Genomic DNA, 72,089 nt, shown 5'->3' on the forward strand with positions numbered 1-72,089 from the left:
ATCCTTCTACAAGAAGAACATTAGAAATGGAAGGAGAGTTACCAGACTTTATAGTTCCAGAGCCAATTATCTTGCCCTTCTGATCTCCTCCGAACTTGACTTCTCCTCCAGACTTAAGCACCAGGTCTTGGAACATAGACCTTCTTCCTGTCATGTGTCGTGAGCATCCAGAGTCCAGGTACCATGACATGTTGTGCTTTGTCCTTTTTGCAGTCAAGGATATCTGCAATAGGAATAATCTTATCCTTAGGTACCCACATTTTCTTGGGTCCTTTCTTGTTAGTTCTCCTCAAGTTCTGATTGAACTTGGGTTTAACATTGTAAGCAATAGGAGGAACAGCATTATAATTTTTAATGTGAGTTTCATGATATTTCCTAGGTTGTGTCACATGCTTTTTGGTGTGTGTTATGTGAAAACTTTGAGCATGTGAAGTGTGCCTAATATCATGGGAGTGGCCATACTTGAACTGATCATACAATGGCTTGTATGTAAATTTCATTTTATCAACAGGTTCAAGCTTGTATGGGGTTTCACCCTCAAAACCAATGCCGACTCTTTTGTTTCCAGACACAGCATATATCATAGAAGCTAGCTGACTTCTGCCAATACTTCTAGATAAGAACTTCCTAAAGCTTAAATCATATTCTTTCAGAATATGGTTTAGACTGGGAGTGTATTTTTCTGAATCAGAAGGAGATCCAACATTATTGGATAATTTTAAAAGTTTTTCTTTTAATTCAGAATTCTCCAACTCAAGCTTCTTTGTTTCAAATTCAAATAGCTTTTTCAGCTTTTTGTATTTGAGACTAATCTGAGACTTGAGTTCCAGAAGTTCAGTTAGACCGGAAACTAACTCATCTCTAGTAAGTTCAGAAAATACCTCTTCAGAATCTGATTCTGATGTAGATTCTGATCCGTCATCTTCTGTCGCCATCAGCGCACAGTTAGCCTGCTCATCTTCAGAGTCTGAATCATCTTCTGACTCATCCCAGGTTGCCATAAGACCTTTCTTCTTATGAAACTTCTTCTTGGGATTTTCCTTCTGAAGATTTGGACATTCATTCTTGAAGTGTCCAGGCTCATTGCATTCATAGCACATGACCTTCTTCTTGTCAAATCTTCTGTCATCAGAAGATTCTCCACGTTCAAATTTCTTTGAACTTCTGAAGCCTCTGAACTTCCTTTGCTTGGTCTTCCAGAGTTGATTTAGCCTTCTGGAGATCAAAGACAGCTCATCTTCTTCTTCAGATTCTGATTCTTCAGGATCTTCTTCTCTAGCCTGAAAAGCGTTAGTGCATTTCTTGATATTGGATTTTAATGCAATAGACTTACCTTTCTTTTGAGGCTCATTTGCGTCCAGCTCTATTTCATGACTTCTCAGGGCACTGATAAGCTCTTCCAGAGAAACTTCATTCAGATTCTTTGCAATCTTGAATGCAGTCACCATAGGACCCCATCTTCTGGGTAAGCTTCTGATGATCTTCTTTACGTGATCAGCCTTGGTGTATCCCTTGTCAAGAACTCTCAATCCAGCAGTAAGAGTTTGAAATCTTGAAAACATCTTTTCAATGTCTTCATCATCCTCCATCTTGAAGGCTTCATACTTCTGGATTAAAGCTAGAGCTTTTGTCTCCTTGACTTGAGCATTTCCTTCATGAGTCATTTTCAAGGACTCATATATGTCATAGGCCGTTTCCCTGTTAGATATCTTCTCATACTCAGCATGAGAGATAGCATTCAGCAAAACAGTTCTGCATTTATGATGATTCCTGAAAAGCTTCTTCTGATCATCATTCATTTCTTGCCTTGTCAGCTTTACGCCACTAGCATTTACTGGATGTTTGTAACCATCCATCAGAAGATCCCATAGATCACCATCTAGACCAAGAAAGTAACTTTCCAGTTTATCTTTCCAGTATTCAAAGTTTTCACCATCAAATACCGGCGGTCTAGTATAACCATTGTTACCGTTGTATTGCTCAGCAGAGCCAGATGTAGATGCAGGTGTAGGTGTAGACTTTTCACTTTCATCAACCATCTTTTACTGAAGCGTTTTTCTCTTCCTGAATCTTTTCTAAACACGGTTAAGTGCTTGCACCTTAGAACCAGGCTCTGATACCAATTGAAGGATAGAAAAACACTTAGAAAGGGGGGGTTTGAATAAGTGTAGCTTTAAAAACTTGACAGATAAAAATAAATTGCACAGTTATTTTTATCCTGGTTCGTTGTTAACTAAACTACTCCAGTCCACCCCCGCAGAGATGATTTACCTCAACTGAGGATTTAATCCACTAATCGCACGGATTACAATGGTTCTCCACTTAGTCAGCAACTAAGTCTTCCAGAGTCTTCTGATCACACACTGATCACTCCAGGAACACTGCTTAGATACCCTCTAAGACTTTTCTAGAGTCTATTGATCCACACGATCACTCTAGTTACAATCTGCTTAGTTCACTCCTAAGACTTCCTAGAGTATTCTGATCCACACGATCACTCTAGTTCCTTACAACTTAATGTAATCAATCTAAGAGTATTACAAATGCTTCTAAAAAGCGATAATCACAACTGTGATATTTCTCTTAATCGTTTAAGCTTAATCTCACTAATATATTACAACAGCAATGTAGTGAGCTTTGATGAAGATGAAGATTCTGAGTTTAGATTTGAACAGCGTTTGAGCAAGTTTAATATGAGTTGTTTTGGTGCAGAATCGTTAACCTTGCTTCTCATCAGAACTTCATATTTATAGGCGTTGGAGAAGATGACCGTTGAATGCATTTAATGCTTTGCGTGTTCCGTACAGCATCGCATTTAATGTTATACGCTTTTGTCAACTACCTCGAGCCTTGTTCACGCTGTGTCTACTGACGTAGCCTAGAATAGCTTTTAACGTTCCTTTTGTCAGTCAGCGTAGCTTGCCACTTGTACTTTCTTCTGATCTGATGTTTGTGAATACATCGTTTGAATATCATCAGAGTCAAACAGCTTGGTGCATAGCATCTTCTGATCTTCTGACCTTGAAGTGCTTCAGAGCGTGATACCATCAGAACTTCAGTGCTTCTGTTCTCTTGTTCTTCTGATGCTTCCATAGACCCATGTTCTGATTCTGCTTCGACCATCTTCTGATGTCTTGCCAGACCATGTTCTGATGTTGCATGCTGAACCCTTTGAGACAAAGCTTCTGAGCGCTGAATTATGCGTACTCTTTATATATTTCCTGAAAAGGAAATTGCATTGGATTAGAGTACCATATAATCTTAAGCAAAATTCATATTATTGTTATCATCAAAACTAAGATAATTGATCAGAACAAATCTTGTTCTAACACAATTGACCTAACTTGTCTAATACTTCATGGGTTTCTTTATTCTTGATCTCGACCATATCTTCTAACTTGTCTTTAGAAACTCCATACCCAGAAGCAATTTGTGCCAATTCATTGGCAATGTAATTGTTAGATCTTGGTACATGCAAGATCTCAACATGTTCGAATTTTTCTAATAAGCGTATCACAATTGCATAATACATTATTAGATTTTCTTTGATGCATTTGTACTCTTTTTTGATTTGTCGAATTATTAGCTCAGAATCACCTCGAATCTCAACTCGTTTTGCCCCTAAATCTATTAGGGCCTTCAAACCAGCTATCAAGGCTTCATATTCGACCTCATTGTTAGAGCATACTTCTTTCATTTTATAATGGAACTTTGTTGGAAGTCCTTTGGGAGAAATAATCAAGACTCCAATGCCTGATCCATTTTTGTGACTAGAACCGTCAAAAAACAATTTCCAGCTGGTTTGTTCGACTTGATTTACAGACAATTCGACTAACCCATGGTCGACTATAAAATCAGCCACAACTTGTCCTTTCATAGCTTTTAAAGGAACATATGTTAAGGAAAATTCAGTTAGCGCTAAGGCCCACTTACCAATTTGACTATGCAAAATTGGTTTAGACAACATATGTTTAATAACATCAAAATGAGAGGACACATACACATCAACAGGCTTTATATATTGCTTAAGTTTGTTACATGAGAAATACAAGCATAAGCATAATTTTTCAATATCATTATACCTAGTTTCAGCATCTACTAGGGTTCGACTTAGATAATATATAGCTCTTTCGACGCCATTATCATCTTCTTGGGCCAACATACTCCCAATTGTCGAACCTGATGCAGCTATGTACAATTTCATACTTTTTGTCCTATTGGGGGGTAACAAAATAGGAGGCTTAGTTAAATAAGCTTTTATTTGGTCGAATGCCTGTTGATGTTCTTGTTCCCATTTGAATTGATCTTGGTTCTTGAGCTTCACAAGTGGTGAAAATATCTTCGTTTTGCCACTTAGATTTGAGATGAATCTCCTCAAGAAATTAATCTTCCCCAACAATGACTGGAGTTGTTTCTTTGTTTCTGGCGCCTTTAGCTCCAAGATTGCTTTCGTCTTATTTTTGTTTATCTCAATGCCTTTCTTGTGAACCACGAAGCCTAGGAAATCCCCTGCATGTACACCAAAAGCACATTTTAAAGGGTTCATTTTGAGTCCATATTTCCTCATTCGTTCAAAAGATTGTCGAAGATGGTCTAAGTGACCATTTTCAGAGTTAGATTTTATTACAATATCATCAATATAAACCTGCATAAACTTGTCAATAAAATCATGAAACATGGAATTCATGGCTCGTTGGTATGTAGCTCCAGCATTTTTTAAACCAAAGGGCATTACTACCCATTCATAAGTTCCTAAAGCACCTGGGCATCGAAACGCCGTCTTAGGTACATCTTCGTCAGCTATAAAAATTTGGTTATAACCTGAATATCCATCCAATAAGCTGAGATATTCAAATCCGGCTGCAGAGTCGACTAACATTTCAGCAACCGGCATGGGATATTCATCTTTAGGGGTAGCCTTATTTAAATCTCTGAAATCTATGCATATACGAAGGCTACCATTTTTCTTTATGACAGGCACTATATTAGCCAACCATTCGACATACCTCGCAGTTTGAATAAACTTGCTTCTCAGCAATCTTTCAATTTCTACTTTGATTTTTTCCATAACCTCTGGCGCAAACCTTCTAGGAAGCTGCTTGATAGGTTTTTTACCTGGGTTTAAAGGTAATCGATGTTCCACCACCTGTCGACCCAAACCAGGCATTTCGTGATAATCCCAAGCAAAACAATCTTTGTATTCTCTTAGGAGTCGAATCAACTTGGTTTTTAAACAACTTGCAAGCTTCGTGCTCACATATGTAGGCCTTTTAATGATCCCATCACCCAAATCAACTTCTTCCAGGGGATCTTGAGCTTGCATTCTTTTTACCGATCCTAATGGATCCATTTCGAAGCCTAAAGGTTCATCATCGTATATCCCATCAAGTCGTTCGACTTGGTGATCGACTTCAGGACTGTCCTCATTTTTTACCAACATGGCCTCAATAGCCATATTTTTCTCTAATTCGGCTTCTAAAGCCGTTCTTTCTTTGTTTTAGGCCAAATAAGCCGTTATTTGAGCCAGGTATTCTGACTCAGTGGTCATCATCTTTGACTGATGTCCTCTGCTCTGGAGGACTTTCATGGTTCAATGGTTCATTAGGGTCTTCTTTATTCCAAATGAAACCATAATTTGGGTCTAAGTTCAAATACGTAGACACACTTTCATCAGAAGAATACACCTCTTCTGCTTTGTAGCAAGGAGCTACATTTGCCAAATGTTGGTCGAAGTGTTTACGACCACTTTCAGTTTTGTAATAACTTTGGTCAGCTTCAATATTCTCCACTATACCATCTGATCTCCAAATGGCCACACGCTGATGTAAGGTCGACGGAACTGCCCCTATTCCATGGATCCATTCTCGACCCAATAGCAGTTTAAAATTTGCCTGCGATGCAATCACCATAAAGATGGTTGACCTGACAGTCGAACCAACAGCTAGTTTTACTTGAATCACTCCAAGTATTCCACTTGTCTTGCCCTCATAATTAGACAACACCATATTATGGGGCCTTAAATCTTTGTCAAATTTACCCACTTTCTGGAGTGAGGAATAAGGCATTAAGTTTACAGCAGCCCCACCATCGACAAACACTTTGTTTATTGGAACATCATCCACTTCCGCCCTTATGAATAAAGGCTTCAAATGATACATCATTCCTCGACCTGGCCTCTCAAACACAGCCTTTTGCTCTTCTACCACTCCTTTTCCCATTACATAGTAACAAACAGGAGTTTCTTCCACGTTCTCGTCAGGAAGAAAATCATCTTCGTTCTCAGATACCTCAGATACTCTGTCGAACTCTGCTGGAAGTACAGAGACAATTCCACAGTCGATTAGCAACTCATCTGACTCTATGTCAAAGTTGTCGTCGACCTCTTCGTCCGACAGTGGAGAATACTCAGGCTCTTTTTCTGTATTGAGGATCGGAGCATCATCGTCAACCAATTCTTTAATCAGTTTCTTTCCTAGGATCATTCTTGCAGCCAGTCTTTCATTTGCTATTTTAGCCTGCTCTTCAGTCAACTTCCTGTGAAAAGGTTTTCGCTGATAGTGAGAAAATCCTGCCTGCACCATTTTCGAATTTTCCTGTCCATTCTTATGGCTTCTTTGGTAACGCCTCCACTGCGTTCGAGTCATGGGGTTCTTTCCTTTGTAGTTTGGAGATATGTAATCTTTTCTTTTAGATCCACTATCCGTCCAAGAGCCTTCAGCATTGGTTCCATCGCCTTGAATCTGCCATTCTGGGCGTTTACCTTTGAAGTTAATGGGTTTCACCCATTTGTCTTCAGGGACATCCGTCTTGGGACGGAAAGTCCTTGGTTTTTCAAACATCTTCCTGTATTCTCCAGCCCTTCGACCACTGTTTTCTCCTGTGTACATGAATTGACGATTCTTGCCTCGACGAGGATCGAACCTCACTTTGTTTGCAGCATCAACATTGAAAACAGCATCACACCTTGGGCATAATCCAACTTGAGAGTTGTTATTGTGGCATCTCTCAAGGAATTTAAAAAGACTTTCTTTTGGTTCAGGATAAACCATGTTCAAAACTTTGCCATCAGTAGCGCCGTTTTACTTTCTAACGAAACCATCAGTAGTCTCGACCATCATCACATCAGCAAGCTCAGTATAGTGAGCCTCTTCGACTTGCAAAGGATCAATATCAACTTGCATTGATGACTTTGGCTTTTCTCCAAACTGTAACCTTCCTTCTTTCAAAGCTTTTTGCACCAAATCCCTGAAAAGGACACATTGAGAAGTTTTATGACCCAAGAAATTATGAAATTTACAAAATCCTCTTTTTTTTCTTTTGTTCAAGAGGAGGATTTTTAAGTCCTGGGGGTACTATGATTTGCCCATCAGAAACCAACAAATCAAATATTTCATCACATTTTGTTATATCAAATGAATACGTTTTACTAGAAAATTTTTCATTTTTACTTTCAATCAGATTTTTATCTTTTGAGGGCTTGAGCAATTTACATATATATGGTGGCCCTGGTTTTAATTCAGCCACGTTGACCTCTCCCTCTTCGTATTCACTGTCGCTATTAGAGTCGAACTCACTTGTAGTAACATAAGCTATCTTTTCTTTCTTATGATATTTACTAGCTCTGGCTTTTTCAGCTTTTAGCCTTTCGACCTGGCGTACTCTATCTGCCAGTTGTGCCATATCTCTCAAATGTTGGGTGTCTAATTTCTTCCTTATGGAATAATCTAACCCACCTGCAGCCATTTCGACTAACTCATGTTCAGGAATTTGTGTGAAACATCTAGCTTTCAGTAACCTAAAACGGTTTAGATAGTCATCGACTGGTTCTGCACCCTTTCGCCTAACTCCAGCTAATTCTTTCAAACTAATTTTCGACTGTCCCATATAAAATTGTTCATGGAACAATCGTTCTAATTGGTTCCATGAGAACAAAGATTGTGGAGATAAGGTCGTGAACCAAGTAAATGCATTTTTTGTTAAAGAACTTGGAAAATACTTCATCTTTAGATTTTCATTGTTTGCTATTTCTCCAGCCTATGTCTGGAACCTAGCAATATGTTCGACCGTCGACTCGCCAGTCTCACCAGCAAATTTGGTGAATTTTGGGACTTTCCACCCCCTAGGCAATTCTGTTTGCCTTACATATTCTGACAACGGGGAAACGAAATTTGGTCTATGCAAACCTACATTTATTCCATTCTGAACTAAAATTTGTTCGACTACATTAGAGATATTATTGTGCCCAACATTGACATCTTGCTGGATGTTCCTAAGAACCTGGTCAGCATCTTGATGCCTTTGTACTATTCTAGGGATCTCTTGCTCAATTTGATCTCCTTGTCCTATAGGTTCGACCCCTCTCACATTCGACCCTTGAGTAGTCGAAAGATTTGGTTGTGGGGGCGCTCCAAAGAAATCTGCAATTCTGGCCATTTGTCCAGCCAATATTTCATAACTTTGGTTTGTGTTATTTTTCATGGGAGTAAAAACAGTTCCCATTTGTTGAGTAAGGGCATTCACCATTTCATGATTACTTCCGTCTATTTGTTGTCGAAATGACAACATTGACGTAGTACTTAAAGATGGTAAAGCCTGGTGATTATATCCTATGCCTATAGGTCGACCCCCTTGATTTGATGTGCTTGTAGCCATCATGCTGTCAGAATATAATGAAGGATTTGTGTGCAAACCTTGCATCATAGACGTGGGCATTCCAAACTGAGGGTTAAAACCTGGTGGAGGCATCATTCCATGAAACGGCGGTCGTAATGGATTAAACGATGATCGTACATTCGTTGGTGATGATACCAATATTGTTGCCGTCGATCCACCAGTATTTGTTGTTCTAACTAGGGATGAATCTGCGGCATTTTGTGGTGTTGTTCCGGTCAGAACAACCCCTTGATTTCCAGAAAGATCAGAATTATTTGTATTAACTTCAGCCATGTTAGTTAATTTCCGACCACTTCTTAATATCATACATAACTATTATACTAACAAATATAAAACAAACAGCAATTGACGAGTCCCACCAGGTGTGCCAATTTGTTTACCCAGAAAAATGGTAAACAAGCGCTAGTTTCCTTTTTAAAGGTTACTTTTGCAGAATCAACTAGAATACTCCAGGACTAATTGCTTTATTTTGTTATATTATGTGTATCTGGTTTGTTTTGAATGCAGCAGTGACTTTAAAGTAAAAGTAAAACACTGAAATTAAAGGCTTTAAAGTAAATCAAAGCAATAAAAAGGCAGTAAATGTGCACTGAAAGATGAAAATATAACGTAAAATGATTGCATTAATTAAACTGGTACGCATACGTACATTCCAAAGTTGCACTCTTTACTCATTATTGCACAGAGATTTGAGTTTACTTGTGTTTATGTAGAAAATGCGGACCCCTAACTATTCCTATGGAACTTGCTTAAATAGTAAAATAAAATAACTACTAATAACGGCCGACTGATTATCAGTCAACACGTGTCTTCGACATGCAAGATCTTCTACTGTGAGACCTCCACGCGTCTCTTGTAACTGCTGAAAACTGTCTCCTTTTAACTTCTAATACCTCTCGACTTCCACTTCAGTTTCTGCAGCAAAATTCTTAAGTCTTCGCATACTTCTGATCGAACGCTGAAGCCTCTGATAATCTTTCTAGTCGAACAGCTTCGACTACTAAGCATTACTTAGTCGAACCACTTCGACCCAAATGGCAATGTAGTTATTTAATTGAGGCCCAATTACCAATTTAGGGCCTTTCTACCAAATCGAGGCCCAATTACCAATTTTGAGCCCCAGTTGCCCATTTATTGGTAAGTCGAAATCCTAGGGTAACAATGATATTGATCTTTATCTTTAAGTCATTAAGATGTTTATGTTGACGACAAAAAAAACATTCCTTTACGGTCCTCTTGTGTTGTTGAATTTGGCAGCAGGGATGTGTACTTGAAAATACTGGGGTTGAGAAAGACTTTGCGTCAAGTGAATGTAGGAAAACAAATATTTGGTGGAAGTACTTACTACCAACTCGGTATAAAAAAGGGTAATCATATTTAGTTTGTTTAATGAATAACTTCTTAGGGTGGTAGGTTATGGCGAGTTGAACTAATTTTGGCATGATCATTTATTTGAGGGAAGTCTACTTTTTGCGATATTTAGAATACTTTACTACTTAGACTTGGACAAAAGTATGCCTGTAGCGAGTATGTGTTGATTAAAGTGGATATAAGATAGAGGTGAGTGGCATTGGCGAACACGATTGCTCACACGGGAGGAAGAGTTAGTTATATATTGTTGTTCTTTTCTAGTTAATATCTTTTATACGAAAATGCATCTAACATGTTGTTTTTACATTTTAACCATAGCCATGATATGATTACTTTGTCAATGACGTTTATAGATTTCTCACCCAATATGTGATAGTGGATCTACCACATCTTTAGAATTTGGTTTTGGAATAAATCAATTCTTATAAAGGTGTGATTTTCTAGCTTGGTGGCTGACTCCAAACCAAATTCCAACAAAGGTTAACTTGAATCATCATGGTATCATTAACTAAGACTCATCCTCATATTTACATGGATGCAAGCTAGATAGGGAATATCAACATGTATTCTTCGAATGCTTCTTTTTGGGAAATGTGTGGATGGGATGTCTACATTAGTTAGGAATTACTAAGGTGTTACCAAAAAAATATATAATCAATCATGACCATTAGTTTTGTGACATCTTTTCTCTATTAAAACTAATCGAGTATCTTCTTTCACTTTATTTGGTTCGTCTATTCTATAATTTTTTTGTTTGATGGCTATTTGGTAGGTGAACCAAAAGGTTTCCAAGTAATATAATTTATATTGTCCATCTTCACGGGATTTATGTTAATTCATAGGAGACAATGATAATTTAGTTGATTAGATAAACGAGAAATTGTAACAATTTTAGGGTACGCATAATATATACTAACATAGAGAATAGTGTGTAAAATTAAGGTATGAAACATATATTTGTATTTGCAGTGAATACAAAAATAAAGACCGTGTTAGTGATATGCGAAGCTATAGGTCTTTTAGGGTTTGTAAAATGTTAATATGTGATCCTTAACCTATCTATTTGGACATGTATAAATGTCCTCTGTCACTCTTAAGGAATGCCATTGCTTTCATCTATTAGCCTGACCATACATAATTTGGATTGTGTTTTAGTCTACCGTGGCAGGTAACTCAATTTTTTCAATACAAATGACGTGTTATAGATAATAAGATACTTGAGATTAATTAATTCACATGGTATGGTACCACTGGTAATGATAAGCTCTTGATGAGTCATTCTTAGTTACATAGGAGGATGTGGTGAGTCAGGGTTTTACATGGCGAGATGAGTCATTAATTGTTCGTAACAAATTATATCAAAATGGGCTTATATTATGGCATAATGGTTCGGAATCCCTCAAGCATGACGTTTGCAAGGGCAAAGTGGTTTAAGGAAAAATCGTGAAGGTCCACACTCCCTCATGCACGAGGCGTGAAGTGATTTGATTAAAAGCCATGGTGATCAAGTTGTGGATAAGATGTTTCTTTTTGTTTGGATTTTTGGAGTTGTAATAACTGAACTGTTTAAAAAAAATTAGTTCTATATTGTTGGGTTCAAAGTTTCTAATATATATACTATGTAATTTTATTTAGATATATTGATGTGTACGTAAATTATAAACAAAAAAGCTGGTTTGCCCGAGAGGTTAAGGGGGAAGACTTAAGATCTTCTGCACATAAGTGCGCGTGGGTTCGAACCCCACAGCCAGCAGTTTTTAGATATAAAAGAAAATTATATAAGAACAATAAATTTATTTTTTAAAATATTATAGGAATTTAATCTTACTCATGTGATGATAAATTTCTTATATATATGGTCATCTTAGTACAATATTATAGATCCTACATCCGAGCTTTTAAGGTTAGTGATGTGTGAATACTTGATCCTTAAAGTTCAACAAGGAAATCTGTTAGGGCGACTCCTTTTTGCTTTTGTATTACATCGCCTTACTCATAAGACTAGCGACAATTGCAAGCTTTTTCGTCTTTCTTAGTATCTAGATGACATGACAATCGTAGGACTCAAAGGAGATGGCTAAAGCCCTTGACACCATTTTGAAGATGGGTCCACGATTCAGCATTGAATTGAATATTTATACGACATTGATCTTTTGGCCTTCATGTGATGAGAGTAAACATCGTAGGGGGTTATTCCCTTTGGACATTGGGAGGCCAGTGTTGGGGATGAAATTCCTCTAATTAAGGGGTTTTAGTTGAGATAAAGAGGTTTTTATCAAGGGGTAGTCCATGAAAAGAGCTTCAAGATTGTTGAGTTAATGCATCTTCTTCCATGGTTGAGGGATACACATAATGAGTTTCTTCTACTTCAATTTTGCACGGGTATTACCAAACTATCTTTTGGCCTAAGTACGTATCAACCTATTCACACAGAGGAGACAACTATTTGGTTTGATCAAGAGTTACAAGACATGGTCGAATATATTGTTGTTACTGGAGGTCATTTCTTAGAAGACCTTCAACGAATGGTGGGTTATTTACCTATTGTGGCTGGTTTGAGTTTGTACTTGGCCGTCGAAGCTTCCTCGTACGCTTATTTGGATTTCAATGGGATATGTGTTATGAATTCTAATTTTGACAGAGATTTGGATGGTCTTAGTAGTACAATTTTGGCTTTTGAATTTAATAGTTTTACTAGCAAGGACATTGTCCCCCTTAAAGTCCAACATGTTTTGGCGAGTGTCATTTTTAGTAAAATTATTTAGAAAATGAAAAAAAAAGTTTAACATAACAACAAGATAAAAATCAATTTTTGGGTGTTTGCAAGCATCACATGATCATGATTTTCTTCTAGCTACGCCAACATATGTCACCAATGAAGTATCACGCTATCCTTAAATATCACCTCGTGATTCCATTATTTTCCATTGATGATGTTTGTCATGTTTTTCGTAAGGCATGCTTAGACACCTTTGAAGAGTGTATATATGAAATGTATCAAGTAGAAAATATTAGATTTGATAAATGGTCTTGATGAAGTCACATGCAACCATAGACAATAAATGTTCATTAAGACCATTTATCAAAATTCAATAATTACCATTTGATCCTCCTATCTCTTATTTTTAAAATGTTCCTCCTGATACATCTCATATATATATATATATATATATATATATATATATATATATATATATATATATATATATATATATATATATATATATATATATATATATATATATATATATATATATATATATATATATATATATATATATATATATATATTCTTGTATATTAACATCCATTCATGTGTAAATATTCAAATACAAGATGATTCATTATCATCCATTCATGTGTAAATATTCTTGTATCTATTATATATAACTATTAAAAATATACATATATGTGTATGTATTAATTTGCAAAAATGAATATTTTGTTTAATTTGATTCATTGATTTTTCTAAAAAAATTGTAGTTCATTTCATAAATTATATTTAATTGATTTGGGGTTTTTTTAGTACAGCACTTCAGTATACTTTAACCATATATTTTATTCATTTCTAATTACATCTCATATAACATTCAAATACAAGATGAATTCTGAAACAGCACCCAGAAAACATCCCAAAAAAACCCTCGAATCTCTCTGTTTCCTTTTTTTTAACTAATTTCATGTTTCTCAACAATCCCCTGTTTCTCTACAGAGATAAATCAAATACATTTTAAGCTACATATAAAAACTACATACCAGGTACCAAATCATACCTTACAAGTTAATAGCTCTCCTTCTCTTTTCTCCTCCCTCAACAATATATGAAAAAATAAATAAAACAATGGCAAAAACCAAATATTAGATTCACCAAAAAGACTCGTCCAGTTAAACAAGTTCAGTTGGTAGCTGTGTAGAAACATCAGATATCAGATATGATACATGTTCGATTCCTTCAAAGGAGCAGTATGATTAAAAAACTTCAATGTCCTTATCCACTTCTCTTGATTCTTCAACAAATGAACAGCAATAGTATCGCTCACAAGCTCATGACTACAAACAGAAGGTGGATCAGGATAATTATACATAGACCATTTCGCATTAAACCTATTCAATCCTCTACGACCCCATCTCATCCAATCCCCAAACACCTTATCTTCCGGACCCTCCACGTGTTTCTTCGGAATATCAGAACCATGTATCCACTCAACAATATCCCATGACACCAAAAACCCCATCCCAGACATGTAGTGTTTGAAAGGGTCCATGCTTCCACACGGTATCACGAATCCATAGTATAAATCCTCACTCGGTAACGGTTTTAACGAGTTTACCAAACTGTTGAGTCTCACGTAGGTGTCATCGTCCGCTTTCATGACGTAGTGATAAGGAGGGTAGTTTGGTCCATTCACTGTTTCATTGAAGATTTCTGGTAAACTTGTGAAGAATGATGAGGTTTTACCTTTGTTCATGTTTTCTGTGCAGTTGAGAATTATAATGTCGTTGTATCGCATGATTTCTAATGCGATTATTGTTTTTTGATCTTCTTTTGTGAGGTTGCAGAAGACGAATTTGACGTCGATTTTTGCATTTTCAGGGGTTTGTGTACTGTATACTACACGGAGGAAGTGTCGTCGGAGGTATTGGTCGGGGAGTGTGAGGACTCCGATGAGGATCCTGATATCTTGTTTTTGTTCTTGTTCTTGTTGTTGGTTTGAGAGAATGCTACATCGACCGAATGTTGGAAGATTCTTGAAGCGAAATTCGTTAATGGAAGCTAATATGCAAAGGAAGAAGATTGATATGAAACATGAGAGCATGAAACGTTTTCGGTTTGGTTTCGGAGACTTGACTACCACCATTGTTTTGTTGTTGAATGTGAAGATTTGGAAATTGAAAAATAGAAAGAAAAGGGATGTGAATTATGGGGTGAAGGGAGGTTTGTAGTTAATAAATTTTGTGAAGTTTCTTAGAGGAAACTCTATTGGTTTTTCTACCTTATTATGTGCATGATATGGAGTAACTTGGTTGGTTAATTATTAGTTAATTGAACATTGGCGTGAAAAAGGAGCATTGAGATGGTGGATTTGAGCCTAAATGGTGTGAGCAAGGATGTGTTGAAACTCGTTTTGATTGCGTGATTTTGGTGTAAAGTGGTTTGGTCAACTTTTCGTAATTAGGCAGATTTGCATGAAGGAAGAAGGATGGCATGGACATAATTCACGCCATGCTTGACTGTAAAGTAAGTAACGCCATTGACCAAGGAAATGATTATTTAAATTAAAGATCTAGTAGTTATATTATTTGATTTATTTGTATCCCATAGATAAAATTTTTTAATGGCAAATATATACTAATAGAGATGTGAAAACAAATACAACTATGAAGTGTAGCTAAAAAGGTATAAGATGTGTGCTATAAACTCACATGAAACACATAAATAAACAAAAATAACGACGAGACTAATCGAAAAATATAAACGCAAAAAAAATTTGTATACTTTCAATTAATAGTAATTGTTAGATCTTGAATCATGCTTGATTTTTCTCTTAACTGTATTTGTTTTAGGTTACAAACAACCCATAAAAAGTTTAGTCTAATTCGTATAGTGAAGAATGGGTGGACATGCATTTATAAGCACCGCACTAAAGCATGTCATTCCTTTCATTACCATGGTTGATATGTATTCAATAGTTACTCGCGCTCCATGTCAAACAAATTATAAATGATTGTAACTTCACTCATACTAGCACAATTTCATCTTAAGCCCTTACTAACTTAAGTATTAAAGTGTTAATATTTTTTTTTTATAGATACCCTCTTCAATCACTAAAGAGTTATCACCATCGCGCGAAAGCATCTCCACGATGATCATTTTCAACCTACCATGGTTGATATGAAAATCAACCTTTTATTCTCTTGAGTTCTTTTTGATTTTTTCAATTTTCCCAATTTCACCGCCACAATCATTTTTTAGTTACAACAATCATATTTGGTTTTTATTGCTTCTTCAATAGTCGGTTCGAAACTACTTCGTACTCGAAGCATCACCAATGATCTCTGATCAACTACTAAGATTCTTCAAGATAATGATTCACCAATTATTGATATCGTCAATGAAGATCCTCAAGCTTCAATGATGATGCTTCAACCATCAGTTTAAGAAACCCATCTAGTTCATTCATCACATAATCAGGTTCCTCCACCTCACATTTTTCTTCCTCCACTATAACCTCTTCTTTCTACACTACAACCTCACGTTTTAGTTCACCCACTATCGCATCTTATCCAACACCACATGTCTTCATTCTGCGCACCAAATGCTAGTGAGCTCCTATTGAACATTTTCAATTTGTTGTTGCAACAAAACGCAAAGCTCATTCGCGTAGAAGAAAATAAGGAAAAGATTCCAAGTGCAATTATAACACAATTAGAGGTTTTGTAATGTGTTCACTGTAAAGCTAGTGTGATGGATGTAATAATTGACATTGGTTTGCAACCATCAAGAGCTCATGAGTCGCCAAATAGGTGTCACCCTTCTCATCCTAATAACGATTCACTTCCACGTAATTATGGGGGCGATGACAACAATTATACACCATCTAAAGTTCGTCATCTAAGAAGGTTTTCTTCCAACATTTGCAAAAGAGGCCCAAGCATATTCCACTAAACATTCGGTCACCCAATATTATCGGAACTCGTTTACAAAACATATCGCTAAATGTCAGATCCTTAAATTGTTAGAGAAACCCCTAAAGTTGATTATATCGTAGACCCTAACGAACTCGTCGAGCACATGAACACCATGCTTGATTACCACTAAGACCTATGAGTAATAAAGTGCAACTTTTTATTTCACCTTGAAGGGAGCTGTCATGACCTGGTTTAAAGGCATAAAAGAAAACTTCATCAGTTAGGGAAAAACACTGTGTGATAAGTTCACGTCCCACTTCATACGCGTCTCATTTCATAACACACAAGCATCAACGGAAGACTGTGGATGTCCTTAGATATCATTCGGCAAAGGAAAATAATACGTTACTGTAATACATTGACAAGCCCACCAAAGAATCTATAGATGTTATAGGAGCCAACTATAAACTAAAATGTTAGATCTTTGAGAAATTCTTTAGACCAAATTTTAAGTTTAGAAAGAAGTTGTGATTAGAGGAACCACATAAAATGAGTGAGCTACTTGCTTGGGTTCAACCAGACATTAACTATGAAGAAGACTTGTGTGTTGAAGATGTAGAGAAGAACAAGACATTTGGGAATCCCGTGGATAATAAATGTCACCTTTCACTATTTTAATTTTCGTCTACCAAGAGAGGTATACTGGTTAATAATAGGAGCAGAGCGAAAGATCAAGATTGTTTTTCTTGTAAATAAGGGGTCTGGTTTTGGGATGCATAGGGAAACATTTCTCTAACTTTTTAACATCCCTTACTTAATCAGGGATATGGCCCAGAAGGGCATGAGCAGTACCCTTAAGAAGGAAAGGAAGCAACACCTACAAACGGAAAGCACACATTTTGCCGTCATAAGCCAACAGAGGTTCCAAGACAAAAGGTTGTAGACCTTGGTTATGGAGTAAATCATTCATGTCAGAAACCAGATAGATATCATTAGGGGTTTGAAGAAGGTTAACAAGCTGGTTGGAAGCCATTAAGAGAGAATGTTGAGAAATGTTGGAAAGGAGGATGACGAAGAATGACAATGAACAAGGGAAGTTTCTGAAAAAAGAGGTGAAGAATGCAGAGAGAGCAAAAAAAGAAAACTGAAGAAGTAAATGGGGTATTTAAACCACCATAAACCCAAATGTTTGGAAAGAAAATAGAGGAAATTATGGTTTGTGGGCGACCACGTGTCAAACGGATAGAGAATGTTTGAGGAGGTTGTTGAGCTGGGGGCCACGTCGATCCTAGGAAGTTGAAGCTAAAAAGTAGGAAAATTGTTGCATGGACACTGACATGGCATTTCAAGGGAAAGTCATGATTGAAATGACGTCACCACGCACTGAGAAAGAAAAAAATGTCCATTTTTTCCTTTCAGTCGAAAAGGACATTTTTTGGGGGCAATTTGTCAGCTAAGGTTTTTCGACATGAACTAAAATCCAGCCAAAGAGAGAAAGAATCTGAAGGGTTCTTTAGATAGAAAAAACACTTGGGTCGAACCACACCTGGTCAACCTGTAACACCCTTCTAAACCCCCGCGGAAATATAATATAATCAGAGTAATTAAACAGCAAGGATGCTACAATTATTAAAATAAATAAAAATACCAAGTCGATTGTCATGCTTTATTAGAATTTAACCAATGTCAAAACATGTGTTTAGCACAGCGGAACTTAATTTAACAATATTAGGAAACATGTCCAAACAAATAATCAATACATAATCCATAATCAAAATGGCAACAATGTATATCAAGTAACGCTAAGACTATCGATCCCAGTGTTACAATCAAAGCATGACTCGACACGAACTACGGGCTAGCCTACAAGCTATCTTCACCCAATCAAGATGCCGCTACATCCTTAATCTGAAATCATCAAAGTAAGGGTGAGTTTCATTCGAATTAATAACCATTATACAATCATAAGCAATAAAATCTCATAGCAATTATCATCCACTCAAGCGTACATATAATCGGCATTTATCACAATAAGCAAGTATCAGTACATAAGCATCTTCTAACACACCACACAATCATTCAGTTAAATCAGAATATAATTGTAATACGGTGAACTGACTTTTTAATGAAATGTCGCGGTAAAGCAAGAGTCGCCACCGACTTTTATTTTATCCAATCGGAAAGGCAAAAAGAACAGGAAAGACCTTTGAAAGATTTTGAGTTCGGGGGGTAGGTTATACAAAGGGAAGGTGTTAGGCACCCTTTGCATCCATGGTTATCCATGGGCTCTTAATTGCTTAGCTCACTTTGTTTGTTTGAAAAGTTTGAGGTGTCGTGTGTGAATAGTAAAAATATTTCGTTTAAGGACTTTAGCTTGTAAATAAGCGTAGCCTTGTTTTGAAAGTATTTGGAAAAGAGGTGTGAAAAGTAATTTTGGAAATTTGTTGTGAGCAAGCAGTTAAGAGCTACCTACCCTAAGTTTATGGTCTTTCTTGTTCTTAAGTCTTTCGGGCGAAAGGATCTATCCATACCATGAGGGGTAGGAAGTCTTTCAATTGGATGTGCGGGTCATCGAGAAATCGTTCGCCATAAGACTGTCCCTTGCCATAAAGAAGGCAGGTAGTCTAAGGGAAGGATATAATAGTCATTATTCTTGTTTAGGCATCATGCGAGGATACCTTAGCAATAGGACAATCATCTTTATTTTTCCGAGGCAACATCGAGGGACTAGATGATTTTTATTCTTTAAGGCAGCCTTGCTTTAGGTATCCTCGGAATCGAGAGACTTGACTATTTAAAGGCAACAGGCAGCAGTTAATAGGCAACAGGCAACGAGAGGAATTACCCTAAAGGTGTGTGGGTGCAACAATCATGTGATTGTATTCAGATAATATTTATCTTATAGTTAGTTATCTACTTCTGTTAAAGGCTTGCACTCCCTAAGATTACTAACCACGCAGTTTAAAATTGCAGAAAATTAAAGGCAGAAAAGTAAAACCTACAACTATTACAATAAACACTTCCGGGGATGGGGAAATTAAAAATAAGAAATATAAACGATTAATTTAATTATCTTGATCTCCACCCCGATCTTCCTTGATCTCCACCCCGATCTTCCTTGATCTCCACCCCGATCTTCCTTGATCTGATCATCTGAGAATTTAAAAAAATGATAGCGGTGAGTGTAGGAGGTATTCATCAATATTTGAAAGTAAACCCAAAATAAAAATGATATTTAACAGAAGAAGGATTAGAAACTTAGCTTTTGATTGGTAGGCGCGTGGCTGAAGGGTTTGAAAATAACCCTGAAAATTTGCGCAAAGAAGAGAATTTATTTTAGTGTATGAATGATCCCAACAGTAATAATTTAGGCAAAAATGGCAAGGCAAACCCAAAAGGGACAATGATTAGTTATCATGCCAAAATCAGGATTTGAGGCAAGATTAAAATTGTTACCCTAAATTATAACTCTAACATAAACATTTTAGTTTGTTTTAAAAAAAACCAAATAAATAACTATTTTTAATGTTATATAAAAAAATCGAAATTTCGATTAAATAATATCAAGATAATTTTTGTAGTTATAAGAGAACTTTATTAAATAAATAAACTAAACAAAAAAAGAATAAAGAAATAGCTAAAAAGAAATATGAATAGAAATAATAAAATAAAATAAAATTTAGAAAAAGAGACTTAGCTTCGTTCCAGTGTGGTGGCCTAGTGATGGTGCATGGTGGTCCTGCATCATGACGTGTGTTGGATCTGGAAGAGGATGGATCTGATGGCCTGAGATGAGGGTGTATAGTGAGCCCTAAGGTCTGTAGCGCACACGATCTGCAATTGTTAATTCTCACAAAAACAATGTTGGGGCAAGGATTCGAACACATGCCCTTTTCCTCACCAAGAAAGCGCCTTGCCAACTGTGCCATTTACATCGTTCGTTAGTTATCTATCACAAAATATATAAAAAGAAAATTAAATGTTAATGGAATAAGTTCAGAAGAATTGTCAAAGTGGGACCCATGAATTTCTGTCTGCGCCAATTAAATGGAGGGAGAGAGAGTGGTCTCGTTGACCGACGAATCATAACTCCCCAAACATGGTCAAATGGTCTTCAGCACTATTCATCATCTCTCTCGCATGGCCCTGCGGAAATACATACGATTTTTGCTGCGGATTTTGCTCCGATTCTCCATGTCCATTCCTGCAACTTTGGAACCTACGCAATTTCACGGATAAAACTCCAAGGAGTACCCTCCCCCCCTAAATTGGACCTCCTGAGTCCATTAATGGCATCGGCATTGGCTAAAACGACCTGAAAATTACATTACGAACGAGAAAAGAAAACGTGCCCTATCCATGGCACTACATGATTGAAACCTTAAAGCTTACCAACGATGGCTCTTACCCGTCCCAAACATCACTACAAACTTAAATATGCGGTTAGTTGGTATTGAAATAAGTTAAATTATTGAATACGAAAGCTCAAAGATGCGTATGAATATGGTGATTACATCATGTGAGTTCTGGACGTGATCAAAGCATTAAAAATACCTGCACTCACCTTATACTCTTGTACAAGATAAACGGGACGTTTGTTTTCTTTTGAATCGGCTTAGAACACAACTTCTTCCGTGCCCTAGTTTTGGTGGAAATTTTGAAGGTTTTGCATGCGTTTTTGTGGCTAGGGTTTGTCTGATTTTTCGTCCCCTAGTACTGAGCATGTGTTGTGTATATATATCAGTATGAATTAGGGTAACAAACGTGGGCCAAGTCCAAGTGATTGGGATAGTTGAGATTTGATTTTTCAACCATGCAAATCTTGCTATTTTTGGATCCATTCTTGCTAAATCAAGCCCCCCCCCCCCACGAATTTTGGATGATTTATCATGATTTGGGAACTCAATATTTGATGCAAAAATAATCTCATTCATCCCTTTATTGTTTCCTATTATTTATTAGATTTAATTTGAATCTTAATGAATAAAACTCAAAATAAATAGAATAATAAAAGAATAAAAATAAAGGGATGGAGGTATGGGCCTTTTGCAAGCTTGTGATCACGTTAAAATTCCAAAACAAAAGCCCATTAGTCAAAAATGCAAATTTATTCAAATTGACTTTCATGCATCTCTTGAAAATTTCCCAACTTTATCGATGCATAACTCCTTCGATATCTATGGTATGGAAGCGTTATAGGACTTTTTAGAAAGCCCAAGATGTCCCATAGAGGCTCCTTTTGGTTTTGTCTCAATTGAGTCTACCATGCCCAAGTTATGAGCTTTGAGAAAAACTGGCTTTTTCGCGATCCTTTAGAAGGACCTCTAATGTATTGGCTTATATCTCTCAAATGAAGCTTTTTTGGCCTTGGCATGTGAGAGACAAAATTGTAGAGAATTCAATTTCCTTCAAATTGAGCTTTGGATGGGAATTTTTCTGATGAAGTATGAATATTTGGTGAATTTTCAAAGTTTGGTTGACTTTTTCTGTTCATGCCCAAAATAGTAACTTTTGACTTTTCTGATTTTTCCTTGCATCATCATGATCAACCCTTGATCAAAATGATGATTTTAAGGTTATGAGAATGTTGTTGACCAAATATCTTGAACTTTGACTGTATATTGATTTGAAATGACTATTTTGCCCTTGAGAGTCGACTGTTGACCTAATCAAGATTCGAGGGACTCAATTTGCTCTGATTGACTTGCAACTTTACATGAAGATTCTTTGGGATGTTGGTGACCCTATGGAACCATCTTGAGCCATTGATTCAGTGATTTTCCTTTGAAAGAACCAAACCCTAGTTCAGAACTTTATATAGGAGAATTTGTATAGGAGCTTTGCATATGGATTTGAAACTTGAATAGGAGAAATAGTGTGGGCAAATTTTGGGGTATGACAGCTGCCCCTGTTCAATTATCTTAAACCTGAAGATGTAGAATGGTTAGTATGCCAGTCGGTATCTGAAGGTAGAAGGTGATTGAACACTAGAATACCAAGAAATTTGCCCTATTTGAAGTAGGGATTTTTGTCGGAGATGGGCTTGTAGATGCCATCTGATAGTTGTTGGAGTATAGATTGTTACGCAATTTCTGCTTTTGCTGTCTTCCCTCTTTTGAATGTTGAGGAACCGTCAAAGGTATCGACTCAAATCTGTGTTGGGTTATTTAAGGAACCGTCAAAGGTATCGACTTAAATTTGAAACATATCATTGAGGCACCGTCAAAGGTATCGACTCAGATATGCAGATAGATTGTATAAGGAACCGTCAAAGGTGTCGACTTATATCTGAAGTGTGTTGTTAAGGAACCGTCAAAGGTATCGACTTAACTTTTGAAACATATCATTGAGGCACCGTCAAAGGTATCGACTCAGATATGCAGATAGATTGTATAAGGAACCGTCAAAGGTGTCGACTTATATCTGAAGTGTGTTGTTAAGGAACCGTCAAAGGTATCGACTTAACTTTTGAAACATATCATTGAGGCACCGTCAAAGGTATCGACTCAGATATGCAGATAGATTGTATAAGGAACCGTCAAAGGTGTCGACTTATATCTGAAGTGTTTCGTTAAGGAACCGTCAAAGGTGTCGACTTAACTCTTGATGTGGGTTGTTAAGGAACCGTCAAAGGTGTCGACTTAACTTTGAAGCATATCATTGAGGCACCGTCAAAGGTATCGACTCAGATATGTAGATAGATTGTATAAGGAACCGTCAAAGGTGTCGACTTATATCTGAAGCATATCATTGAGGCACCGTCAAAGGTATCGACTCAGATATGTAGATAGATTGTATAAGGAACCGTCAAAGGTGTCGACTTATATCTGAAGTGTGTCGTTAAGGAACCGTCAAAGGTGTCGACTTAACTCTTGACATATTAAGGAACCGTCAAAGGTATCGACTTAATACTTGAAAATAGATTGTTAAGGAACCGTCAAAGGTGTCGACTTAACTCTTGTAAATGGAGATAGTGGTATCCTGAAAAGTAGAGGTTAGTTTTCTTTATGCCATGTCATGATGCATGCAATGTGTTTGTGTGACGGGATTCTCAAAATAAATGAGGACCTCGTATGTTATGTATGCAATTGTCGCGCTGTTTTATGTATTATGTATGAACGTGTATGCAATTGTATGAATATGTTTATGACATGTGATATGTGAATATGATTCATGTTGTCTTGATTGAGAAAATAAATCTCTGTATTTTTGAAGATGTTCAGCTGGGGATTTACGGTTTCTGCTTGGGGATGATCAGTAATTTGATGTACCCTGATTTAGAGATATAAATGGACCATGTTGAAGAAGAGCAACTTGTTGGAGAAATAATAGTGTCGAAGATGTAAACTCTGTTGAGGAGTCATGTCCTTGTCGGGACGAGCACATTTGAAGATATCTTCTTAATGATTACTCTGAGGGGATATGATCTTCTGGCTCTGTGGGGAGATGTGGGTGTCTTGAAAGTTGCCCCCAGTATCATAGTTATTTACTACTCGATTCAGGACACGCTACTGAGTATTGATCGAAATGTTGAACTGGACTTGCATAGATTTGCCCCAGTTAACAGGAACTTTGGAAAGATTCGCCTCACGAGGTCTTTGTGAGATGTACACCATGGGCAATATGCCCCCAGTAATCATAGGCTCATGACAATGTCTCGCGTTGATTGGGGAGTAGCTTTAGATATGCTTGGATGCATGCCCCTGATTGTTCGACCATCCATGAGAGAGTCTCGGAATCTCGACTTGATTGCCTCAGATTGATTGGGCCAAACGCGTCATGCCCCTTGTATACGTAAGAGACATGGCTTCTTGGAGTAATTTTGTCTTGTCGGGATAACTTTCAGTCATTAGTTGTACTCTGTGCAAGTTCTTTCTGGTGCTAACATTTGAAATTATGTAGCAGGATATGTTTAATAATGTATTCGTGAGATGCAATGCATACGTTTGTCTCGAGTTTTTGAAAAAACATTAAAACCGAAGATGTAGAAGCGTGATATTTGTAAAAACATGCTATTTGTAACAATGTGATGTTTGTAAAGAGAAATATCAACTCAGCATTTTAGGTAAACCTTAAGGAGTCGGGATACCTTTGTTATGACAGTATGCTTTCGAACTAACCATGCTTCAGTTAGGACTTTCAAGGGTTGTAACGTGGCTTGGTTCACGGTTTAAGAAACAAAGGATAAAGGCTCAAAGTTTATTTGTACCCACCCCTCTTCGTGATGTTCTTCGATCCTAAGCTCAGTTAATTCGACTTATGCATTCAAGTTCCAAGAGATCTATGGATTTGCACCTTTGATAATGATGATGGTTCGCCAGCAATGAGAACTTTTGTGATGGCAGTCACTTCTTCCTTTTGGTAGTCACAACATTGTGTTGTTCAGAAATTTATTGACTTCTCTTTTTTCATCTTTTTTGATATCCCTAACTTTTGCCTGAACTGTCTATTTTGAGTTTACAGTCAGCGGGATGCCTTGATTTTTTGCCTAAGTCATCTTTTGATTTTTGACTTAGCAGGCTTTTCTTTGTATATATGTTTTTTCATTTTTTCTTTTTTGAAAGATATTGACTGCCTTGCTTAATGATTGATGAACCATCATTGGCTTTTTGATTGACATCTCTGATACTTCTTTGATGTGTGTAGATGAACACTTGTGTTTGAAACCTTTATTGGAAGGTGTACTGAATGATTCTCTCAAAATAGAATGCATAGCCAAATTAACTGAGAACTACCCTGCCCCAGGTTATAATCAAAGGTTTTAATTAGTACAAGAAAGAAAACTTCTACTTCTTAGGCTCAAAGGGGTTAACGAGGGATTAACATCCTTATATCTCCACTGTTTAGGAATTGAAACAATGCCTGTACATCGTCAGCATAGTCTGTTCAAAAGCATACTATATGAGGTTGCAGTATCGTTCTCGTCATCCTCCCTTAACAGGTATACCGCTTAGCAGGAGTTGAATATCACAAAACATATGCAAAGTAGAGACATAATTCAAAATGAGTGATAGCGAAATAATTTATTCAAGACAAGCATATGCAATGCACTGATGATGATTATTAAAACAGATAATGTCTATCATAATTCGAACATTTAAACAAACAGAGAAGAAACATGCAAATGAAAGTAGATCTAATGCTCCAAAAGTTCGTCCGTCTAGACGTCAATCAGTCTTGTCATGACTAGGCATAGGAGCGGTGATCCCCACAGGAGTTTTCAGGAGGGGTGAATTTGATTTCTCCATCATTGATCAGATCTTGAATCTTATTCTTCAATGTCCAACAATTGTTTATGTAATGTCCAGGAATGTTGGAATGGTACGCTGTAGCGGGAAAAATGTGACTCGACGCGCTTTCGCGCATTCGAAGTACAACAGAGTCGCCACCGAACTTTATTTATTCCAAGAAGGAAAGGGAAAATATCGATAAAACCCATGAAATGAAAAAGGATGGATAAGATGGTCGTTCGTAACCAAATTAGGGTTCGGGAGTCGGTTAAGCAAGGGGAAGGTATTAGCACCCCTCACCTCCATCGTACTCGATGGGACCCATTTAGTTAGTTTCGTGTTTGAGTGTTAGTGTAATGTTTGCGTTCTTTAGCTTATTATTCAAGAAAAGATAAAAGAAAAGATTTTTAGGGTTTTTATTATTATGAGGAAGAAAAGAAAAGATTTTTTATTATTATGCTCGCCAAGACGTTTGTATCTTGTGCCTACGTATTCCCTAGTGCAATGGGAAAGTCAGAGCAATCGTAGTTCGGGCTAAGAACCACGAAAAGTTTGTTGGATGATTTTAGCGAGAGGTACTCGATCGCTTTCAAATGGAAATACTACGCGCACATGGATATGAGATCACTACAAGAATGGATGACTAAATCAAGATAAGACATGATTTTGGCCATCATCGCATTCGAGTGGAAGATATTCGATCTTCACATGTGGAAGTATGTTCGTATTGAAAATTGAATAAGTGTCTCGTTTATGAGAAAAAGTTTTAGAGTGAAAAAGCCATGAGGCAAAAAAAAAAGGTTAAATGAATTTGAGATTGTTTTAAATGGACATTTAGCAAAGGATTGAGCATAGGTGTTCACCTAGCGCGTCTTTACCCAAGGTATTGAACAGGAGCTAGCCCCATTGTCACTTGTTGTCCAAGTTAATTAATTTTGGTTCGAAAGATCAGGGTATTCAAGAGGTGTGCACTTCTTGTCACAAGATCTTTCGGTTTGATTAATGTATTTTAATTCAAAAGATCAAGGTATTCAAGAGGTGTTCACCCCTTGTCACAGGATCTTTCGGTTTTGTTAATGTGTTTTAGATTCAAAAGATCAAGGTATTCAAGAGGTGTTCACCCCTTGTCACTTAATCTCTTGATTTGATTAGTGTATTTTAATTCAAAAGATCAAGGTATTCAAGAGGTCTCCACCCCTTGTCACTTAATCTCTTGATTTGATTAGTGTATTTTAATTCAAAAGATCAAGGTATTCAAGAGGTCTCCACCCCTTGTCACTTAAGCTCTTGGTTTGATTAAAATGTTTTAGATTCAAAAGATCAAGGTATTCAAGAGGTGTCCACCCCTTGTCACTTAACCTCTTGGTTTGATTAAAGTGTCTTGATTCAAAAGAATCGAGGTATTCAAGAGGTGTTCACCCCTTGTCACTCGATCTTCCGGTATGGTTTAAAGAATTTTTTTTTAAAGAAGAAACTCGACGTTGGATCGAGGAAATTACTTGTATCGACTTGGCATTGGACCAAGGTTTATTTATTTATTTATTGGCATTTGTAATACAAAAGAAAAATAAATCTAATTCTAACAAACATATTTTTTAGATTTTTGATTTTAAAAAGATACAATCAAGCAAACATATTTTTGTATTTTTATATTATATCAAAATAAAACTAAAATGAAAAAAAAACAATTATAAAGTAAAAATAAGCTCAAAAGAATGAGTAAAATGGTGGTGCAATAGAAGTAAAAATCGCTGGGCTGCTAGACAGCAGACCCAAATTAACAAACCTAAAAGGAATTACTATCACAGGGTACGCAAGAAAAGGGGTGTGACTCGGAAATTCGCTGGGCCTAAGGGGGATAAGGCCCACAACGAAAAATTAAAAAAAGAACAAGTGAAACCTAATAATTCGTTCCCAGCTTCTCTCGGTCTCACTTCCTAATTTTCTAGAAACGCAAAGAAACAAACTTTCTCCCCTGTGCTTCATCTTCTCTACTCTCAATCACTCTCTTTTGTGAACAACAACGACACACATCTCTCCAATCTCTCTCGATTTCACGATGGTTTCTCTCATTCGCGACTGTGGCTTTCACGCTCTATTTCAAGATGAATCAAGACTCAATCACAACTCTCGTCTCTCTTTCTCTCAGTAACACACATATATTCCAAGAATCAAACACATAATGAACCCTAACCCCCAAATTGAACCTTCATACCGCAATGTTCATCAGAGAAATACAAGTTACAAGCATTGATTATAACAGAAACAAAAGCAAGATGCAAAGGGAAAGAGAAAAAATACGCTGTAAACCATGAAACTTCAGGTATGCTTCTTGAACTTTGCTTTGGTTCTTCTCTTTTGCTCTCGACTCCGATGTTGTTTTCTGTGATTTGATTCTTGCGTGTGTTGGTTGTTTGATGCGTTGCTGTTGTTGCGTGTGCGTTCCACGTGAGGGTGAGTGTTGTGAGTGAACCGGTTTTGCGGTTTGAGTGAAGAGGATGATCTGTGGATTTGGATGAAGGGTTTGCGGTTTAAAGGCTGACGATGGAGTTGGGCATGAGGTCTGTGAGTGCTCTAAATGAGTGAGAGGTCTTTCTTTTTATCATTTTCGGTGAGGTTGATGAGTGGAGGTTCTGAATATGGTGAGTTTTGTATTGTTGAAGGTAATGTGAGGCTGCGGTGAGGGAGAAGATAAGGTCTGAAGGAGAACTTTGAGTATGGTTATGAAATGTGGTTCAGGGGGAATTTGGCAGAGTTTTGAGAGGAATATTGTTCGTTTTTTCTCTTTGTGGCTGGAGGGATCTTGTAACGCGTTTCTCCCCCCTTGCTTGCTTGTGAAAAGTCCAGTTTTATAGGTGAAATGAGGTGAGGTTTTGGGGGGGAAATTGGGATCAATTTGAACAAATTTGATGCTCTGTTGTTATGCTTTTCTTGATGCAGGTTTGTTTTGGTTATTTGAGTGTAAAGTTTGGACTGATTTGGTCAGCACTTTTACAGGTTTTGGACAAGGCTTTGGCATAGTGTAGCAGGGTGGTGAAGAGGTGGAGCAGAACAGCTCTTTTTTTTTTTTTGTTTTGTACAGGTTGGTGGTGGACTGGTGGTGATGCCCTGCGGTTCAGGAAGAAACAACAACAACTTCTCTTTTTTGGTTGCTGTTTGTCTTAATGGGCCAATGGTTGGACTTATTTTCCCTTTTTTTTTTGTAATGGACCTCATGGACTTTGTAGCAATGCTATAAAACGAATTTAGTGCATATAATACAATATGAATCTAATAATTTCCATTTTAATTTTAATCTAAATTGATAATAATTAAATAATAATTTAATTGTTAAATCAATCTAAATAAAATTTCAAAAGGAAAAATGCAAGATTTAATTTAAATAGGTGAATAAAAATGCAAATGATAAAATTGAACTCAAGACGCAAAATTTAATGAAAATATGCAAAACTTAAAATGATTTACTAATTGGAATGATGAGAAACTAATTGCAAATTTCATGCTGATTTGAAATGTAACGTGCGGAGTCGAAACTTATTTTGGATGTAGACGAATCGATCGATGCTAATGCAAATGAATCAGATGAAAAAGCTTAGGGCAAAATTAGGGGTATGACAGATGCCCCTATTTAATTTTCTTTAGCCAGATAGCTTGAACGAATTTCGTCTTCAAGATATCAGTGGCGGAAGAGAATTAAATACCAAAAGACCCGAATTTTGCTCTGCGGTGCAATGAACTATTATGCTTATGAATGCATGAATTATAATGTTGGGGATATGAAAACTGAAAGTAAATTTGTGGGGATTGAAATGATTGGTTAAGGAGTTCCAATGGGAAGACTTACTGGGGAAAGGCAATGGTGCCAAAAATCGTTCTCAACCAATGAGTTGATTTGATTAAAACAAGGTAACAACCAACATCGACCAATGAGCTAATGTAGGTAAACAACAATTCGTTATCAACCAATGAGTTGAAAAAAAGACATAACTAACATCAACCAATGAGCTGATGAAAGTCGACACATTATTCTCAACCAATGAGTTGAGTACAATTAAAACAGGAAACGCCAACATCAACCAATGAGTTAATGCAGGTAAACAACAATTCGTTATCAACCAATGAGTTGAAAAAAGGCATAACTAACATCAACCAATGAGCTGATGAAAGTCGACACATCGTTCTCAACCAATGAGTTGAGTACAATTAAAACAGGAAACACCAACATCAACCAATGAGTTAATGCAGGTAAACAACAATTCGTTATCAACCAATGAGTTGAAAAAAAAACATAACTAACATCAACCAATGAGCTGATGAAAGTCGACACATCGTTCTCAACCAATGAGTTGAGTATGATTAAAACAGAAATAAGGTTGCCATCAACCCATGAGCTGATGAGGGTATGAAGAAATTGATTTCATCCAATGAGTTGACTTATGTTAACCGAAAAATAAGACTGAAATTTCAACCAATGAGCTGAGGAGGTAAATGATAAATTTCAACCGATGGGCTGACAACAAGAGAAGGATTATTCTCAACCAATGGGTTGATTCAAATGACAAGAGAATTGATGATTGATTTTAACCAATGGGTTGACTCAAATGACAAGAAGATAATGATCCCCTATGCATGCTTTGTGCTTATGTATGAGACATTTTTGTTTTTTCTTTTGTGCAAATTGATGCACATGTAATGATGTATGATGGTTTGATCAATGCAGGCAATGAATTTACTGGATGGGTGTCAATGGACAGTGAATTTTGGTATCCACGGTGGACCAGGCTTGGTTTTCAATGGAGAAGACCGGGCAATATGGAAATGTTGATTTGATATTGTGGGAGGTTTCCCCATGAATGATATGCATGATTGATGAATGCATGAAATTAATGAAATTAATGAAATTTATGGTTGGAATGTTTTAACATGTGCCCCACTGGAGGGTAATGTTTTTTTTTTTAGGTGGGACAGGTCCCTTGGTAGAAGGTTGATGCAATCATGATTCCCGACACCAATTTAGAGGGCTTCTTGATATGACATAGTCTGTTTGGACTTCTTGAAGGAGAGGCCTTGGCCTTGATCTGCCCTAGAATGCTAAGTCTATGGAGAATTTTGCTTCAACAAAGCTTTGGATTCAAATTGATGATCCTGAGATGACATGCCCCAGTCCTTGGGATCTTTGAAATGAAATGCCCCTGAATGGTGGACTTGTGAAGTGATATGACCTTGATGGTGCTACTTTAGGCTCTTCAAACGATTTCCATTTTTGGAACTTCCTTGGTGGAAAGTGCTGATTTGCAGATGAAACTTTCAATTCAAAATGGTAATTTTAATGTGACGTGCATGCGAGTTTTGAAAACAAATCATTTATTGAAATGAAACTGTGGTATTCGATGAATAAATCCCGATGAGGATGCAATGGAATTTTGAAATTGAAGATGTTAAAGATGATGTGATAACGTGGTATCAAACAAATGATTAGCAAATATTCAGGAGTCAGGTTAACGCAACCTTGCTTTAGTATGCTTTCAAAAGAAACCTTGTCTCAATTAGGACTTTTGAAGGTTGTAACGTGGTCAGGTTCACTGTTTAAGAAACAAAAGATATAGGCTCAAAATTTTGATTTTAACCCACCCATTCTTCGTGATGTTCTTCAGTCCTAAGTTCAGTTAACTATCGACTTCCACGGGTATGATGTTTGAGAACCAATGAGTTCTAAGGTGGCAGTCACCTATTCTTCTTTGGAAGTCACACAAGTTTGTTCTTGTTTTTCTTTTGACTATGATCTTTTGATCTCTTTTTATTTTGACTTTTGTATCCCTAATATTTTTGCCTAAGTCTTCTTTTTAGGTTTTGACTTAGCGGGATTTTCTTTGATTTTTTTTTTTTTTTTTTTTTTTTTTGAACAAACTTGTATGACATTTGTTCAATGATATGAAAGTTCGAGAATTGTGACTGCCATATTGATGCTCTAAGGTAAACAACTGTTTAAGCTTTGGATGTTCACTACTACTTCGACATTGTGTACGAAGAGAGGATACAATTGACTCTTTAGTCAGGAATGGTTCCCATGAAATGATTCTCTTGGAAATCACATGGTTAGTCATTTTAACTGAACAATTACCCTACCCCAGGTTCTGATTAAGGGCTTCAATTTCGTCCAGAAAGAAAACACCTACTTCTAAGGCTCAAAGGGGTTGACTAGGGATTATCATCTTTATTTCTCCAGTGTTTGGGGATTTGAAAGAATGCCTGTACATCATCAACAAAGTTTTGTTTGAAAGCACACTGATGCAAATTGAGTATTTCGTTTATCGTCATCCTCCCTCTAATACTTGCTTAGATAGAAAGCTGATACAGAAAGTGAAGTGAAAAAAAAGCAATATATATTTCTTTGAATTTTTGATTTTGTGTAAGTGGTACGGAAGTAAAGCAAGAGAAAATGTCATGATTGATTCAAAACAAAAGCAAATGCTCATTTCATTAAAATTACGATTAAGGATTACAGAATTCAAAATGCAACAAAGCACAACACAAACAAGGAAAATTGAAAATGAATGACAGAGGCCTAGTAACTATCAGTAGCAAGGATGAGCTTTCCCGTCTGATATCTGGCTTTAGGAGAATCCTTTGTGTCTTGGGACTCACGAAGGTAGGGGATTAGTGATCACATTCGGATTAACATCTCGAAAGGTGAGCATCTTGCTCTCGATCAGGTCTTGAACCTTCTCCTTAAGAACCCAACAGTCTTCAATGGAATGACCAACTACTCCACTATGAAAAGCACACTTAGCATTCGGATTATATCCTTTGGAGAATGGTGGTGTTGGAGCCTTAGTTGGCCTAGGAGCTACCAGCGACTTATGGACGAGTGCAGGCCACAATTCGGTGTAAGTCATTGGAATTGGGTCGATGCGACGAGGCTCCTTTGGTGGACCTTTCTGAGGCCTATTCTGATTATTCTGTCCATTCTGACTTTGTTGAGAATTCGGAGGAGCACTTTGTGAAACATTCTGATGAGAAGCATTCCATGGTTGTTGATGCGATGGCATTGGTAAGTATGGTTGTTGATGTTGAGCAGCTGCGACATGCGGATACTGATAGTAAGGCATGAATGGCGCTTGTGGATAAGTTGGGACTTGGTAGGGTTGTGGATTCTGAGTTCCTTCACCACTAGTCACAACAGCATTAGCTTCACCTTCCTTTTTTCTATGGAAGCTTCCAGGGAATCTCTTTGTTTGGTTGTTGTTGGGTGATCCAGCAGCATTGACAATCTTGCCATTTTTCAAACCTTCTTCGACCCTTTCTCCAATGGTGACTAGGTCAGCAAAGCTAGAAGATACACTTCCGATCATTTTCTCATAGAAAACTGGATGCAAGGTATCCATGAACATGCCAGTAAGCTCTTTTTCAGCAAGAGGAGGTTCGACTTGAGCAGCTAACTCTCTCCAGCGTTGGGCATACCCTTTGAAAGTTTCCCTATCTCTCATGGTCATAGTCTGAAGTTGTCTGCGATCAGGGGCTAAGTCCATGTTGTACTTGTATTGTTTTAGGAAAGCTTCGCCTAAGTCTCTCCATGTTTGGATATGCTCCCTCTTCAAACTCATGTACCATTTCAGAGAAGCTCCAGCTAAGCTATCTTGAAATATGTGAACAAGCAATTTGTCATTGTTGGCATAGGCAGCCATCTTACGAAAGTACATAGTCAGATGATCTTTAGGACAAGTATGCCCCTTGTATTTCTCGAACTCAGGGACTTTGAACTTTGCAGGCACAGTTAAGTCAGAAACCAAGCAGAGGTTCATGGTATCAAATCCAAAGATGTCATTTCCTTCAACGACTTTCAATCTTTTCTCGAGAACATTGTACTTTTCTTTCACTTCTTCCACCTCATGGTTATGTTCTTGATCACCATGTTCGGAATCATCAACGTGATAAACAAAAGGAGGAGGCTGAACAGTAGTGTGAACAATCGGAGGCTGTTCAGCAATGACTGGTATTGGTGCAATCTGTTGCGCAGAAAGTCCTACTCCCAAAGTATTTGCGAATGGGGGAGTATAACCAGGTGGTAAACCGAATTCTGGCCAGCTAGAAGGCGGCTTCTGAATAGTAATGGGATCCTCAACAGCTTCGGAGACTTCAGCTATGACAGTTCTTTGGGGTTCAGCATCCCTAGCTATTAGTACTTGCATCATCTCAGTGAGTTTGGTGATGCTTCCCTTCAACTCATCGATTTCCATCCTAACTTCCATGTTGTGTTGCTCTTGGTCAGCCATTCTTCTTCGGGAAACACTACGTGTCTGATAGGGATGTCGGGGAATCAGCTTGCCTTGTTAACTGTTGGCAGAAGACCGGTATGAATACTGGATTTTGGGAAATGCATGTTTAATGAATGCGAATGCGTGATGGTTTTTTTTTATGCAAGAGTGATTCTTATGAGATGCAATGGCACACGTACATCATGGAATGCAACACAATGCTTTTAAATGGATGGATGTAATCTGGGAAAAAACACAACCTAATGAGGAAGGCTCCTTATGATGGGATAGTTCAATGTTCTTTACCCAAAGATCCCCTCACATGATGGCTTTAAGGTTTTTGATAGTAGAGATGTCTACATCACCATAGTTGGAATGGGTTCTAAAGGTCCTTGGAGTTAACGACGAAATCAGATTTCTGTCATGCGACGGGCGAACCATCTTATGACGAATTTCATGACTAAGTCTCTTCCAAGTGGGGTTTTCGTATTAGCCATTCAAGGTGTTCACCTTGGGGACTAGCACTACACAACCACCTCCTAACTTATGTTTTTTCTCTTGTTTTTTCAAAAGCTCGGGTTGAGAGCTTCACTCAAATATCATTCCCATACCCACAGATGAATATATACAGAAATAAAATAAAAGCGATAAAGCAAGATTAAAGAAACATAAACAACAAAAGAGTAAACATAAAGAATATGATAATAAGCATAAAGAACGTAAGAATAAACAAACAAAAGTAAACACTCAATTGCAAAATGAACTAAACTAGGGTTGACCCGCTTAGGATGTCCCCAGCAGAGTCGCCACTTTCTGTAGCGGGAAAAATGTGACTCGACGCGCTTTCGCGCATTCGAAGTACAACAGAGTCGCCACCGAACTTTATTTATTCCAAGAAGGAAAGGGAAAATATCGATAAAACCCATGAAATGAAAAAGGATGGATAAGATGGTCGTTCGTAACCAAATTAGGGTTCGGGAGTCGGTTAAGCAAGGGGAAGGTATTAGCACCCCTCACCTCCATCGTACTCGATGGGACCCATTTAGTTAGTTTCGTGTTTGAGTGTTAGTGTAATGTTTGCGTTCTTTAGCTTATTATTCAAGAAAAGATAAAAGAAAAGATTTTTAGGGTTTTTATTATTATGAGGAAGAAAAGAAAAGATTTTTTATTATTATGCTCGCCAAGACGTTTGTATCTTGTGCCTACGTATTCCCTAGTGCAATGGGAAAGTCAGAGCAATCGTAGTTCGGGCTAAGAACCACGAAAAGTTTGTTGGATGATTTTAGCGAGAGGTACTCGATCGCTTTCAAATGGAAATACTACGCGCACATGGATATGAGATCACTACAAGAATGGATGACTAAATCAAGATAAGACATGATTTTGGCCATCATCGCATTCGAGTGGAAGATATTCGATCTTCACATGTGGAAGTATGTTCGTATTGAAAATTGAATAAGTGTCTCGTTTATGAGAAAAAGTTTTAGAGTGAAAAAGCCATGAGGCAAAAAAAAAAGGTTAAATGAATTTGAGATTGTTTTAAATGGACATTTAGCAAAGGATTGAGCATAGGTGTTCACCTAGCGCGTCTTTACCCAAGGTATTGAACAGGAGCTAGCCCCATTGTCACTTGTTGTCCAAGTTAATTAATTTTGGTTCGAAAGATCAGGGTATTCAAGAGGTGTGCACTTCTTGTCACAAGATCTTTCGGTTTGATTAATGTATTTTAATTCAAAAGATCAAGGTATTCAAGAGGTGTTCACCCCTTGTCACAGGATCTTTCGGTTTTGTTAATGTGTTTTAGATTCAAAAGATCAAGGTATTCAAGAGGTGTTCACCCCTTGTCACTTAATCTCTTGATTTGATTAGTGTATTTTAATTCAAAAGATCAAGGTATTCAAGAGGTCTCCACCCCTTGTCACTTAATCTCTTGATTTGATTAGTGTATTTTAATTCAAAAGATCAAGGTATTCAAGAGGTCTCCACCCCTTGTCACTTAAGCTCTTGGTTTGATTAAAATGTTTTAGATTCAAAAGATCAAGGTATTCAAGAGGTGTCCACCCCTTGTCACTTAACCTCTTGGTTTGATTAAAGTGTCTTGATTCAAAAGAATCGAGGTATTCAAGAGGTGTTCACCCCTTGTCACTCGATCTTCCGGTATGGTTTAAAGAATTTTTTTTTAAAGAAGAAACTCGACGTTGGATCGAGGAAATTACTTGTATCGACTTGGCGTTGGACCAAGGTTTATTTATTTATTTATTGGCATTTGTAATACAAAAGAAAAATAAATCTAATTCTAACAAACATATTTTTTAGATTTTTGATTTTAAAAAGATACAATCAAGCAAACATATTTTTGTATTTTTATATTATATCAAAATAAAACTAAAATGAAAAAAAAACAATTATAAAGTAAAAATAAGCTCAAAAGAATGAGTAAAATGGTGGTGCAATAGAAGTAAAAATCGCTGGGCTGCTAGACAGCAGACCCAAATTAACAAACCTAAAAGGAATTACTATCACAGGGTACGCAAGAAAAGGGGTGTGACTCGGAAATTCGCTGGGCCTAAGGGGGATAAGGCCCACAACGAAAAATTAAAAAAAGAACAAGTGAAACCTAATAATTCGTTCCCAGCTTCTCTCGGTCTCACTTCCTAATTTTCTAGAAACGCAAAGAAACAAACTTTCTCCCCTGTGCTTCATCTTCTCTACTCTCAATCACTCTCTTTTGTGAACAACAACGACACACATCTCTCCAATCTCTCTCGATTTCACGATGGTTTCTCTCATTCGCGACTGTGGCTTTCACGCTCTATTTCAAGATGAATCAAGACTCAATCACAACTCTCGTCTCTCTTTCTCTCAGTAACACACATATATTCCAAGAATCAAACACATAATGAACCCTAACCCCCAAATTGAACCTTCATACCGCAATGTTCATCAGAGAAATACAAGTTACAAGCATTGATTATAACAGAAACAAAAGCAAGATGCAAAGGGAAAGAGAAAAAATACGCTGTAAACCATGAAACTTCAGGTATGCTTCTTGAACTTTGCTTTGGTTCTTCTCTTTTGCTCTCGACTCCGATGTTGTTTTCTGTGATTTGATTCTTGCGTGTGTTGGTTGTTTGATGCGTTGCTGTTGTTGCGTGTGCGTTCCACGTGAGGGTGAGTGTTGTGAGTGAACCGGTTTTGCGGTTTGAGTGAAGAGGATGATCTGTGGATTTGGATGAAGGGTTTGCGGTTTAAAGGCTGACGATGGAGTTGGGCATGAGGTCTGTGAGTGCTCTAAATGAGTGAGAGGTCTTTCTTTTTATCATTTTCGGTGAGGTTGATGAGTGGAGGTTCTGAATATGGTGAGTTTTGTATTGTTGAAGGTAATGTGAGGCTGCGGTGAGGGAGAAGATAAGGTCTGAAGGAGAACTTTGAGTATGGTTATGAAATGTGGTTCAGGGGGAATTTGGCAGAGTTTTGAGAGGAATATTGTTCGTTTTTTCTCTTTGTGGCTGGAGGGATCTTGTAACGCGTTTCTCCCCCCTTGCTTGCTTGTGAAAAGTCCAGTTTTATAGGTGAAATGAGGTGAGGTTTTGGGGGGGAAATTGGGATCAATTTGAACAAATTTGATGCTCTGTTGTTATGCTTTTCTTGATGCAGGTTTGTTTTGGTTATTTGAGTGTAAAGTTTGGACTGATTTGGTCAGCACTTTTACAGGTTTTGGACAAGGCTTTGGCATAGTGTAGCAGGGTGGTGAAGAGGTGGAGCAGAACAGCTCTTTTTTTTTTTTGTTGTTTTGTACAGGTTGGTGGTGGACTGGTGGTGATGCCCTGCGGTTCAGGAAGAAACAACAACAACTTCTCTTTTTTGGTTGCTGTTTGTCTTAATGGGCCAATGGTTGGACTTATTTTCCCTTTTTTTTTGTAATGGACCTCATGGACTTTGTAGCAATGCTATAAAACGAATTTAGTGCATATAATACAATATGAATCTAATAATTTCCATTTTAATTTTAATCTAAATTGATAATAATTAAATAATAATTTAATTGTTAAATCAATCTAAATAAAATTTCAAAAGGAAAAATGCAAGATTTAATTTAAATAGGTGAATAAAAATGCAAATGATAAAATTGAACTCAAGACGCAAAATTTAATGAAAATATGCAAAACTTAAAATGATTTACTAATTGGAATGATGAGAAACTAATTGCAAATTTCATGCTGATTTGAAATGTAACGTGCGGAGTCGAAACTTATTTTGGATGTAGACGAATCGATCGATGCTAATGCAAATGAATCAGATGAAAAAGCTTAGGGCAAAATTAGGGGTATGACATACGCGCACCTCGCATTGAGTTTATAGTCAGGAGTAGAGGTGTTAGCATTCTCAGAGTAATCAATTCGATCTTCAATAGATGTTGTAATGCTTGAGCCAATGACATATTGATTTTGGTGAATTGACGCTTAGGTGCATCATGCGGCTTGCGTCGTTGTTGTGGAACTGGTGTAGAGATTCAGAGTATCCGGGGTTCGAGCTTCCGGAATGTATATCTGATTGGAATGTTTCAGAAGTCTGGGGGTCAAGCTTCCAGAATGTTCATCTGATTGGAACTTTCAGAATGTCCGGGGTTCGAGCTTCCGGAATGTATATGGCGTAGGACATCAGAACGAGTTATTCATTAAACCATATCTGAAGAGGAATGATCAGAACGAGCCATACATTAGACCATATCTGATGAAGGATACCAGAACGAGTCGTACATTAGACCATATCTGGAAGTAGGAAATCAGAACGAGTTATTCATTAAACCATATCTGAAGGAGAACAATCAGAACGAGCCATACATTAGACCATATCTGATGAAGGATACCAGAACGAGTCGTACATTAGACCATATCTGGAAGTAGGAAATCAGAACGAGTTATTCATTAAACCATATCTGAAGGAGAACAATCAGAACGAGCCATACATTAGACCATATCTGATGAAGGATGTCATAACGAGTCATATATTAGACCATATCTGAAAGAGCCATACTTTAGGATGCATTTAATTTTGTTGATGATAGTTGCATGACCGGTTGGTCGACCTGAAAGGTGAGATTAGTTTTTATGTGATGTTATGAATGCAAATGCAATCTTTTCAAGGATCTTTAGGCTTTTAGTTAGCAACATTAGAAAATAGTTTGGTCGCGTCTTTGTTTGAAGAATTCTGACTTTTGTCGTTGAACGTTCTTCTTTGAGAATCAAGCTCACCATATCGAGTGGGTCATCGCCTCTGATTCGAGAACTTCTGAATTTGAAGGTACATGGCTAGAGGAAAATAAATCCTCTTGCCCCTTGATAGGTACAGCGTCTCTGAATTGGAAGGTAAGTGGCCAGAGGAAAATAAATCCTCTTGCCCCTATATAGGAATTCAGTCCTTGATAAAGGCACCTGAAATTGTGCTTCCTAAATTCCTAAGATCCTTGAAAGGGTTAGTTAATCATGTTATGCTTATGATGTCATGATGTTATGCGAATGCAGTTCATTAGACATAGTGTGAGATAGTAAGGGTAAACCCGTCCTTTAACAAAACCTGCAAGGAAACAACAATCAGTATGTTATGTGAATGCAGCTCATTAGGCACAACATAGAATAGTGAGGGCAAACAAGTCTTTTAACAAAACCTGCAAGAAAACAAAGGTCAGTAGCAAACACAGACGAGTCACACAAGTGTCCTTAGGTTTAAAGGCTCGCGTGAAGTTCGTAGGTAACTACCCTCCCCACTGAAGTTTAGTTGGTTCAACCTGTCCTAGATAAAGATCGGGTTCTATGGTGCTCATATCCCTGATCTTTCTCGTGGGCATTGTCTCAACATAGCGCACAATCGGTCAGCCAAGAGCATCCCTTGAGTCCAATCTCAATGAATGTAGCATCGAGTATCAACCGACTTCAGTCAGGAATCCAAAGCCAGCCCTCTCGCTACTTCCTATAGGCCAAAGTCAAGTTCAACTAAGGTTCTAAGGGCGAATTAATGCTTGTGACACCACGCGGTAGCCAAATGTCTCCTCGATCATATTCAAGGGCCATCAGGACAAACCAAAGCGTCGCACTAACGGTGGCCACCAGTTCAACCATAACGATACATGTCGTACAGCCTCCCTGGTCTCATGCCACATACCTAAGGTACACTAGATCCGGGTGTAGGATCTTTCACTCAACAGAATACCCAAAACAGCCTTTGAAGTATAAATCAAACAAATCAAACAATTTAAAGTGATCCTAGCTTTAAGGTAACCCCTCTTTTAATCGAAAGCATCCCCAGCAGAGTCGCCAGTTCTGTAATACGGTGAACTGACTTTTTAATGAAATGTCGCGGTAAAGCAAGAGTCGCCACCGACTTTTATTTTATCCAATCGGAAAGGCAAAAAGAACAGGAAAGACCTTTGAAAGATTTTGAGTTCGGGGGGTAGGTTATACAAAGGGAAGGTGTTAGGCACCCTTTGCATCCATGGTTATCCATGGGCTCTTAATTGCTTAGCTCACTTTGTTTGTTTGAAAAGTTTGAGGTGTCGTGTGTGAATAGTAAAAATATTTCGTTTAAGGACTTTAGCTTGTAAATAAGCGTAGCCTTGTTTTGAAAGTATTTGGAAAAGAGGTGTGAAAAGTAATTTTGGAAATTTGTTGTGAGCAAGCAGTTAAGAGCTACCTACCCTAAGTTTATGGTCTTTCTTGTTCTTAAGTCTTTCGGGCGAAAGGATCTATCCATACCATGAGGGGTAGGAAGTCTTTCAATTGGATGTGCGGGTCATCGAGAAATCGTTCGCCATAAGACTGTCCCTTGCCATAAAGAAGGCAGGTAGTCTAAGGGAAGGATATAATAGTCATTATTCTTGTTTAGGCATCATGCGAGGATACCTTAGCAATAGGACAATCATCTTTATTTTTCCGAGGCAACATCGAGGGACTAGATGATTTTTATTCTTTAAGGCAGCCTTGCTTTAGGTATCCTCGGAATCGAGAGACTTGACTATTTAAAGGCAACAGGCAGCAGTTAATAGGCAACAGGCAACGAGAGGAATTACCCTAAAGGTGTGTGGGTGCAACAATCATGTGATTGTATTCAGATAATATTTATCTTATAGTTAGTTATCTACTTCTGTTAAAGGCTTGCACTCCCTAAGATTACTAACCACGCAGTTTAAAATTGCAGAAAATTAAAGGCAGAAAAGTAAAACCTACAACTATTACAATAAACACTTGCGGGGATGGGGAAATTAAAAATAAGAAATATAAACGATTAATTTAATTATCTTGATCTCCACCCCGATCTTCCTTGATCTCCACCCCGATCTTCCTTGATCTGATCATCTGAGAATTTAAAAAAATGATAGCGGTGAGTGTAGGAGGTATTCATCAATATTTGAAAGTAAACCCAAAATAAAAATGATATTTAACAGAAGAAGGATTAGAAACTTAGCTTTTGATTGGTAGGCGCGTGGCTGAAGGGTTTGAAAATAACCCTGAAAATTTGCGCAAAGAAGAGAATTTATTTTAGTGTATGAATGATCCCAACAGTAATAATTTAGGCAAAAATGGCAAGGCAAACCCAAAAGGGACAATGATTAGTTATCATGCCAAAATCAGGATTTGAGGCAAGATTAAAATTGTTACCCTAAATTATAACTCTAACATAAACATTTTAGTTTGTTTTAAAAAAAACCAAATAAATAACTATTTTTAATGTTATATAAAAAAAATCGAAATTTCGATTAAATAATATCAAGATAATTTTTGTAGTTATAAGAGAACTTTATTAAATAAATAAACTAAACAAAAAAAGAATAAAGAAATAGCTAAAAAGAAATATGAATAGAAATAATAAAATAAAATAAAATTTAGAAAAAGAGACTTAGCTTCGTTCCAGTGTGGTGGCCTAGTGATGGTGCATGGTGGTCCTGCATCATGACGTGTGTTGGATCTGGAAGAGGATGGATCTGATGGCCTGAGATGAGGGTGTATAGTGAGCCCTAAGGTCTGTAGCGCACACGATCTGCAATTGTTAATTCTCACAAAAACAATGTTGGGGCAAGGATTCGAACACATGCCCTTTTCCTCACCAAGAAAGCGCCTTGCCAACTGTGCCATTTACATCGTTCGTTAGTTATCTATCACAAAATATATAAAAAGAAAATTAAATGTTAATGGAATAAGTTCAGAAGAATTGTCAAAGTGGGACCCATGAATTTCTGTCTGCGCCAATTAAATGGAGGGAGAGAGAGTGGTCTCGTTGACCGACGAATCATAACTCCCCAAACATGGTCAAATGGTCTTCAGCACTATCATCATCATCTCTCTCGCATGGCCCTGCGGAAATACATACGATTTTTGCTGCGGATTTTGCTCCGATTCTCCATGTCCATTCCTGCAACTTTGGAACCTACGCAATTTCACGGATAAAACTCCAAGGAGTACCCTCCCCCCCTAAATTGGACCTCCTGAGTCCATTAATGGCATCGGCATTGGCTAAAACGACCTGAAAATTACATTACGAACGAGAAAAGAAAACGTGCCCTATCCATGGCACTACATGATTGAAACCTTAAAGCTTACCAACGATGGCTCTTACCCGTCCCAAACATCACTACAAACTTAAATATGCGGTTAGTTGGTATTGAAATAAGTTAAATCATTGAATACGAAAGCTCAAAGATGCGTATGAATATGGTGATTACATCATGTGAGTTCTGGACGTGATCAAAGCATTAAAAATACCTGCACTCACCTTATACTCTTGTACAAGATAAACGGGACGTTTGTTTTCTTTTGAATCGGCTTAGAACACAACTTCTTCCGTGCCCTAGTTTTGGTGGAAATTTTGAAGGTTTTGCATGCGTTTTTGTGGCTAGGGTTTGTCTGATTTTTCGTCCCCTAGTACTGAGCATGTGTTGTGTATATATATCAGTATGAATTAGGGTAACAAACGTGGGCCAAGTCCAAGTGATTGGGATAGTTGAGATTTGATTTTTCAACCATGCAAATCTTGCTATTTTTGGATCCATTCTTGCTAAATCAAGCCCCCCCCCCCACGAATTTTGGATGATTTATCATGATTTGGGAACTCAATATTTGATGCAAAAATAATCTCATTCATCCCTTTATTGTTTCCTATTATTTATTAGATTTAATTTGAATCTTAATGAATAAAACTCAAAATAAATAGAATAATAAAAGAATAAAAATAAAGGGATGGAGGTATGGGCCTTTTGCAAGCTTGTGATCACGTTAAAATTCCAAAACAAAAGCCCATTAGTCAAAAATGCAAATTTATTCAAATTGACTTTCATGCATCTCTTGAAAATTTCCCAACTTTATCGATGCATAACTCCTTCGATATCTATGGTATGGAAGCGTTATAGGACTTTTTAGAAAGCCCAAGATGTCCCATAGAGGCTCCTTTTGGTTTTGTCTCAATTGAGTCTACCATGCCCAAGTTATGAGCTTTGAGAAAAACTGGCTTTTTCGCGATCCTTTAGAAGGACCTCTAATGTATTGGCTTATATCTCTCAAATGAAGCTTTTTTGGCCTTGGCATGTGAGAGACAAAATTGTAGAGAATTCAATTTCCTTCAAATTGAGCTTTGGATGGGAATTTTTCTGATGAAGTATGAATATTTGGTGAATTTTCAAAGTTTGGTTGACTTTTTCTGTTCATGCCCAAAATAGTAACTTTTGACTTTTCTGATTTTTCCTTGCATCATCATGATCAACCCTTGATCAAAATGATGATTTTAAGGTTATGAGGATGTTGTTGACCAAATATCTTGAACTTTGACTGTATATTGATTTGAAATGACTATTTTGCCCTTGAGAGTCGACTGTTGACCTAATCAAGATTCGAGGGACTCAATTTGCTCTGATTGACTTGCAACTTTACATGAAGATTCTTTGGGATGTTGGTGACCCTATGGAACCATCTTGAGCCATTGATTCAGTGATTTTCCTTTGAAAGAACCAAACCCTAGTTCAGAACTTTATATAGGAGAATTTGTATAGGAGCTTTGCATATGGATTTGAAACTTGAATAGGAGAAATAGTGTGGGCAAATTTTGGGGTATGACAATAATGCAATGAATGGAATGACACTAATGTATGTGGTACCATACATGGGATACACCCATCCAACTGATCTTTTCCATCACCGAGATATAGTTTAACCAGCACAAATTCCACACAATGGGAATTATGCCCACCATTTTGATCCATTTCATCACTGGGATCCATCACCAAAAAATGTATGCGAATGAATGCAACATATAACATGCTTACAACATCACCAATCCGATGTATCACATCGTCTCATTATCATCACCAATTCATCACCAATAAGCATGTATATATTCTTAGCATTCATACAAACTTATCACACGCATACATGAAAGACATCACCCAATAAATAATATAAACACAAATATAAAACTCGGACTTTATGTCCATACCACCTATTCAGCATATAGGCCATTAACTCGGCTTCACAATGCTCAAAACGGCACATAAATCGGATACTCGGATCAAAAGTTATGGGATTTTAAAGATAAAACATTTTTTAGAAAATATGCAGCAGAACCCGGTTCGTCCCTACGTGAGAACCGGTTCTTGGTTGCTTCCCAAAACACGCCTCTGATTTTTACTATGGGGAACCGGGTTGTCCCTACCTGGGAACCGGTTCCCAGCAACCCAGAATCCACACGCCTCTGTTTTTATAAGCGGGAACCGGTTCGTCCCACATGGGAACCGGTTCCTACGTACCTGCACAGCCAAATTCACCATTTTGACAGCATTTACCCTATCCCATTTCCCCAATTTCAGGTACATACGAACATAGCACACAAATACCATCAATTTTCACACCATCACATATTTCAGACAAGTTTTATACAAGTATTAACAGCATATATCATGAGTATTATCAAAATCATGTTAATCCATATGAGTTCATCAAAACCTAACAAAATTCCCAAACCCGACACGTACGATTGAACTAAACAACAATCCTAATCAATCCTACTACTTACAATCGCATAAGGATTACTAACCCGAAGAATCCCCCCTTACCTCAGAGTCAAATCTTCGAAGTTCTCCTTCTCCTTGGCTCTTCTCTCTTTCACGTGTTCTTCCTTTCTCAGAGTCTGTCTCCTCTGCTTCTTCCTTCTCTTTTCCCAATTTTCCTTTATTTTATGAAAAATAAAATATTCTCAATAGGCTTGCTTAGTTAACACCCCCCCTTCTGCTAACTAACACACAAAGCCCAAAGCCATATTTCATCATTTCTTCCAAATAATTCCCACAAATTATTAATTCTAATAATTTAATTAATAAAAATAATTAAATTAATAAACAAGAATTAACGGGGTGTTACAACTCTCCCCCACTAAAAGAGTTTTCATCCTCGAAAACATACCTCAAACGAAGAGTTCGGTATAAGAGTATTTCATCTGACTTTCCAGCTCCCACGTAACATTTCCACCTGCAGCTCCTCCCCAAGCCACTCGCACTAAAGCTATTTCTTTACCACGTAGTTGCTTTATCTTCCGATCTTCAATCCTCATAGGCAACACCTCAACTATCATATTATCTCTCATTTGCACATCATCTACTTGGATTACATGAGACGGATCCGCGATATATTTCCTCAATTGAGATACATGGAATACGTCATGTAGGTTTGCAAGTGTTGTTGGCAAAGCAATACGATAAGCCACCTCTCTTACTCTTTCCGTAATCTAAAACGGACCAATGAAACGCGGCGTCAACTTCTTTGACTTTAGTGCTCGACCAACACCCGTCGTAGGAGTTACTCTCAGAAACACATGATCTCCCTCTTGAAATTCAAGTGTTCTCCGCCTCTTATCATGATAGCTCTTCTGACGACTTTGAGAAGCCTTCATCTTCTCCTGAATCATCTTAATCTTTTTCGTCGTCTCATGAACAATTTCTGGTCCAATCACTGCACTTTCACCAGATTCACACCAACACAGTGGTGTCCTACACCTCCTACCATACAAAGCTTCAAATGGAGCCATACCAATACTCGAATGGTAGCTATTGTTGTAAGTAAATTCAATCAACGGCAAATAACTATCCCATGCACCACCTTTTTCCAATACACAAGCACGCAATAGATCTTCCAATGATTGAATCGTCCTTTCAGTCTGACCATCAGTCAGCGGATGATAAGCAGAACTCAACCTTAGTTTAGTACCTAAGGCCTTCTGTAACCCTTCCAAAATCTGGATGTAAATCTTGGATCTCTATCTGATACGATACTCGAAGGAATACCATGCAAACTTACTATTTTCTCAATGTACAAATGTGCCAACCTTTCCATAGAATAATCCATTCTCATCGGTATGAAGTGAGCAGACTTCGTCAGTCTATCCACAATAACCCAAATGGCTTCATAGTTCTTAGCTGTTCTTGGCAATCCAGATACAAAGTCCATGGATATGCTATCCCACTTCCATTCAGGAATAAATAAAGGCTGCATAGTCCCATACGGCTTCTGATGTTCGATCTTTGACTTCTGACAAGTCAAACAAGAATAAACAAATTCAGCTATTTCCTTTTTCATTCCAGGCCACCAGAATAACTTCTTCAAATCATGGTACATCTTAGTAGCACCAGGGTGAATACTCAATCCACTACGATGTCCTTCTTCCAAGATACTCTTCTTCAGTTCAGTAACGTCAGGAACACAAACACGGTCGCCAAATCTCATTATGCCATTCTCATCAATTCTGAATTCACCTCCTTTTCCTTGGTTAATCAAAGTCAATTTGTCAACTATTCCCACATCCTGTTTTTGCCTTTCTCTGATCTCATCAAGAATTTCACTTGTCAGCTTTAGCATACCTAGTTTGATGCTATTCGAAGTACCTTCACATACCAAACTTAAATCCCGAAATTGCTCAATCAAATCTAGTTCTCGGACCATCAACATAGACATATGCAAGGACTTCCTGCTCGAAGCGTCAACAACGACATTCGCCTTACCCGGATGATAATTCAACTCAAAATCATAATCTTTAAGGAACTCTAACCACCTCCTCTGTCTCATATTAAGCTCCTTCTGGTCGAATAGGTACTTCAGGCTCTTATGATCACTAAACACCTCGAACCGTGAACCATAAAGGTAATGTCTCCATAATTTCAACACAAACACCACTGCTGCCAACTCTAAGTCATGAGTCGGGTAATTCTTCTCATGCACTTTAAGTTGTCTCGACGCATAAGCGACTACCTGTTGGTTCTGCATTAGTACACCTCCAAGTCCCATCAATGAAGCGTCACAATACACAACAAAAGATTCTGCCAGATTCGGCAAAATTAAAATAGGAGCACTAGTCAGCCTCTTCTTTAATTCTTGGAATCCTTCTTCGCATTTCGAGTCCCAAACGAACGCTTGACCCTTCCTAGTCAACTTCGTCAATGGTAGAGCTAACTTTGAAAATCCTTCTATGAACTTCCGATAGTAACCTGCAAGACCCAGAAAGCTACGAATTTCAGTAACGGACTTCGGAGCTTCCCACTGAGACACAGCTTCTACCTTTGCTGGATCTACTGCAATACCGTTCTTGGAAATTACATGGCCAAGAAAACTCACTTCATTTAACCAGAAATCACATTTCGACAGTTTGGCATAAAGCTTCTTCTCTTTCAACACTCCCAGTACAATTCTGAGATGCTCTGCATGTTCTTCTTCACCTTTGGAATATATCAGAATGTCGTCAATGAATACCACGACGAACTTATCAAGATAAGGATGAAAAATCCTATTCATGTATTCCATGAAAACACCAGGTGCGTTAGTAACTCCAAACGGCATCACGGTGTATTCATAATGACCATACCTCGTTCTGAACGCAGTCTTCTGAATATCGTCCGTCTTCACACGAATCTGATGATACCCAGACCTCAAATCAATTTTACTGAATATACTAGCTCCGACCAACTGATCCATCAAATCATCAATCCTCGGCAATGGATACCGATTCTTGATAGTAACTTTATTCAGTTGTCTGTAGTCTACACACAACCTCATAGATCCTTCCTTCTTCTTTACCAATAACACCGGTGCACCCCACGGTGATACACTTGGACGAATGAATTCTTTCTCCAACAATTCTTCTAATTGACTCTTCAATTCAGTCAATTCAGATGCCAACATTCTATAAGGTGCCATCGATACAGGACTGGTTCCAAGAACTAACCCAATGGCAAACTCTACTTCCCTTTCAGGTGGTAACTCTCTAACATCTTCTAGAAAAACTTCTGGAAATTCACATACTACTGGCAATTCATTACCCACTACTCTTCCTTTCATTTCCATCGACGCAATTAGCATAAACACGGCTGCCCCGTCTTGAATTGCTTCACCCACTTGTCTTGCAGTCATCGCTAACTCCTCGACACTAACCTCTTCAGGAAAGATGACCGTCTTCGTAAAACAATTGATATGAACTCGGTTAAATTGCAACCAGTTCATCCCCAGAATAATGTCAAGTTGTTCAAGTGGAAGGCACACTAAGTCCATTCCAAACTTCCTACCAAATATATCAATAGGACAGTTCAAACATGCAGATGAAGTGGTCACTGAGCCCGACGCAGGAGTGTCAATAACCATACTTCCATTAATCTTTGATATCTCTAAATTTAGCCTCTTAGCACAATCCAATGAAATAAACGAGTGAGTCGCACCAGTATCAATAATCGCAATTAAAGGTATGTTATGTATGAAACACGTACCTTTAATCAGTCTATCCTCTGGAGTGGTTTCTGATCCAGACAAAGCAAAGACTTTCCCTCCAGACTGGTTCTTCTTCGGCTTGGTGCACTGTGTACTGATATGACCCTCTTCGCCACAGTTATAGCAATTCACAGTTCTCATTCTACAGTCAGGAGCAACATGTCCTACTCTGCCACATTTAAAGCATTTCTTCTCTTCTTTCTTGCACTCATTCCTCTTATGTCCTGTTTCACCACAGTTGAAGCACCTAAAGGGAGCACCAGAATCTCCCCCACTAGGCCTTTTACGATCACCAGCTCTTGGGTTTCCTCTACCATATGGTTTACCTCTGTCCATAGGCTTCTTATCCTTCTTATCAACTAACTCGCGAGAGTGAGATGATTTCAGCTTGATACTATCTTCCTCAAAAATCCTGCTACAGTCCACTAAATCAGCAAATCGGCGAATCCTTTGATACCTGATGCCCTGTTTGATCTCATCACGAAGACCATTCTCAAACTTGATACACTTAGAGAATTCCCCAGCTGCATCGTTGGTGTAGTGTGTGTAGTACTTAGCCAATTCCACAAATTTGGAAGCATATTCAGGCACTGTCATACTACCCTGTGTCAGTTCCAAGAACTCAATTTCCTTCCTTCCCTGAACATCTTCAGGAAAGTACTTCCTCAGAAATTCTCTCTTGAATATGGCCCAAGTAATCGCAATCCCATCTGAATCCAATTCAGTCTTAGTAGTAACCCACCAGTCATCAGCTTCTTCTGATAGCATGTGAGTACCGTACCTCACCTTCAAATTTTCCGCACAATCGATTACTCGGAAGATCCTCTCGATCTCCTTCAACCATTTTTGAGCACCATCAAGGTCATGGGTGCCTTTGAACAGTGGAGGGTTGTCCCTCTAAAAGCTGTTCAACTGCCTGTCAGCACCAATCATAGTCTCATTAGTATTTCCTCCCAGTACACCAGCGATCATGCCCAGAGCCTCTGCAATAGCGTCATCGTTCCTCCCACCTCTTCCAGCCATTGTTCTGCTAAATCACAAAACAATCTCATCATAATAAAAGTATCGACAGTGTTTACCTTACACTAGTCGCATACAAGGGAATACTGACACTAAGACTCTGACTCTAACGACCGATTATGCTCTGATACCACTATTGTAACACCCTTCTAAACCCCCGCGGAAATATAATATAATCAGAGTAATTAAACAGCAAGGATGCTACAATTATTAAAATAAATAAAAATACTTAGTCAATTGTCATGCTTTATTAGAATTTAACCAATGTCAAAACATGTGTTTAGCACAGCGGAACTTAATTTAACAATATTAGAAAACATGTCCAAACAAATAATCAATACACAATCCATAATCAAAATGGCAACAATGTATATCAAGTAATGCTAAGACTATCGATCCTAGTGTTACAATCAGAGCATGACTCGACACGAACTACGGGCTAGCCTACAAGCTATCTTCACCCAATCAAGATGCCGCTACATCCTTAATCTGAAATCATCAAAGTAAGGGTGAGTTTCATTCGAATTAATAACCATTATACAATCATAAGCAATAAAATCTCATAGCAATTATCATCCACTCAAGCGTACATATAATCGGCATTTATTACAACAAGCAAGCATCAGTACATAAGCATCTTCTAACACACCACACAATCATTCAGTTAAATCAGAATATAATGCAATGAATGGACTGACACTAATGCATGTGGTACCATACATGGGATACACCCATCCAACTGATCTTTTTCATCACCGAGATACAGTTTAATCAGCACAAATTCCACACAATGGGGATTATGCCCACCATTTTGATCCATTTCATCACCGGGATCCATCACCAAAAATGTATGCGAATGAATGCAACATATAACATGCTTACAACATCACCAATCCGATGTATCACATCGTCTCATTATCATCACCAATTCATCACCAATCCGATGTATCACATCGTCTCATTATCATCACCAATTCATCACCAATAAGCATGTATATATTCTTAGCATTCATACAAACTTATCACACGCATACATGAAAGACATCACCCAATAAATAATATAATCACGAATATAAAACTCGGACTTTATGTCCATACCACCTATTCAGCATATAGGCCATTAACTCGGCTTCACAATGCTCAAAACGGCACATAAATCGGATACTCGGATCAAAAGTTATGGGATTTTAAAGATAAAACATTTTTTAGAAAATATGCAGCAGAACCCGGTTCGTCCCTACGCGGGAACCGGTTCCTGGCTGCTTCCCAAAACACGCCTCTGATTTTTGCTATGGGGAACCGGGTTGTCCCTACCTGGGAACCGGTTCCCAGCAACCCAGAATCCACACGCTTCTATTTTTATAAGGGGGAACCGGTTCGTCCCACATGGGAACCGGTTCCTACGTACCTGCACAGCCAAATTCACCATTTTGAAAGCATTTACCCTATCCCATTTCCCCAATTTCAGGTACATACGAACATAGCACACAAATACCATCAATTTTCACACCATCACATATTTCAGACAAGTTTTATACAAGTATTAACAGCATATATCATGAGTATTATCAAAATCATGTTAATCCATATGAGTTCATCAAAACCTAACAAAATTCCTAAACCCGACACGTAGGATTGAATTAAACAACAATCCTAATCAATCCTACTACTTATAATCGCATAAGGATTACTAACCCGAAGAATCCCCCCTTACCTCAGAGTCGAATCTTCGAAGTTCTCCTTCTCCTTGGCTCTTCTCTCTTTCACGTGTTCTTCCTTTCTCTGAGTCTGTCTCCTCTGCTTCTGCCTTCTCTTTTCCCAATTTTCCTTTATTTTATGAAAAATAAAATATTCTCAATAGGCTTGCTTAGTTAACACCCCCCTTCTGCTAACTAACACACAAATCCCAAAGCCATATTTCATCATTTCTTCCAAATAATTCCCACAAATTATTAATTCTAATAATTTAATTAATAAAAATAATTAAATTAATAAACAAGAATTAACAGGGTGTTACACAACCAAGAAACAAGAGTAGCAATAGTCTAGTGGACCCAAAAGCACCAAAGACCCAAAGATTAAATAAATGCCCAAAAAGTCAAACAAACTGCCCATAGCACGCAAGTAGTGATTTTTTTGGAGGGAAAAAATATGAATGGAGAATGCGGGGTTCTTCAAAACGAAGTTAGGATGAAGAACATGGAGTTCCAATGGGTCGAAAATCTCCACGAAGTAGTTACTTTTCGGCATTATAAATAAAGAACTTTGTACATATAGTTTTAGGGGTTCACAACTTACAAACGCCTACACGCTAACACTCAGAGTATCCAAGCGAAGAGCGAAATGAGTCAAGTAAGGGCTATGTATGTTAGAATCACCTACTTTTCTGCAATTTTAATGTTATGTCATTTACATTCGAACTTTCTCATTTTCTTTACTTGCTTGTTGTGTAAACTTTGCACAATCACTCACAAAAACTTCAATTACGACCCTGAGTGTTCGACGCCGTGTCGAATGCTCCTTTTGGAAACAACAATATTCAAAATTATTATCAAACACTTTGGAAACAAAAGCACTGTCCTAAAATTTTCTGGTCGATCTCGCAAGTAATCTTTAAAAAGAGACTAGCGTAGTTTACCAAATCCAAAGGTAAACAAAAACACAAAGACTTAAAGATAGTCTGAGCAGTTAACTTATTAATGCTTTTGATGTACTCATCATAATGCCTCTAACTCTATGATGTTTCTTAAAAGTTTTCTTCTGAGCTGGTGTGAAAGTTTTCCTATTAGTTACCATTTAAACACCATTTACTTCAATGTCAATGACATCTTCAATGATATCCTACAACTCCTCATCAAGACCAATGATATATGTGTACATCTTACTTTTCCATCATTCAAATTTAGTGGAGTCACCACTGATTGTAGCTGGTCTAGCTGAGTAATGACCCTTCTCAAGAGCACTGTAGTCATAGGGTATATTCATATTACTTGGCTCAAGACCAGCCATTTATTATATTTTTCTCTTCAAGATCTTTTTCTGTACCGTTGTTAAGTGTCTAGCACAAGCCGTGCTTTGATTCCAACGGAAGATGAGAAAAATACACAAGAGGGCGTGGGTTAAATTATGTAGAGATAATTATTTCAACTTCTGTGAAAACTAACTTTAGAATCTGAACTAGTTCAGAATATGATCTTAGAGAAGTTAGCAGCGGAATATAAAGGTTCAGAAGCAAGGCAGAAAATAAAGGATGACGCACAAAGTTGTCATGGTTCCTCCCACAAACTGGGAATAGTCTAGTCCGCTTATAATACAAGAGATTTTTACTATAGTCAAACAGATTACAAATTGCTCAAGAAAATTGGAAAGATACTTTAACTGCTCAATCACACTAGAAAGACACTTATGCTCAAGCACACAGACAAGATGCTTCAACTGCTCAAGCAAACTAGCAAGCGACTTCTTAGACTCTAAACAAACAACTTAGAAGAATAGATAACAAATGCACTTGATATACAATCATAGGTGCAAAAGTATTACAACACATACATACAAAGACTCTTAACACTTAAGACTTTTAAGATATACAAAGATAAAAATTCTTAAGGACTTGTGTAAAGAAACAACTTTGTTCACGTTAGCTCGATGTTATTGTGTAATGTATTGATATATTCCTTCAAATATTCATCTCCTTTTATAGGGGTAAAAAAGAGACGTTGGATGATTATTTGCTCAAGTGGTCTTTGCTAAGAAGTTTTTCTAAAAGATACGTTGGAAGTTGTTACAACCTTTTTGTAACAGCTTCATCAAAAACACCTTTCTCATACTAGGTATCTACTAAGTTGTTGGAGCCGACAAAAGGAGATAAGTCAACTCTCTTTAGCCTTGCACTTTAAAGACCTAATTGACTTTCTTCATAATCTGGATTTGACATAGTAGATTTTCTTCAGAGTCCGAGTTCCTTAGTCTTTGGTCTTCAGAGTCTGAGTCATCAGATTCAGAGACTTCAGAATCTGAGTCTTTAGTTTCTCTTCATATACTCTTTCAGGGTCAAAACCAAGTTATATTTTAGCTTATGATCCTGCATACTTGAACATATGTTAGTATACCCTATTGTTCTTTTATTACTGTGTTATTATCAAAACTTTAAGGGATATGAACAATTTTATTCCAACATGCTCATATATCACCTCAGCGTGGCATCTCTGAAGGTGTTAGAGAAGAGCTTACACTTCAAGGAGATCTCTATTTGGGTGTTAATGGAGGTGACATACTCTTGGGGATTGCTCATTCCATCTAAGTTTGAGAGCGAATGAGTCACCTTATGCCGATATAGCCCAATTGAGCGACCTATCGCCCTATTGTTCGACAACTTATTTCCATTTCGAACAAACTGTCACCATGTAATGGAGACTCGTCCAGAATTAAAACAATTGACTCATATCGTATATCGAGAGACCTTTCTTCCTTAGCCTCCATAAAGTTATCCTTATGAACTTTTATTTTTGAGATAAAAAGACTTACAAAAATCTAACACATTTTAACAATATATTTATTTTATTTAAAAAACAATTAAAAAAAAAAGTTAAAACCCTAAAATAACAAAACCTCTCGGGTGAAAAAAAAAGAAGCAAAAACCGAGCGGCTCCATATGCAGCGCCTGCTACATTGACCAAAGCTTCCGAAAAACGCAGCCGGACCCGCTCGTCCGCCGCCACAAACAGTGAGAAACTCCGTCCATGTTTCCCCCTTTCCAGTAATTTTTGTTTAGATTCTATTCCAGCTCGATTTGCGGCCGCCGTAGCCGCCTTTGCAACTAGTGATTGAATCGCGTCGCAGCTCAATAGAGCTCCCCTCCGCCCCGTGATTCTGCTATTACTTGATAGCATAGTATTCTCCACAGTGGACTCAGATCCGTTGCGGATCTGTTTTCGATAGGTTTATCTTGTTTATCACTCTACATTTTGCAATTGTGATGTGATTTGACTATTTATTGTAGGGTTGGGTGCATTTCAATTTGATTCATAATGGCAAATGGTCCAGCACCTTTTTCTGAGATTGGCAGAAGAGCAAGAGGTAATCCTGCATTTGAATTCAGTTTTATTTTCATATGTTTTTCAGATGAACATACACCCTAGGTTACTGTTATTTACTATGAAGCTCTGACACCGGAAACACCACATGACATCCACACTGACACGTAGTAATAACTTGAAAAAATGAATAAATTAAACTCTCACGCAGAGTCACAGACACACATTTTTTTCAGAGGTGTTAGTGATTAAGAGATCATTTATACACACCTTAGCAATGTTTTGTTGCTCTTTCATGATTCTAATAGGTTCCGTCACTAGAATATTCAATAGCTCGTTGGTATATGTATCATTACAATTAGAATGGTAAAATATCATCCACTGCAGTTTTTCCCCAACAGCCACGGCTAATTTTTGAAGATTGGTGGCGCCACTGTCACTTAAATTGGCAGATTTTTGGCTTTTTGCCAATGTCCGCTAGTCACATTCGATAACACTGGTTATAATTTCATTACTTACCTATTCACCCTTTTAGTTATGTAAGATATGTCACTTAACCCAAATATTTTGAACAAGTTCGATAAAATTTATCAACCTACTTGATTGCAGACTTTCTGAATGTATCGCCTTAACTGTGTATTAGTTACACCGGGCCTCTTAGGGCATGGTCTGATGTATGAATATGATAACTATGTAAGCTAGCTAACACATTGTCTATAAAGTTAGTTTTCTCCTTTTGGGTTAACCTTCTGATCATTAGAACTCATCTATGGTCAAACTTCTAGATTTTTGGGTGTTGGGTTCTTTATATTTCCTATTAAGTCACATCTAAGTTTTCTAAAATATATTGATTGTACTAAGTTGGGAATCTTCTGGTATGTTTCCAGATCTCTTGTACAAGGATTATAACTTCGACCACAAGTTTACCCTGTCGGTACCAAGTTCCAGTGGATTGGTAATTCTTATCCCAGTCTTTTAATTACTATAATTAATTAAATTTTTTTTCTTATCAGTAGAGAGTTCAGTTTGTCATGGTAGTCGATGCGTAAATATTAAATCCTTTTTGTTTGAATATGCCATAGTTCTAATCACGCGCACAATCATACATACTGATCATATAATTGAAATGTTATTGTGTGCATGCAATATTAATATTATTCTTCTTGTGTATATTATAATGATAATTTTTTTAATTAAATCCACTTGTCTATATTTTCTCTCTTTAAACTTTCAACTGAAAAATAAACAACAGATGAATAATGAATATATTTTATATAATATACATAATTGATGATTTAGTTAAGTGTGCTAGATTTTATTCATTGAAATATGAATGTTTTATTCTGTTTTTATTGTAGTAATCAAGTATAATTGGTTGCAGCTTCAATTTAACTTTGAGACACCATATAGAAATATGTATATTTACAAGAAATCACTGTTTATCACATATGCTAAACATTAGAAAACATCATGTATTGTAAATCTCTAAGTAGTAAATTATTTGTGTTGAGTATCAAAACCTATCCCCTCCCACCATATAGAATTGTACCGTCATTGGTTATTTATATATTGCTATGGAGCTGGGTGCTAAAGATGATGCATATTTTTGGCAATTGGCAACTTGTATGAATGTTAATATTGTATGAAAATGTATTGTAAAGCAGAGAGCAATTTTTATTCTGTCCTTGTAACTGATGTAGTTCAAATTCATTTTTCTATTTGGCAGGGCCTTACAGCTACAGGGTTTAAGAGGGATCAGTATTTTGTTGGGGACATAAATTCGCTTTACAAGAGTGGAAATGTTACAGTGGATGTGAAAGTTGATACATACTCTAATGTAAGAAGTAGAGTTTTTTTCTCTATAACATATTATTCCTTTTATATATTATAATATATGTACTATTGCTTCTCTTAATCTTTTGATTAGTGATTTATGCAAATGTTCAAACTTTATAAAAATATAACTGGTTCAGTTATTTATGGTGATTTGAACTGAATCCACTAGTTAGCAACTTAGTATTATACTTCATTTTAGTCTTTACCATCTCTTAATCATAATGATGTTTATGTGATTTACCTTTTCAGGTATCTACAAAAGTAACTTTGAACGATGTTTTCCATAGTAAAAAAGTAGCTTTGAGCTTCAACATACCTGATCACAAATCAGGAAAGGTGAGCATAATCCTAACTTTCCCAATGTTTGTTAATGTTAGTTAATGCATGCTTCATAAGACTGAATATAAGGATACAGTGTTTTATATTTCTCGGAAAAATACTTTCAGTGTTACAAAACCTTTAATTCTCTATCTTTGATGATTTCATTAATGTCATTATTCTCCTAGAATCTAATGCATTGCATACTAGCAATGATGATAGAACTTTTCAAATAAGCTCTTTAGTTATAGGAGGGACTGCATTCCTTAAGTTATACTGAAATTCGTTGCTGGCATATTATTGGTGATTGTTTATTAACTTGGCTGCAATAGGTTTACTAGCATATGATTTGAAATTGCAAGTTGATAAGCTAATATACCACATTATTTAGTTAAACTTAAAAGATGATTTTTGTGTGTGTGAATAGATGTGGATGACTGATTGTCTCTGTGGTTAAAGTTGATAAAATGATTTTACTTGGGTAGTAGCTTAGTGAAACAATCATTCCAGACATGGTGTCAATTTTTAACCCTTCCTAAACCCATAATGTTGTTGAGTTTCAGCTTTCTTCCAAAGGATTCTTTTCATATGCTTAGCAAGATGTCTGTGATGTATTTACTTAAGCATTCTTACGACGCATCTGACTGTGGAATATTATATCAGTTGGATGTGCAGTATCTTCATCCTCATGCAGCTATTGATTCCAGTATTGGCCTGAACCCAGCCCCTCAATTGGAGCTTTCAGCTGCAATTGGAAGCAAAGATGTATCTATGGGTGCTGAAGTTGGATTCAATACAACTTCTGCTTCATTCTCAAAATATAATGCTGGGATTACCTTCAATAAACCTGATTTCTCTGCAACACTTATGCTGTAAGTGTTGTTGGTACCGAATTTTCCTGGTTCTATATCAGAATTCATATCATAACATGTTGATATATTTCAATGTTTCAGTAACATGTTTTTACTGTTTTCAACTAGAATCTGAGAAGTCCTATCAGAAATGCTAGAAACGGTTGTGAACCTTATAGGCATGCCCAGAACTACCATACCATTACATTTTCTGAAAACACGATTTGATATTCGTTACTTTTTTAACCAAATGTTTTAATGACAAGGAATGAATAAAAACCGCCTTTCGTCCAAATCTTGTCTTTCTCTCTGACTTTCAATCTATTTAGAAAATAAAATGAAACTCCAGTTACCTATTTTACTTGATTTAATTTAAATCTTTGCCCAAAATAATTATTGAATATGTTATTGTCCTATTGTTGATAGTAGTGAACAGATTAAACATGCTTGAAGTTATCATTGAACTCTGAAACCTAAAAGTTCTGAATTGCTACTTATGAGTTGAGCCGAACTAATTGCAGTGCAATTTAATTTTGATGGTATTAGTAGGCTTTATTTCTGGAATTTTAAATTGGTAAAAGCTAGTAGCTACAGTTTATCTGTTTTGATAGAGAATCTTTCATATAACAATACCATCAACTCACTGTTTTTGCAGGGCTGATAAAGGAGAGACTCTGAAGGCGTCATACATTCATTATGTGGACCGCCCAGATGGATTAACAGTTGCTGCCGAACTTGCTCACAGGTTGTCCTCCTCTGACAACAGATTTACCATTGGGGCTTCACAGTCGATAGATCCAAAAACAGTTTTGAAGACTCGATTCAGTGATGACGGCAAAGCTGCCTTCCAGTGCCAACGAGCGTGGAGGCCAAATTCACTCATAACTCTGTCTGCTGAGTATGACTCCACAAAGATCTTTGGTTCACCTGCCAAATTTGGTCTTGCTCTCGCTCTCAAGCCTTGAACCGGTTTGCCAATTGAATCTTATTCAACAAATTTTTAACTTCAAAATTCCATCATTTTACACTGTTGCCATTATTACCCCTGGTGGGGTGTTTTAAGCCCTATCATATATCATAAGGTAAACCAAAGGAATCAGTATCATTTGTGCATTTTTCTAAAGCAGCAAGGGGGGAAAGAGACACAGCTTTGAAAACTTACATAATGACTATAATTTTGTAGCCGATTTTTTGTAGTGCCATTCAATATCTGGCATATGATTTTGGTGCCAAGTGCTATTCATTTCGATTTGGATGTGTGATGTCTAATTTCTTTGAGTAACATCTCATATGACCTAACTGTGGCTTATCATTCTATTCACCAACACTTCATCGACAGAATAATACGCATCTCCAGCAGTTGAATGGTTGCAATTTAGATGCTTTATACTAAGAATGTAGTATGAATAAGAATAAATGAGGTGTTGAAGATGGATTCATATGGTGTTTGTGAATAAATTCAATGTTATGTATTACTTACTTTTTTTAGCTTACATTTAAGATATTGATGTTTAGTAAAGGGCCCGTTTGATTATCATATTTGATGCAATTCAACTTGTGTTCATAAAAGTAAAAAACTTGTGCTATGAAGTTTGTACGGTTATGCCAAACCTGCATTCACTACATCATCCTACAATTAAATTCAACAATTATGCAAGATCTAGCCTTATAAAGTCTGCTGTTTGTGGCACACATTGTAGGGAAAATTACATTATGCAATTATGGTGATCATCAATTTACCTATACTTAATAAAGGTAGTTTATAAAAATATTTTTCTATTTAATTTTTCATACATTTTGCTGTTTGTGGCACACATTGTAGGGAATATTCCATTATGCAATTATGGTGATCATGAATTTACCTATACTTAATAAAGGTAATTTATAAAAATATTTTTCTATTTTATTTGTTCATACATTTATTTTAAGAGTATGAGAGTTCTGTTATTTAGTACGAAACAATTTGAAGAAAAAATACAAGAATGCACACGTGTTACTATTTTAGAGGAGAATTTTAAATTTTATTTTTTTTAACAGGATCATGGAATAATGGTGATAATGAATGGTTAGAAATTGGATTGGAATACAATGAGAGTGTAAAACAACTTTACACCGTCATCCAATTAGAACGAAATATTTTGACACATTAGTATCGAATTAAATATAAAATTAAATAAATTATAATTAAATTATTTTAATAACTACAGTATTTCATAATTCTCTCTTCCCATTTGTCAAAATATTTCATTATAATTGGATAAGAGTGTATTTCAATCAATCTCATTTTAATCTAATCTATGTAAAATTATCAAATTAGTACTTGATAATAACCGCCCACAAATTCAAGTTAAAACTATACTCAATGTAACATCTTCACTTTTCTAAAGAAAAGGGGCTGTTCTACACCATTGCATTGCATTCATCATCCAGTACGTGACCATCATTGCATTAATATACTGTTAAAGGTGTCACACAAATTTCACCAATAAATAGATGGAGGTAGGTATACTTACACGAGATAACAAAGTCTTTTAATTAAAGTTGACCATGAATGCTACTATTACTTTTAGACAAAATTAAATATTTTTTTGACACCCAAAATTAAATATGTTAATAATTAATAATTGTGTATTTTTATGTCCTTTTATAATTATATTGTTAAATTTATTAAATATTTTAATTTTAATCAAATAATTTTACAACTTTAAAATATTAGTCATCACATCAGGTCAACATTATAAATTATTTTTTTGAACGAATTAGAAAAGTGTATACATTTTCCTTCCACAAAAAGTGTGATATATGGCCATTTTACATTAACTAAAAAATCATAAAAATAAATTAAAATATTAACTATTATAGAGTATACTTGAAAAAAGTATTTAACTTGTTTTGAATGATACATTTGGTGTTTTGTTTTATGAACAGTTTCGTCAACAATGAGTGACAAATTGTCTAGGAGAGACCTGCTAGTGTCTCCTTCGTAGATGGGTAATTCCGTCAAGAATGAGTGACAAATTGTCTAAGAAAGATCTGCTAGTGTCTCCTTCGTAGATTGTGGGGGAGATGAAAGTCTCTTTGGGCGAGGATCAGTAGGTGGCGTGTGGATGCTATTTTGTGTGGCTGCTACCTCCACCATAGAATCATGTGGTGGGAAAGGGTTTGCCATGACGAGGAGAATGAGACTTCCTTGGTAGTTTTTGAACTCTTGATGGTTGTGACCAATATTGATGAGAGCGATAACATGTTAGCTCTAACGTGGACCCGTTGCAAGAACCCGATTTGTGTTGCATTGTTAGTTGAAATTTTTGCAATCTCAGTTGAAATCTTTTTATGGTTCTCTTCTATACAGACATAATTCACATTTTGTTGTTGCAACAAATTAAAAATGTTCAACAAAAATTCTTCCGCATTTATTGTACTAAACCAGACTTAGGGATGTTGGAAAAAAAATATTGAAGGAGGAACCAAAACATGAATTGGAGGAATCAAAACGTAAGATGGAGAAAGATAAGCCTGCGATGAAGGAACTAAAGATTAAAGTGGGGGAAGGACAGGTTTTTTGAAGTGATGATTGAGGATTTGTTATAGAAGCGTATGGCTCTCATCGTAGAGACAATCTTTGTCGACATGAGAAATAATTGATATATCATTGTTTTGAAGGATTTGAACTGATGAGCAATACTCCGACACTTAAGTTAGTATGAGATTAAGATGAAACTTTGCAAATGTGAATTTTGTCATACTATAGGCACGACTTTAGATTGTCTGAAAGAAGCAGAAACGACCATTTGTTGATGATCCAACGACTCAAAATGAGAAATATCCCTATAAGATTAGTAGATGACATTTGATAAAAGCCTACACGTGCAACACTGCAAAAAACATCTTGAAGATGTTTGGTCCGAGTGGATTGATAGGCTTATATTATTGATTTAGTAAAATCTCGAGTTGGGTAGGATCGTTAAAGACTGGGATCGAATTCAAGACCTTTGATTAAAATGGAAAAACTCTTCCCATCTTATCCCAATGCTCTTAGGTAAACAAAAATATCATTTAAAATATATCAATTTTACTACAAGGAGAGTTCTATTAAAAAAATTTAAAAGAGAATTTCTTTGGTCCCTTCCCAAATATAAGCAAAATTTATAGAAAATCACAGCGACAACGAAGCTTATTTAATGATATTGAGGTGAAATTTTAGGCTCTGTTTGATAAAATTAGCGGTTGACGATAAAGTAACCGATATCTTATGTCTTATGACTGATGACTGATGACTGATAAATTATATATTATAGCTAATGGTTGATGACTGATAATGAATAAGCTAATTGAAGTGTTTAGTAAAATTAACGGTTCAACTAAATTATAAATATAAAATGACATAAAAAGTATTTGATACATAATTATTTTATTTTAAATTAAAATAATTATAAAGGATAAAAGTTGAATTTTGCTAAATTAATAAGGGTAAAAGTGAAAGATAATATGATAAACTATAAATTATAAGTTAAAATGCTATCTAAAATAGTATCTGAAAAATAAAGTATAAACTCATTATAAAAACCGTTATTAAACCGATTTAAATTATCATATAAGTAATACTGATTTAGAATAAAATCAAACATAACCTTATTTATATATACCTTTTTGGATTAAATGGTTCATATTGAATATGATCATTTCCGGTATATGTACTAGTACACCTTAATTTAAATTAAATAAGATTATAAATGAATTTTAGTTGTTAATACTTAATGTATCTAAAAAAATAATACAGTACTATATTTTTTCTTAATAAAAAGATTAAAAAGTACACTAAAAACAAAGCAGTTGTTGTAAGAAAATAGATAATTCACATTGGCCAAAACAGTTTTTAGTTTAACAAGCTAAATTAAGCTGAGAGGAAAAGCAATATAGTGAGAGAAGCTCATCAAAGTTCGTTCCGTCGCAAAGAGTGAAAAATGTCACACAGCGACACAATCCCCCTCCACGCATCCTCCCAATCTGACATCGACGAGATCGAGAATCTCATCTATGCATCTCCGGCCACCGTCCTTCCGGCGAGACCTCCAAGTCCACCGCGCGCTTCAATTCCCGTTTCATCCTCTTCTCCTTTCATCAACTCCAATCTCCCCAATCCCGCCCCTCCCAAATCCTCTTACCAACCTCAAATTCCAAAACCTCCGTCTTCTTCTTCGTCTTCCTTCTCTCCTCCTCCTCCGCCTCCTCCTTCCACTCGTCCTGATATCGCTAACTCTGGATTCGGACCGGCTCCGAATACGCTGACTGAACCGGTTTGGGATACGATCAAGAGAGATCTGTCGAGGATTGTTAGTAATTTGAAGCTTGTTGTGTTTCCTAACCCTAATCGGGAAGATCCGGGTAAGGCGCTGCGTGATTGGGATCTGTGGGGACCGTTCTTTTTCATTGTGTTCCTTGGGCTTATTCTTTCTTGGTCTGCATCTGTCAAAAAGGTATTTCACTCTTTCTTTCTTGATCTGTTTTATTCAATTTAGATCTTGAATATCAGTGATTGTTAATGTGCGTTAGTATCACTTTTAGAATGGATCTTGTTTTTTTTTCATTATCCCGTGTTAGAAGAGAATTCCTTGTTTGTTTATGGATGGAAATAGAAAATGAGGAGAGATTATGTAAATTTGGTTGCTGGTTTCTGATGGTAATTGGTTTCTTTACGAAGTTTCTGCATTACTAGGGAATTGGATGGTGGTTTTTTTTATCAATCTCATAATATAGTAAATCGTTCCGTTCTGATTCAATATTTTCGTGTGGACTATTTTAGTTGGTGAGATATGAGATGAAATAATTGCTGTCCTGTTTGGATTTGACTTGAATCAAGATACATTTTTATATGGACATTGTGGATCATATGTATTTTGTGTCCGTTAGTTTGGTCCCCAGCAGCAGGAAGAGCTGATATATAGAACTGTGTCTGTTCAAGAGATTTCCCTAATTGTAACCCGTTAATAGTCTTTATATTATTTAATTATACTCATTTTTATCCCAACTCAATTTAAATTGAATTTCTTGCTTCATTTGGTGGTTTAGTATGTGGTTTTTCACATATTTTATATTCATTAACTTATTATGTATTCATTCACCTTCTTTCTCTGTGTGAATTTGAACCAGAGGGATTTGAACATACCGTTTTTTAAAATTAAAAAGTAAATAATCGGTTAGCCTGCTTGCTGATCCTAGCTTTTCTATTAGGGCAATAGAGGTTGTTATTCCAAGTTTCTGCTTGCTGATGCAGTGGCAGTAGTAAGGAAAGATAATTTTAGGGTTTTAAAATTAATAATACTGAAGAGCCTGTATGTGTGCCAAATATGACCTATTTTTTAATAGAAAAATATGAATAGCATTAACAAGTCAGTTTTACTCCTATGTTCATGGAAATTCGTAAATCTTTCATTATGTAAGCTATGCACCTCCATTACTTTCTTTTTTAATTGTATGCATCATGTTTATTTTGCTAATATATAATTGACTTATTTCAACCGCTCTCTCCATTTCACATAGTGGATCTTTGGTGTTCCTCAATATACTATCAAATTGATAACACCACTGTTATCAGAATCGCGATCAGAATCGTAAAATCCATGGATTTTGCGATTTTGCTCACCCTAAACGATCTGAATCGTGAGTAGAATCCCAATCTAGAGCAAAATCCCAATAAAATCGCACAAAATCGCAGAATCGCAGCAAAATCCGCGATTATATATGGATTCCACCGATTTTGGGCTTTTTTTTTGGGTAATTTTAGAATGGGTAAAGGCGACCCGTTTAATAATTGTTCTGTTCTGGGCTAATAATTGTTTCTAATATGGACTTTGGCTAACTAGTTATTTTATATATATATATATATATATATATATATATATATATATATATATATATATATATATATATATATATATATATAGTTATAGTTATAGTTATATAGTTATATAGTTATATAGTATTATGAGTTGAATCCATCGATTTTGGTTGCGATTTTCGATTATGCGATCTTGATTTCCCCTTTTGATTCAACAAAACGATTTGAGTAGAATCCGCCGATTTTGGTTGCGATTTACGATTTTTCGATCTTACTATACTCTTTCGATTCAAAGTAAACTCTCGATTCTGACAACCTTGGATAACACTGAGTTTTTTTATAATACTAAACAAAATCATAAGCATTCTCAACAATATCACTCTCAAATAAGGTTGAAGATTTCTATCTCCTCTCTCTCTTTCCCTCCCCCGAAATCCTTCCCCCTCCCTCCCTTCTAAACTTCCAAGTAGAGCCTAAAGCTATCAATAACACATTGTCTGTGATGGGTGTAAGTATGAGTCAGTGATGACTGTAAGTATGAAGTATCAAACTATTAATAGACTTGCTATTTTCAAAGTCTGTGTAACTATCTTAGGGTATTATGAGTTCAGTATGGTGAAGCACTCGCGATGCTGGTGTATCAATTGCATAGTCTATCTATCAGCAGAATATTTTTCTTCTTCTTGAGTCAGCTTGTATATAGACTTATTTTCCCTTTAGCCTTTCTGCTGGGCCCATGCAAAGTTCACTATCAGTTGCCAAAGTGCATCCAACTGTTTTAGGGTATGCCGAAGCACTGCAAGATGCTGGCGGTATCAAGTACATAATTGTACCTACCAATAGAATCGTTTTCTTCTCCATGAGTCAGCTTGTATATGGACTTATTTTTCCTTTACCCTTTCTGCTGGGACCATGCAAATGTAACTATCTACTGGGAAATTTATAGGTTTGTTGAGTGGGATGATATATTCATTGGTTCGTAGAGCCAATAGAGTAAATCATTTTACCAAGTTTCACTCCTGTATTGCTCTTGTATTAATATTTTACAGAACATACACTACTTTGAAACTTTATTTTTGCGGAGGGATTTAACTTGTAAGTTTGCACCTTGTTGTTCTTTTATACTATGTTCTGCTCATTTTTGTAGCTCTGAACTATTTATTTCTGCCTTGTTTGCAAACCTGTCAAATGAATTTGTTAGTTGTAGACATATTCCTTCTAACGTTTTCTTTTTGTTCTATCAGTCTGAGGTGTTTGCTGTTGCATTTGCTTTACTTGCTGCTGGTGCTGTAATTTTGACACTGAATGTTCTGCTTCTGGTAATATAGCCTTTTTCATCTTTTCATTTCACGGGCATCAACTTTAATGTTTTTTCAATGTCCTTTGTTGTTGAAGTGTAGTAAAAGAAGGCTTAACTGTAGAATGACATAGTGTATTTGTCTTCATCTCTTCTACATTTCAGGGTGGGCACATTATATTCTTCCAGAGTCTTAGTCTGCTGGGTTATTGCTTATTCCCTCTTGATGTTGGCGCATTAATTTGTATGTTGAAGAACAATGTTATATTGAAAATTGTAGTGGTATGTGTGACTTTAGCGTGGAGCTCTTGGGCTGCATATCCTTTCATGAGTTCTGCAGTGAATCCCAGGAGAAAAGCTCTTGCTCTATACCCAGTTTTTCTCATGTATGTATCTGTTGGTTTTCTCATCATTGCTATTGACTAAATGCATCAATGTTTCAGATAACTACTTGGAATTCCCTTCTAAATAGGAATTTTTGTTTGATGATCAACCCTTTTTATTCTTTGTTGCTCTTCTTTTGTACTCGCTCCTTTCTTTTATTTTCTTTTGATATTTTTGCTAGATATATTTGGAGACATACGGTTGTATAATATTACATGGAATATATGATGGAATCAAAGTTGCTGCAAGCCATCTCATTTAAAATTTGTTTTCTCTTTCTAATATGTGAATAAGAAATCTGGTTGGATGAAGGAGAGGGACCTTAGCAAGAGAGTTGAACAAAGATATATATATATATATATATATATATATATATATATATATATATATATATATATATATATATATATATATATATATATATATATATATATATTTCGTTACATAGCTGCTAATTAGCTGAATAATATCAGTCACAATAAGAGAGAAACTGAAATTGTTAGAAGAAAAGTTTAGACTGAATAATATCACTCGAAATTATAAATGTAAATCACTTGTCATTTTGTTTCATTCGAAAACACAATACAGTAGAATAAACATCATTTGTCCAATACAGTAGAATAAACATCATTTGTCCAATACAGTAGAATAAACATCATTTGGCATGTTAGAAATGTCCACTTTACCGGCGATACACCATAAAAAAATTTAAGGTCACTGAGTACACCTTCTTGAAGATCTGCAATATACACTGCAGGAACTTCTACCATATGACAACAATCGCAAAATTGTGAAGATCAAGTACCGCTCGTCATCTGTTAAAAAAAGCTTGAGTTCAACAACTATGAGCTGAAAATAGCCGTTGATTTAAGGGTTATGTGGAGAACCTTTTTCCATTTCGAACTGTATGTGATTGTTTCGAGATGATCCATGATATTATAATTTATAAGCAAGTAAAAAAATTAAATATGATGATTATGATGATGATAATTATCAACCCAACTCATATATTTCTCAATTAACTTTTTGCTGTTATTGTTTTATGGGTCATGCTCAGGGACTCTTTAAGCATATTAAGTAAATAAAATATTTTTTACAAAAGTTAAATTTTCAATTTCCAATGTATTGAATATAGTATTTTTATCAATACTTACTATAATTACTTAAAGACTGTCTCAAGGACACTGATTACATTACATTTTCTTTATTTTATTTATTTATTTTAGTTTATAAGTCAAAGATATTACACTGACTGTGTAACTCGTTCAATTAGAATTTATCAATCAACTATATTACATAACTTTTTTAAAAATAACAGTGTTTCGTTGACTTTTATACTGTGAGTGTATATTATTTTTCTCTTTAGTTTTTCACTTGGTTTTGTTTTTAATTGACTAACCTACGTAACCTACGTAATTATGTGGTATTGAAATAGAAGAATTAACCATGTGATTGAGTTAACATATGAGTTCAAAATTGTAATCAAGTATATTTGTTTCTTGCCCATGCAAATCTTGCATCGACATGAAAACCCCTTTGCTAGCAACTCGTTAGTCACATCTAGTCCGACAATAATCATGTACATGTTGGAATCTCGTAACAGAAAATGTTGAGAAAAAAGTATCAATAATTGAGATTAGAACTTAGTAGATTATTAAGAAGCAGACATTAGAGAATTCATTATTTCCCTATATAGATCAGTGGCAGCGACAAAATAGTTGCCCCGTCCTCAAAAAAAAATTCCCCTGTTTACTCATTTCACTTTTGATTCTCATCTTAGATAAGACCAAAAAAGGCCAAATCATTTATATCTTTATGGCCAGCAAATATCCTTATTCAGAGATTTGCATTTGTGTCGTGTATGATTATAGATTTATAGTTAAGATTTAAGAGATGATGGGTTAGGGTTAATGCTTTGAAACTTTATTTTAAGTGGATGTAAATGAGCACGGACCCATGATTTCAAAATTATAACCAACTTAATTCTCATTCTAGCACCATTTCCGAAATCTATATATAACAAATACTAGTATTAGTTACGTTAATGTTGATCTGATCGTTGAGACTGACTAACAATTTTATATTGAATAGATGCAACATGTTATCTAGTCATTTCAAGTATTTAGTAGTTTTCAATATTATTGAGTCTTAGAGTAGAAGTCTCTGCCGAGTCATGTTCAGCGAGAGAAGCTCTCCCCTCTCTTTAGCGAGAGCCGCCGCCTCCCCTTATGTAGGGGTCTTTCCTCCGACGTCGGAGTCATTCACCATCAATATGATGTTTATCTCCCCTTCAATGGTGGTTTTTCCTCCACTATAAGTTTTCCTTCATCCTTTCTCATTTCTCCGAAACACTCATCTCTGTTAGATCCACACAATTTTCTTCCTCCAACCTCCATCAAGCTTTTTCTCTCCTCTGCCATCAACTATCAAACGTTTGAAACTTCCATATCATCTCTACCAACCGATGAGCCAAGGTGGGTCGGTCACAAAAAACGGCCTCCGCCGAAACCTCCACCACCGGAAGATTTGGATTTTCTAAGTTTAAGTGTGTGTACTCCTGTATTGAGTATTATTGTTATATTTGTATTGTTGTGGTTGCGGTTGCATCTTATTTGGTTTGATCTGGTTTGCGGTTTGTTCTTATGTTTAGGTTGCTATAAGTTTGTGCTCAAGGTGTTTGTTGAAATTACTTAAAGAAGCTTGGATGTAGGAGATATGTTTTGGAGCGAGATTCTTTTTAGGGCTGGTGCAAATCAAACTCATTCTCCCAGTCAACAATTGATTCCTCCATAATTTGTGAGTTTAATCAGTCTTGTGAACCCGTATAATCGATTTGCGCGTGATAAAGCTAAATAAATAATCCGTAACTCGATAGATTTAAAGATTGTGGTTCCAAAGCTCACTTGGCGCTTACGGAAGAAGTTTGATTGGTTGCTTGGATCAAGGATTTGGATGGGTACATCTCTATTGGATTCAAATTTCTCAATGGTTTCTGATGTCCTTAGATGTTTTAGGTTAATTATTTATGTTGTTGTTAAATTGTGGTTGGGGAATGTCCTAACACAATATCTTTGTCCATGATTGTACTCTCTCTTTTTCATCTAATGCATGAGTTTGTTTATTGTAAAAAAAAGAGTATAACTCTGTGCATCACTTTTAAGATACATGAAGTATTCTCTTCGGCGACAAATAATGAGTCATTGATTGATGTGCTACTATAATTTACACCCTTTGTTTTAAATTGAGTGTCTCTTAAGGTTTTTGCACACAAATTAAGGAATGTAATCATATTGTCATAACACATTGCACTTTTATTAGATTAACCTTATAGATGTATTGGAAGTAGTATATCGTGAAATAATTAAAGGACATAGTTGAAAAAATGACAATTGTAACACCCTTCTAAATTCCGCGGCAATTTAATTAAATTCATTCAGAGTACATGAAAACAAGGGTGCCACAATTCAAAGATTAATTAAACATCGTTCAGTTATGTCATGCCTTCACTGAGGTAATCATCGTCAATTAAAATGTTTCATGTTAACACAACGGAAAATCAACATCACACGGATTAAGTTTAATATTTTTAAAACTTATCCTTCAAAACATCAAAACATAACCAGAGTTATAAAACATAACTCTAAACATCGCGTCCCCAGTGTTACAAATATCAGAGCATGACACCTGACGCTAACTAAATAACTGACTCATGAGCTAATCCTCACCGATTCGAACAGCCGCTATCCTCAATCTGAAAATGACAACATGTAAGGGTGAGTCTCATCATAATTAACAAATGTTATAAGGCTATAAAGCAATAACACATCATAGCTGCATCGTTCACTCAATTGTTTCATAAGCAGATATTCAGACAAGTTTTTTCATCACAAAACAATCAACCAACACATCATTAATAATTATAACACTGGAATACATCCAATCATGTTATAAAAGTATGCACATGTATGAACTGACACTATGCATGTGGTACCAACATCGTCAAATGGGAATAACCCATGACCGATCCAACATCATCAAGATACGGCCTTGCCAGCACAGATTCCACACAATGGGAATCATGCCCTTTACTGATCCAACACATCATCATGGATACAACATCATCAATGAACATGGATGATTGCAAACATACATGAACATACTTATACCATCGTCAAGTCTAATGAGTAACATCATCAAATACTCATTTCATCATAATCATCATCATCATCAAGCATGTTTACATATGTTAAAAATCATTCAATTAACATCCAGTCATTCTCATACAACACACAGATCATCACATGATCATCGTTTCACATAGCATATATCAACATATCTCATCACATATATGTACAATACATATTCAATAAACGATTAACTCATAATTTAAAATCATTAAATTACACTTCATCTCATCATCTACACAGATAGATCATTTTATAAGGCACGTCATCCTCGAAACGACACTAAAAATAGGTTTACGGTTTGAAAGTTATGCCTCTTTAAACTTTCCAAAATGGCCTGTCACTAACAGCACGCGGCGCCAACATTGGTTCGCGGCGCGAACTGAGCGTCTCAAATCTCCTTGGCTCTCTGCCAAGCACTTCGTGGCGCAGACATGTGTTCGCGGCGCGGCCTGAGCGAACCAAAACTTCCTGGCTTTCTGCCAAGCAGTTCGCGGCGCCAACCCTGGGACGCGGCGCGAACTGGCGATTTTCAGAAACCCCCAATTGCAGAAAACAGCATTCTAGATATTCCAAACTCACTCAATTCATACCAGTACGAACCTAAGGAAATGGAGTGCACATACAACACGAAATACATATCATAATACACCAATTACACATCAATTGAGACCATAACAACACACACATCATGGATTCAAACAAAGGGATCAAACATCATACAATTTGACTCAATCCCTCAATCTATCATATGACTCAATCGACCCGAATTCTACATCTATTCAGTATCATCAAACCCTAACCCGATAATACATTTTAATCAGATAAGTCCCCCCTTACCTTAGCCAAAAATATGGACTTTTCTCCTTCTTCTCCATCAAACCCGTAAGCCTTTTTTCTTCACTTTCAGCAAGAATCCCCAATCTTCAAACTCGCTTATCTCCCTCATCGAGAACCTCCCTGACACAAATTAATATATCAAATCGAAGGAAATTTCGTGTAGAATCCGAATCTTCGAGAATTACCTGATTTGGAGCTACAAGCACAAAGTTATGGCATGATTTGTGAAGGCTGCCAAAGGGGTGCGAAAATAGATTTTGCCCATGAGTTCTTCTTCTCTCCCTCTTAGGTTTTCCTCCTCTATTTCTCAATTTCCTCCTATTTCCTTGTTTTATTAAAACATAAAATAGCTTCTTAATGGCTCCTTCACATTACACCCCCCACACTGCTAACTTCACGAATGGCCCAACACTACATTTTATTATTTCTTCCCACATAATTTCAATAAAATGCTGATTCAAATTAATTAATTTAAAACTTGATTAAATTAATTAAATAAGAAATTTTGGGATGTTACAACAATCATTACTACATTGAAAAGTG

The 72,089-nt window shown here is 36.6% G+C and overlaps 4 protein-coding genes and 1 non-coding gene across 5 annotated transcripts; 3 read left to right on the forward strand and 2 right to left on the reverse strand.

Moving 5' to 3' along the window:
- Window positions 1–11,714: 11,714 nt before the first annotated feature.
- Window positions 11,715–11,797, forward strand: TRNAL-UAA (transfer RNA leucine (anticodon UAA)). The gene has a single exon. It is a non-coding gene; the product is annotated as a tRNA-Leu (tRNA).
- A 1,812-nt stretch (window positions 11,798–13,609) lies between these two features.
- On the reverse strand, window positions 13,610–15,102 carry LOC131601060 (hydroxyproline O-galactosyltransferase GALT3). The gene has a single exon (XM_058872785.1). The coding sequence runs from the start codon at window positions 14,901–14,903 to the stop codon at window positions 13,971–13,973; it is 933 nt and encodes a 310-aa protein (XP_058728768.1). The 5' UTR covers window positions 14,904–15,102; the 3' UTR covers window positions 13,610–13,970.
- Window positions 15,103–32,545: 17,443 nt separating this feature from the next.
- On the reverse strand, window positions 32,546–34,177 carry LOC131647872 (uncharacterized). Its single transcript, XM_058917720.1, has one exon. The coding sequence runs from the start codon at window positions 34,175–34,177 to the stop codon at window positions 32,546–32,548; it is 1,632 nt and encodes a 543-aa protein (XP_058773703.1).
- A 20,375-nt stretch (window positions 34,178–54,552) lies between these two features.
- LOC131628368 (mitochondrial outer membrane protein porin 6) lies at window positions 54,553–59,491 on the forward strand. The gene is made up of 7 exons (XM_058899202.1): window positions 54,553–54,688; window positions 54,965–55,041; window positions 55,886–55,953; window positions 56,725–56,835; window positions 57,084–57,170; window positions 57,816–58,024; window positions 58,659–59,491. The coding sequence occupies exons 2-7, from the start codon at window positions 54,993–54,995 to the stop codon at window positions 58,966–58,968; spliced, it is 834 nt and encodes a 277-aa protein (XP_058755185.1). The 5' UTR covers window positions 54,553–54,688; window positions 54,965–54,992; the 3' UTR covers window positions 58,969–59,491.
- A 3,365-nt stretch (window positions 59,492–62,856) lies between these two features.
- LOC131628375 (protein YIP4b-like) lies at window positions 62,857–66,786 on the forward strand. Its single transcript, XM_058899211.1, has 3 exons — window positions 62,857–63,480; window positions 66,086–66,160; window positions 66,304–66,786. Exons 1-3 carry the CDS (start codon window positions 62,968–62,970, stop codon window positions 66,562–66,564), a joined length of 849 nt encoding a protein of 282 aa, XP_058755194.1. The 5' UTR covers window positions 62,857–62,967; the 3' UTR covers window positions 66,565–66,786.
- The last annotated feature ends 5,303 nt before the right edge of the window (window positions 66,787–72,089 follow it).

The sequence above is a fragment of the Vicia villosa genome, linkage group LG1, assembly GCF_029867415.1.
Source record: "Vicia villosa cultivar HV-30 ecotype Madison, WI linkage group LG1, Vvil1.0, whole genome shotgun sequence".
Lineage (NCBI taxonomy): Eukaryota > Viridiplantae > Streptophyta > Magnoliopsida > Fabales > Fabaceae > Vicia > Vicia villosa.

Coding starts and splice junctions, on each gene's coding strand:
- LOC131601060 (XM_058872785.1), bottom strand. CDS start 14,903: ATGGTGGTAGTCAAGTCTCCGAAACCAAACCGAAAACGTTTCATGCTC.
- LOC131647872 (XM_058917720.1), bottom strand. CDS start 34,177: ATGGCTGACCAAGAGCAACACAACATGGAAGTTAGGATGGAAATCGAT.
- LOC131628368 (XM_058899202.1), top strand. CDS start 54,993: ATGGCAAATGGTCCAGCACCTTTTTCTGAGATTGGCAGAAGAGCAAGA. Junction 55,042..55,885: donor GATTGGCAGAAGAGCAAGAG/GTAATCCTGCAT, acceptor GTATGTTTCCAG/ATCTCTTGTACAAGGATTAT. Junction 56,836..57,083: donor AAGTTGATACATACTCTAAT/GTAAGAAGTAGA, acceptor TTACCTTTTCAG/GTATCTACAAAAGTAACTTT.
- LOC131628375 (XM_058899211.1), top strand. CDS start 62,968: ATGTCACACAGCGACACAATCCCCCTCCACGCATCCTCCCAATCTGAC. Junction 63,481..66,085: donor GGTCTGCATCTGTCAAAAAG/GTATTTCACTCT, acceptor TTGTTCTATCAG/TCTGAGGTGTTTGCTGTTGC. Junction 66,161..66,303: donor CACTGAATGTTCTGCTTCTG/GTAATATAGCCT, acceptor TCTACATTTCAG/GGTGGGCACATTATATTCTT.